General features: G+C 42.2%; 1 protein-coding gene across 1 annotated transcript; it reads left to right on the top strand.

Moving 5' to 3' along the window:
• Positions 1-30579: 30579 nt before the first annotated feature.
• On the top strand, positions 30580-71504 carry LOC125459609 (uncharacterized). The gene is made up of 7 exons (XM_059650647.1): positions 30580-30712; positions 35997-36299; positions 45635-45745; positions 50973-51041; positions 65787-65912; positions 68265-68390; positions 71419-71504. Exons 2-7 carry the CDS (start codon positions 36122-36124, stop codon positions 71502-71504), a joined length of 696 nt encoding a protein of 231 aa, XP_059506630.1. The 5' UTR covers positions 30580-30712; positions 35997-36121.
• The last annotated feature ends 585 nt before the right edge of the window (positions 71505-72089 follow it).

Below are 72089 nucleotides of genomic sequence, written 5' to 3'. Positions count from 1 at the left end.
ATCACTGCCCTCTAGGGGATCCCATAAGATAAGTTCTCTAATCAAGTCAGCCTCATTGCACATCAAATTCAGAATTGTCTGTTTCCTAGTGGGCTTTACTACAAGGCTGCTCTTAAAAAAATATATCGCAGACATTCCACAAATACCTTTTTTTGAGATCCACTACCAACTGGCTTTTCCCAGTCCACCTGCGTATTGCAGTCCTCCGTGATTATTGTAATAAAGTCTTTCCTTACATGCATTTCCTATCTCCTGATTTATTTTCTGCCTCACATCCTGACTACTGCTAGGAGGCCTGTATATAACTCCCATCAGGGTCATCTTTTCTTTGCGATTTCTCAACTCTACCCATACACATTTTACATGTTCCAGCCCTATATCTCTTATTACTATCGATTTAATTTCAATTCTTTCCAACAAGGCATTGCTCATCTTCCCAGCCTTTCAACAAGACACAGATCCTTGGATATTTAGCTCCTAGCCCTGACCCCCGTGCAGCCACATCTCTGTGTTGCATACAACATTGTACCCACCAATTTCAATCTACACTATGAACACATTTACCTTGTTTTGAATGCTGCGTGCATTTAAGTACAACTCCCCTTGTTGACTGCTCCTCTTATAATTGTCCAAAAATCTGCTGAGCCTGAAGTTAGACTCATGACCCTTTCCATTCATTTGGCCTATTACAGAGGAGGCAATGGCCTAGTGGTATTATTGCTGGACTGTTAACCCAGAGACCCAGATAACATTCTGGGGACCGGCCTTCAACCCTTGCCACAGTAGATGGTGGAATTTGAATTTAATAAAATATCTGGAATAATGAATCTAACAATTGTTGGAAAAACCCGCCTGGTTCACTAATGTCCTTTAAAGAAGGAAACTGCTATCCTTACCCGGTCTGGCTTATATGTGACTCCAGACCCACAGTAATGTGGTTGACTCTGAATTGCCCTCTGGGCAATTAAGAGTGGACAATAAATGCTGTAGTAATGTCTTCATCCCATTAATGAATAAAGGGAAAAGAAATGACTTTTTCTAGAAATTTTAATAACCTCTCCTCAGACCTTTCCAGCTCTTTACATAGTTTCAAGTCATTGTGACCTTTGGTGTGCACTATCAGTTCATCTACCTTATTCCGAATGCTTCCTGCATTAAGATACGAACCCTTTCAGTTTGTTCTATTTTTGTGTTTCCCTACACTTTTTTTCTTTCCTTGGTACCGTACGACATTCACACATTCTATCCCTTTTTATTTTCTGGTAAGAATCGACTCCATCATTAGCCAGCAATCCGATCCTCTGCATTACCTTTGATTTTTATAATTTTCCATACAACTGGATTAAAGCATTTTCAGACATCTGGGGAATGGTTGCAATGTAAGAAGAAGGTCATTAATGTTTTCCACTCTATCAGGGTAAGGTCCACTATCTCCTTTCTGCTACCTCGCATTCACGTTATCTCTGCTACTGTGAACCCACCTCCTACCAAGATTCATGCTCCACCATTCTCCCTATTGCCTGCAACATTTCCCCATTCACTGTCAGCGATCCTTGCCCTGACACCACTAACTATGCATGCTCTCTGTGCTGCATCTTCATTTACATGGGACACCTCCCGAACTGCCCCAAAAGTAGTAGCTATTCTATTCACTTTCATATCCCTTATTTACCAGCCTTTTTCTGTTCCAGAAGAAAAACAGCCCACAGTTAGGCAGCAACATTTAAAAGACATTTGGATAAATTCATAAATAGGAAATGTTTGGAGGGAAATGGGCAAAGTGCAGGCAGGTGGCACTAATTTAGTTTGGGAACATGGTTGGCATGGAATGGTTGGACCGAAGGTTCTGTTTCCATGCTTAAAGTCTCTGACTGGAAGAGTCAAGATGAGTGGTGTGCTGCTCATTGTCCAGCTTGACACCCCTAATGAGGGATGACTGTATGAGCAGGGCCTGGACTGGTAACTGCTGAGTGAAGCCTGAATGGGGCTTGCTGACAACTATGACAAACTTGTTTGTTTTGTGGCAAAACAGCAGTACAGGTATCTCTGGCTGAGGGGGCAAAGTGCAAAAAGGCAAGGCAATCCAGTGCTAGGGAAGGATGCTGGCAGGTTCCGGGTAGGCTCAGATTGAGTGACTGCTCTTATGAGAGTTGCAAGCCTGGAGATGCAAATCTGGTCCATGAGCTGGGTGCGTGTTCCCGATCGCAAAGTGTGCTTGCTGCAGCATTAGATTGGTAGTTTCAGATGCAGACTGCGGTGCAGCATTGAAGCTTGGAAATATCCTCCAAATGTATTAGAGATGTGCAATGAGGGTTTTGAGAGCCTGGCAAATGTTGGATACCAACATCCATGGATGTGGCCTGAAATATTGGTATCCTGTTCCCAATATGGATATCGCTCAGAGTAAGCGGCTCATCTGGTGCTCACGCAGGTTTCCTTGCTATGTTTTCCAAATATCTAGCTTGTTTGGTGAGCTTGGTAAGATAGGAGTGTGAATGTTAATGAGGTGTGTTGTGGCATTTTCAAGGCATTTAACAAATAATAATAATTGATTGTTGGCATCTTGCTACTGCCTGTGAAAATCTTTTCACGCTGTTTCTGAAAAGCATAAAAGATGGAGTGAGATGATCTTGATGTGAGATGAACCTGATTCCATCGCACATCTTGTTGTAGCCCATATTGTTCAGCATCCTATGAGATTCTGCTCATAGGATGAAAGAACAAAATACAATTTGGTGAAAGGTAAGTTCAGGGCAGCCTTGTGATTAGGGTAGTGATGGAGAAATATCTGGCATTATTCAAAGAGGTTTTGCAATCCAACAGTTCTGCAAAGAAGATTTGAAGAGATTTAAAAAATCAAAATACTACAAATGCTGGAAATTTGGAATAAAAACAGAAAGTACTGGAGAAACTGGCAGCATTTGAGTTAATACTTTGAGTCTAATGTGACTTTTCTGTGGCCTGAAGACTGACTTAAAATGTTAACAAAGCTCTCTGGTTTGGCTTCTACACTTTTATCTTGCTTATGCTTTGCCATCAGTCATTTCTGAACAGAACATGTGGACATTTAATAAACATTTGGCTGATGGCCCACCTCCTCTAATTCCTTCTTTTACTCCAACAGCATTCTATTCTTAGAAATCACTCACTTCAATTCTATTCAGGAGATGGCTGAACTCAATTAAATGTTGCTGTACTGTGCAGTTTAACACAACTGAACACTTCAGTGGAAGCCACATCGTCTGAAATTCACACATCAACTGTTTGCAAAAACTGTCAACTACCAGCTCCATAAAGCAAATTTTGAGAATTTGCTGTCCTTCCAATGGCTGACCTTCTTTCTTAGTACTCCGCAGACCAGTGCTGCAGATCTAGATGTCCATTTAAAGGAATCCAGAGTGAACAGGAACTGAGAAGGTGAAAATAGTTGACCATTTTTCTTGCTTTATTGAGTAAACACCCTTCAGCTTCCAGATTATTTGGAACCTGACAGCTGAACTATGGTCTCATAAATATATTTCAAGTCTGATGTATTGTTTGATTCTTTCTTGCCCAACAGGGATGATAATAAATAACAGTTCAGTGACTGACTCCTATACTCGTATCTATCACTGCAACTTTAATACATCTCAGTATTTAGTCTGTCTAAAAATTAACAACATCAATTTGACGTATGTGGCGAGTAGAGTGTATATTAGACATTGTTAACGTAGAACGACAAATGCAGTGTGTGGGAAGACAACCATATGCAAATTTCCTCCCTGTCACATACCATCCTGATTTGGAATTACATTGCTATTCCGTCATTGTGGCTGTGTTAAAAATCTGGAATTCCCTTCCAAACAGAATATTTGTCCACCTTTACTACGAGAACTGGTACAGTAGCTCACCACTACTTTCTCAAGGCAATTAGGGATGAACAATAAATGCTGACCTTGCTAGTGATGCTTGCATCTCCAAGAATGAAAGACAAAAACAAAAAGGGAAATAACGCTGAGCTATTTTTGAGATTTATTATTTGCAATCAAGGGAAATTCAAAGCAAATGGCTACAAACTTGACCGATTCATCCCAGTTACTTACAAGTTATTTTTCTCTGTTTCTAAACAATCAGGCAACTAATTAATTCAGAGAAAAGAACAAAGAACAGTACGGCAGTACATTACCAGGCTTTTCAGACCACCAAAACTGTGCCAAAACATGAAGCCTTCCTAAACTAAAAACTGTTCATCTCTACATGATCTATATCCCTCTAATCCCTAATCTAATACTTATTAAAGTATTCATATTGAATCTGCCTCCACCATCTCTTCTGGCAGTGCATTCCAAGCACTTACTACCCTGTGTGGAAAAGTGCTTCTCACAACTCCTTTCAACTTATCCCCTTCTAAATTAAACCTATGTTTCCTCATAATTGACATTTCTTTACTGGGAAAAAGACTGACTATCCATTCTGTCCATGCCTGTCATATTTTGTAAACTTCTATCATGTCACCCACCGTCCTTTAATGTTCAAGTGAACACAAACCAAGGTTGCCAATCTCTCCTCAAAGCTAATACCCTCCAAACCAGGCAACACCCTGGTAACCCATTTCTGTACCCTCAATAAAGCCGCCACATCCTTCCTGTAGTGTGGTGACCAGAACCGTGCACAATATTCCAAATCTGGTGTAACTAGTGTTCAGTACAACTGCAACATGATTTGCCAACTTTTATACTTTATATCTAGACTGATGAACGTAAGCAAATGAAGTACTACATAATCCAATTATTCCATTGGATGGTATTCAAAAAGGGAGGAATTTTAGTCAGGATACCAAGCTGTTTTTCAAGTGGCATCTTTACATCCACCTTTACAGGTGGGTTAACCTTCCATCCAACCAATAGTGCTGCTAATCAGATTGCACCACCCAAAGTGTGCAATCATTTAGCCTTAGTTTTATGTTCAAGTCCAAGGTAGTGCTTCCACATAATTTTATTCTAATGTAAAAGTATTGTTATTACAATTGAGCTAAACCTATTTTATTGTTCTAACTGCACTCAGTTGTCTAGTTGCACCATCAACTAAATTCATAAAAGTGTATTCTGGACAATCACAGTCCACAAGAGACTGTTGTTCATTGTTTAAACTGCGGAGTATTTGGGCTGACTCAAAAAATGTTAGTATTGTATTTATATATTGCCTTGTACCATTCATATATCAATTTATGGCATTTTGCACATTGAAATTGAAATTTGTATGTTAAACAAATCAAATGAAAAATATAAGCATAAAGTTTTGTCACCTCCCTTTCCTTAGTGAAATTGAATGAGAAGAGGAAGGAGCCACTAGAAACAGATTGGACTTTAGCACTCTTCCACAATGTATTGAAACAAAAATGGCAAGAATAGTCCTCATAAAGATAATAACAATTGCTCTGGCTGTTTACATTATCTGTTTGTCTGATTTCTTCCGCCCACCTGAAGGTAAGAATAATATATGCATAAGAAACCTTTATTTTAACAAGTATCTGTCAGTACTGAAGTGATGGTTTCTCTAGTGTATTAATGTGTAACACTGAGAGGAAGCTTGCAGTTACAGAACAAATAGAACCATTCTTTTGAAACGGACAAATGGATGTATTGAGCTTTTTTTATTGTTGAGCTTTTCTGAATTATGCAGTGCAGGAAAAAGGCTATTTTGTCAGTAAAGACATAGTTTGTTTTAAAAGTTAGTTTTTGTTGTAGATTGTTTTTTTTTCAGCAGTTTCCAGACTAGAAAGTATTGGTGCCATATTTCTTTGCAATATTGATAATCCACAGTGAAGTATTTACAAACTTAACTGCATATATTTAAGCAGCCCTTAATGTTACATACTTGTGGAAAAATACCCTGTTATTATCAGGTTTCATATTATTTCTATATGGTGTACATTTGCTGAGCCCTGAAAGATTTTTGTTTTTAGTAGCAAATTTCTCTTTTAAAGAAATTGTTAGAAAATTTGTTGGTTTGCTTATGGTGAATTATGATAGCAGTCAATTGAATGGAATCCACTGTCTTTCAGATAAGTTAGCTTTTCAGAAAATCTGAAATGCAAACATTTTAAAATTAGTTTTAACCATTTGGTTTATCGCAATAAACTACAATTTTTAAAATCAGTAAATGCCAAAATTCATTGAAGGATTTTGTTGTTGACTTTGACAGTGATGATGAGCATGTCAGTATTAAGAAATGAAATGTTTTTCCATTTTTGAACAGGATCAGCACTGAGTGCACTCATGCCAGACTGCACCAAAGGGAATAAAACTTACTTTACTTTTTCACAACTTTTGTTGTTAAACTCCAATCTAATGATGGTTTGAAAGTAATTATTTTATTTCTCACAAAAAATCTTGTATTTTGTTCATCTATGATTCGAACTGTTTCATGTTACTTTGTACCAAATTGTGTTTTATTTTCTACTGGCTTGCTCTCACAGAAATAAATGCACAATGTTCAAAATCTTTCCACTGAGTACTCTTTCAACAAAACAGAATGTCATCTATTTGGCTCAGTGTAGGCAAAGACAGTTACCAGTGGTAGGTACACATTAATCTGAAATGATTAATTTCTCTTTGATACCACAGATAGGTACCACTAAAGTTTAGTCTTGTATCTTTCTTACTGTCTTCTGTTCAGCAGCATTAGTCACTTCTGGAAGTGGATCACATATCGCTCATGTTCAAGAGGTTATCCATCCTGCACATTATCTAATTTATAACATTGTGACTCAAGGTCAAAGTATTTCATTATTCTTTGAAATGGATACCACATCCTTAGCATAAGCTCCATTTACATTGCATCATCATCTGGTAGGCTGACTGGTTAATGTTTTAGTTACAAAAAATCGGAAATAGGTCATTAAACTCCTGTAAGTTATAGACAGCAAATTATGTTTAGAAAAACATCAACGGCAGATGTACCATTAAACTTAAGTTCAGACGGTAAATAGCAAAAATCATAAACCAAACCATCTGGTTTTATTTAAGGATTAAATTTTGTTAGGAAATAAATCATTTGAAATAAACTGATAGGAAGAGAAGTTGCAAGGATGGAAATGAAGAATGAAACTTCATAGCCACAGGGAGAGGTCAAGCAGGGGTGACTGTCTATGATCACAACTGGACCATCCAGTAGTCTCCAGACCTCATTATAGCCTTGGTCCAAACATAGCACAAGAACTTAATTCAGAGATGTTTTAAGGGTTGCTGCCTGGTAACACTTGATAGAGTGTTGCATGAAGGAGCCAGGTGAAATTAAAATCAGTGGGAATTGGGGAAAATAAGATGGTTGTGTTTGTTAGAGGCCAATCATTTCAGCCTTGGAAATTATTGAGTGAGTTCATCAAATTAATATTCTGGACCCAACAATCTTTATCTGCTTTATGATTGACAATCTCGTCAACATCAGGCCAGATATGAGGACTGTGCTAATGATTGCAATTGGTCAGTACTATTTGTACCTTCTCAGATATTGAAGCAGTCTAATTCACATCATCCAGCAAAACCCAGACAACATTTAGGATTGGGCTGATAAGTGGCAAGTGACGTTCAAACCACACAAGTGCTAGTCGGTATCTCCAAAAAGAGAGTGTTTTTCCACAGCGATTCAATTATGTTACAATTACTGAGTTCATCATGATCAACATTCATCAACATTGATCAGAAGTGAAACTGGACTAGCCTGTACGGCTCAGAAAAGTCAAATGCTGGGAATTCTGTGACAAGGAACTCACTTCTCGATCACCAAAGCATGTCAACATCTACAAGACACAATTGAAGAGTGCGATAGAATACTCTCCATTTGGCTGGATAACTACAGCTCCAACAACATTCAAAAGGTTTGACAACATCTAGGAGAAGCAGCCTGATTGATCAGCACCCATCTTAAACATTCACTCACATCCATCACCGGTGAATATTGGCAGGAATGTGTACCACACACAAGTTTCACTTCAGTAATTCATGAAGGCTCCTTTCACAGTGCTTTCCAAATCTTGACCCTTATCACTTACAAAGGCAAAAGCAGGAGATGCATGGGACCACAACCTGCCAGTTTCAACACCATTCTGACTTAGAATTTTCATTTTCTTATTGTATCTTTGGTGTTTTTGCATTAAATTCCTGAAATCCCTTCCTTTCGACATTGTGGGTGTGCCTTTATTTGGTAGACTGCAGCAGTTCAAGAAAGCGTCTCACCACCCCCTCCCAAGGTCAATTAGTGATGGATAATAAATGCTGGTCTATGATGCTCACATCCCATGAATTGCTTTAAAAAAACAGCAAATTGTGATAATATTTCAGAAATAACAAAGTGTGGAGCTGGATGAACACAGCAGGTCAAGCAGTATCTTAGTAGCACAAAAGCTGACATTTTGGGCCTAGACTGAAACGTCAGCTTTGGTGCACCTAAGATGCTAATATAACATATAAGTAATATATACGGGCAGAAATAGAGAAAGATTTAGAGAAAAAAATGGATAAGGCAGAAAATTAGCATTTTATCTTTCTGCTTAATGTACTATGTGGTTGCACTTACTCTGTTGTCTAAACAATGTCTTCATTGTTTGGAATTAGGTAATTGTAGATAAGTATCATTCTTTGAGATGTGGGGCTGATATAGATCATTTTGCTATCCGAACTGTTTGTAAATTGTACAGTATATTAGTTAATTATCCTGCATCAGACTATCTGCAGCAAGTGGCTATTCAAGTGTTATTTACTTACAATATTACTTCTATATGCTAATATAAAATAAGTGAATTTTTATTTTTCTATGCTAAGTATATGGTTTAAATGGAATATCTGGTACAGCAAGAGGCTGGTCCTCCCAACATTTCTGGTGTTTATACACAGAACAAATCCCACTCTCATTGCATCTGGCTGGCCTCAGCCTTTCAGAATGTCTTTCCCTTTTCTGTCATGCATTTATCCTGTTTCCTTTTGAAAGTATCTGATAGTTTGCCTCAATCACTTCCTGAGCTGATGAGATAAAAACTCTAATCACTCTGTCAAGAAATATTTTTCAAAATTTCCTTTTGGATTTATTAAAAATCCCCTTGTATGTGTGACCCCTAGTTTGGAACTCTATCACGAGGGGAAATAGTTTTGCCACTTCATTTCTGTTCAACCAATTTATTATTTTAGCAGTCTTTTATCAAGTCACCTCTCAGGTTATTTTTATTCATTTGTGGGATGTGGGTATTTCTGCCTGGCCAGCATTTATTATCTGTCCTTAGTTGCCTTTGAGAAGGTTGTAGCAAGCTGCCTTCTTGAATTGCTGCAGTCCAAGTATTGTAGGTTGCCTCATAATACCGTTAGGGAGGAAATTCCAGTTTTCTGACCAAGTAATAGTGAAGGAAGAGCCATATATTTTCAAGTCAGGGTGGTGAGTGGTTTGGAGCGGAACTCCCCTCTATTTCTGCCCTTGGCCTTCTAGATGGAAGTGTTCATAAGTTCAAAAGCTGCTATCTCAGTATCTTTGGTGAGTTTTTGCTGTGCATTTTGCAGCAGTATGTGCTGTCTACTATTGAGCGTCAGTGGTGCAGGAAGTGAATGTTTACAGATGTGGCATCAATTAAATGGGTTACTTTGTCCTAGATGGTGTCAAGCTTCTTGAGTTTTGTTGGAGCTGCACAAGTCGAAGCAAGTATTTTGCCACACTCCTGACTTGTGCCTTGTAGATGGCGACAGGCTTTGCAGGGTCAGCAGGTGAGTTATATGCTGCAGTATTCCTTGCCTCTGAATTGCTCTTGCCGTATATATATGGTGAGTTCAGTTGAGTTTCTGGTGAATGGTAACCCGCAGGATGTTGACAGTGGGAGGCTCGGTAATGCAATGCCTTTGATTGTCAAGAGGCAGTCGTGATTAGATTGTTTCCTATTAGTGGTAATCATCGCTTAGCATTTATGTATTGCAATGTTATTTGCTACTTTTCAGCCTAAGTCTGGATATTGTCCAAGTATTGTTGCATTTGAACATGGACTATTTAATATTTGAGGAGCCATGAATGTTGCTGAATATTGTCCAACATTGGCAAACATCCCCACTTCTGACATTATGATGGAGCGAAGGTCATTGATGAAGCAACTGTTGATGATTAGACCCAGGATATTACCCTGAAGAACACCTGCAGAGATGTCCCAGAACTAAGATGACTGACCTCCAATAATCACAACCATCTTCTTACGTGCCAGGCAAGACTTCAACCAGTGGAGAGTTTGCCCCTAATAACCACTGATTCCAGTTTTACTCGGGCTCCTTGATGCCACACTCGTTGAATGCTGCCTTGATGCCACAGCCTGCCACTCTCACTTCACCTCTGGAATTCAGCTGTTTTATCTATGTTCGAACCAAGGCTTTAATGATGTCAGGAGCTGAGTGGCCCTGGCGGACCCTAAACTGTGCGTGACTGAGCAGGTTATTGCTGAGCATTGCTGCTTGATAGTACTGTTGATGACACCCTTCATCGCTTTACTGATGATTGAAAGTAGACTGAAGAGGTAGTAATTGGCCAGGTTGGAGTTGTCCTGCTCTTTTTTAGAACAAAACATGCCTGGGCAATTTTGCACATTGTCATGTAGAAGTCAGTGTAATGGCTGTACTGGAAGAGCTTGGCCAATAGTGCAGCAAGTTCTGGAGCATGTCTTCAATACTGTTACTGCAGTGTTATCAAGCCCAACAGCCTTTGCAGCATTCAACGCCTCCAACTGTTTCTTGATGTCACTTGGAGTGAAATGAATTAGCTGAAGACTGGCATCTGTGATGCTGGGGACCTCTGGAGAAAGCTGAGATGGCTCATCCACTTGGCATTTCTGGTCAAAGATATGCTGGACTCTTCCAGCATTGAGGCTGAGAATATTTCTGAGCTTCAAAGAAAATAATCCTCGCATTGTTCAAACTTTTCTGATAGTTCCAACAATGTTATTGTAAATTTCTTTTACATCTTCTCCAGAGCTTCTATGTCCTTCTTACAAAATAATTTTCTGATGTAGGTGTAATTCTCAAAAGAAACGCAGAATAAAAGCAGCTAAGCAAACAAGGTACGTTGAATTCTCCCAATGGGGAGACCAACTCTCAGATATCCTAAAGACACAAAATATATTATACAAATGCAATTTATTTCATTCATCTGTTTTCAATTCGGTTTACTTAACATTTAAATATTCTTTGTAGTAACACAATCTTTCTGTGGTTTTGATTTGATTGTTTTGGTCTTTTAATCCTAAACTAATAACACTTTAATACCTACACAACATGAAATCAACCATTTCCTTTGTTTTTCATTGTTAGATAAAATGTTACTTTTGGGACTTTTGATTGAGGGAAAATTTCAGATCATTCACTGAACTGAATTAATAGTTACCTTATTTAAAAACTCATCATCTTGTAATTTAATAATGCCAGTTTAAAGTTTTAATGAATTGTTGATTTCCATTTGATTTGAATATTCTGTTAAGAATGCATACCGCTTATAATCAACATGATGTATGAGATAAACATCTGTATGAGCATACTCCAGTTTCAATTTTACTTTGGTACAGTTCTGGTCTTAAATACATACTTGTGCTTAATAAAGTAGTAAATATACAACGGGCGCATGTGGACATGTTGTGGATTTGTTTGTATGTGTTTCCATGAAAACTATTGCCTTCTTTCTTGGTTAGTGGTATGTAAGCAGGACATATATAACTGAAACAACTTTTAGTAAGTGAGTATACAACTGGTAAACATGTCAGTTGCGAGCAGTAGGCCATTTGATCCTTTGATTCTGCTGTGCTATTCAATGAGATCATGGCTGATTTGGTGTAACCTTAACCTCAATCCTGATAACCTCTCACCTCTTTGCTCACCTGGCATGATGGTAGTGATAGAGTGGTGTATATACCAGGCGATGAGGTGACAGATTGTGTTTGAGTACAATTCTGGAGCTGCTGATGGTTCACAGCACCTCAAGGATGTTCAGCCTTGAGTTACTAGATCTGTTTGAAGTTTATCTCATTTAGCACAGTGATAGTGCCACACAAAATGATGGAAAATATCCTCAGTGTGAAGAAGGGATTTTCTTTCCACAACGATGGTGCTTGGTAACTCTTACCCGGATACTGTCACGGACAGATGCATCTGTAGTAAGCAGATTTCAAGAAGATGTAAGACCGTTGAGTGTAGTTGGGGGAGACAGGATGGCGATTGGTGGCAAGACAGCAGCGCGGAGGGGTGAGGATTGACAGATGGAGACTAATGTGGAGCACAGATTGAGCCCTCGTGGCGAAAGCCCACTGTGGAGCAACTGCAGGCCCATGCCCAAGAAGGACTGTAATTTGGAAAGTTTAATTTTATTTTTTATTTACTACTTTTTACTGAGAAGAACAGTAATGTTGATCTTTTAACTTGTTTCTTTGTTTCTATCTTTCACCTAAGATGGTGCCGTGAATGGCAACATTGTAAACTGTTCACTCTACTCCTGTATATCTGAGTGCATGTGACAATTAAACCCAATTTTTATCAGAGATATGCAGGAATATAGGTTTGGGGTTAAGTTCAGATCAACCATGAGCTTATTGAATGGCAGAGCAGGCACAAAGGATCAAGTCTTGCTCCTTGTTCGTATGTATGCAGGCAAGGATGGCAGATTTGCTTTTTAATAAATGGACCTTTACCTCAATCTATTCCTAATCACTGTTAGACTGCTAATTTCAGATTTTATTGAATTCACATTCTCTCATCTGATGGGTGGGATTTGACCCGAGTAAAAATAATGTATGTTATAGTCACTGTTGTTTAGCAGTGTCTTCAAGATGAGATTGTTCATTAATCCTCTTTTACTGTACAATATCAGGTCTAATACAGCTGCAATCTAGTCTGCTCCAGAACACACTGTTCTAAGGAATATCCTGAGAACAGTCTAAGAACACTTCATTTTGTTTAACTTTGCCCATTGGCTTTTCCAGTTGCTTGTAAATTAAAATCTACCATGATTATCACCATGCCTTTTTGACAAGCTCCCATTTCGAGCTCTGTGGTTACTGTTAGGGGCCTGGACACCATTCCTACACTGACTTCTTGCCTTATCATTTCTCATTTCCATGCAAACTGTTTTCATGTCTTGGTTCCCTGAATTTGCGTCATCTCGCTCTATTATGCATTAAGAAACAGAGACACCTTTTCCTACTTTCCTGTCATTCCTGAATATTCTGTGTTCTTCAAGATTTGGGTTCCAATCCATGTCATCCTGAAAACATGTCTGTAATAGCTATAACATTGTACTTATTAATTTCAATTTGCACTCTCAATTCACCTGGTGGCAGAGTAACTCAGTGGTTAGCACTCCTGCCTCATGGTGCCAAGGACCTGGGTTTGATTCCACCCTCAGACTGTCTGTGTGGAGTTTGCACAACTTCCCGTGTCTGTGTGGGTTTCCTCCCACAGTCCAAAGATGTGCATGTTAGGTGGACTGGGCATAGAGTCATACTAAATTGCCCATAGAGTCCAGAAATGTGCAGATTAAGTGGATTAGCCATGGGAAATGCAGAGTTATAGGGATAGGATGAGTCTGGGAGGGATGCTGCTCACACATCATGTGCACATGATGGGCTGAATGGCCTGCTTCCACACTGTAAGAATTCTATGATTTGTTTCATTTCAAATGCTACATGTATTCAGATAGCCTTTAGTTTTATACTTTTACTTTCTTTGTCAATTCTAGTCTTACCTTTTGCTTGACTCTTGATTCATACTTTCTATTCTTCCTGTCATGGTCTACTTATAATTTCTTGTATTAATAACTTTCTCTTTGACCTTAACCTTGATTTACCACACCTTCTCAAATGTGATCCTTTGTCCTACCATTCAGTTTAAAATCCTGTCTACTTTCCCATTTATGCAGTTGGCAAATATACCAGACCCAGCAATGTTCAATTGGAAAATATATTATTTTGAGCCTTGGTAATTAAATAAACCTTAATTATGTACCAGATACTCACAAATTAACCAACTTCTTCTCCTGTAACAGAACAAGAGTAATGAAGCTAAAAATGTTTAGGCAAAAAGCAACTGAAAACCTGTTTTCCTTCCTTTACTTAACTCCCCAAAGCACTTAACTCCAGCACTCTAGATATTTTCCAAGCAACCTCTTCATTGAAGTTACTATACAACTGTAGAGCAGGTAGACTTGAACCTCAGGCTCTGAGCCCAATGGTAGGGATACTATCACTGTACCAAAAGAGCCCCTAGCTCTAGACTCTATAATAAGTTGCACTAAATTAATAACTTGTGTACCTTTCTAACATAAAAAAGCCGACCTCATAGAGTTATACAATGTGGAATAAGACCCTTTGATCCAACTCATATGTGCTGACCAGATATTCTAAACTGATCTAGTCCCATTTGTCCCCATTTGGCTCATAACCCTGTAAACCCTTCCTATCAATGTACCCATCCAGGTCCCTTTTAAATGTTGTAATTGTACCTACCTCCACCCCCTCCTCTGGCACCTTTTTCCATACATGCACCACCCTTTGCATGAAAAATTTGTTCCGGTCCCTTTTAAATCCTTTCCCCCTCTATGACACTTAACACTATGCCGACTAGTTTTGGACTCTCTTACCCTAGAAACAATACCTTGGCTACTCACCCTGTCCATGCCCCTCCTGAATCCCTTTAATGAGGATCCAGTTTTTGCTGATGCTTAACTAAGCTGCTCCTTTACTAGAACCCTTGATAAAAGTTCGTTTAAAGCTGGCAACTATAGAATTGGAAATGTAGATCTCAGTTTAATGTCAACTACAAACCAAATGAGATTTTTTAAAAAGATTTTTTTTTACTCAGCAACCACATACACTCAACCCTCAGGACCTTATATGTTTCAATCAAGCCACTTTTCTGAGCCCCAGCAGATAAGCGTTCGTCCAATCCAACCTTTCCTCATAAGACAATCCACCATTTCTGGTATTATTCTGATAAACCTTCTCTGAACTGCTTTCAATGCATTTACATCGTTCTTAAAGAAGGAGATCAATATTCCAGATTTGGTTTCACCAATATCTCATAAAATAGAAGCATACCGTCCCTAAATTTGTCTTCAATTCCCTTCACAATAAACAATAGCATTCTATTAGCTTGCTGCATCTGCAAACTAGACTTTTGCCATTAATGCACAAGGACACCCAGATCCCACTGGACGTCATCGTTCTACATTCTCTCTCCATTAGATAATTGTTTATTATTTTTGCTGTAAAATTGTACCATTTTACCTTTTCTCACATAATACTCCATTTGTGGACTTGCTTAGCTTATCCATATCCTTATGTTAACTTCATTATATTCTCTACACGACTTAATTTCCTACCTTTAATAAAACAATGAACTGTTGATCCTGGAGGCCTGAAACCAAAACAGAAAATGCTGGAGAAACAAACCTGGAAGCTTTTGTGGAGATAATAGGAACTGCAGATGCTGGAGAATCCGGGATAACAAGGTATGGAGCTGGATGAACACAGCAGGCCAAGCAACTCCTAAGATGCTGCTTGGCCTGCTGTGTTCATCCAGCTCCACACCTTGTTATCTAACATTTATGGAGAGATTTTTTTCTGTTATATGGTCATTGGAATCAAAACATCAACTCTCCTTTGCTCTTACAGATACTGCCAGACCTGCTGAGTTTTTTCAACACTTATTGTTTAATTTTATAACTATCTTGGCATCAGAAGCACATTTAAGAACCATACATTTGTTCCTTTCGTCCAAGTTATTCAGATAAATTGCAAAAATTTAAAGCCCACCGCTGATCCCTTTGGCATGTTACTCAATATATTTTACCAACCTGGGAAAAAATTCCATTCATCCCTATTTTCTGTTTCCTGTTAAATAGTCAATATGTTATGCCAATATGTTACCTTGTACAATATGAGTTTTTATTTTCCAAAATAACCTTTGATGTGCTGCCCTATCAACTGCTTTCTGGAAAGCAAAGTACAACCGCAGGTTCCTCTTCATCCTTGAACCTGTTACTTCTTCAAAGAACTCCAGTGAATTTGTTAAACATGATTTCCCTTTCACAAAACCATGTTGACTCTGCTTGATTATTTTGAATTCCCTGCCCTGCTGTAACATCTTTAATAACTAGTTCTACAACTTCTCAGAGACAGATGTTAAGCTAACTGGACTCTTGCTATCTGTTTCCCCCCCATTTTGAATAAAGGAATTACAGAAATTAAAGGACATTCAGTAGAACACAAACCTCTGCCATGCTGGGAAGAATTCAGGCAAGATAAATAAATGAACCATATGGAAATATTACCTGTGCCAAACTTGACTTAGCTAGTAATGAACACAATTTAATAGGTCACACATAACTGCTTTGGTTATAGACATTAGAGCATGTAAAAGCCCATATTGAATTTGTCCTGTATACTTTATTGTCCGCCTCAGAGTTTTCTTTGGTGTGAAAGGTCTCAGGTTCATTCTTCAGATTTCTATGATCTGTTCAGTTTTGGAATCCAGGATTTAGTTTCTATCCATTGAGGTAACTGGTCTTCTCCTTTACAAACAATTTGAGCCAATTGATTGAATACCAATAATTGAATTTTCACTTGATATCTGATGTTCTCCTAGCATTTACCACTCTTAAGTAAAAGGAATATCATGCACTGAGACACCTTATCAGTTGGAGTGGTTTCCAAAGATGTACAGGTTAGGTGTACTGGCCATGGCAAATTTCCCAGAGTGTCCAGGGATGTGCAGGTCAGCCATGGGAAATGTGGGATTGTGAGGATAGGGTGGGAGGGGGTCTGCTGGGTCTGGGTATGATGCTGTCTGGAGGGTTGGTATGGATATGATGGGCTGAATGGCCTATTTCTGCACTGTAAGGATTCTATGATTCAGTAATACTGGCTTTGACTAGTCTAATGTAGTTTAATGCAGTTAGAAGTCAGTGTGTAAGCAAAGGTAACAAACCTTTGCATAGAGTTTAAATTTAGTGTTTGAACTTTTGATAAAGTGACATAATCTGAAAACATAGTTTAATTCTTTTACGAAGTATAGTTCTAAGGTATGATTTCTTCACAATATTGTGTTAACATAATGTTGTTATGATTATGAACCTCTTTTTCAGGATTGCCCTGCCTGATTGATATTCTTTAACTGCAAAACTGTAACTTTTTTTTTAAATTAAGAGGTTTCATTTCATTGAGGAAGCTTCAGGCAAATCCATCATCAACTTTGAACACTGCTCACATTTGACAGCTGTGGTCAATTTTACCACTGCAGCTGAGACAAGCTATAGTATCCTAAAACAATCATCACTATTCCACACAAAACAAAAATGACATCCTTTACTAAAAGTCACTTTATTCTACCTTCCAATGTTAACAAGTGCTTTAAAAATGTCCAAGATCTGAATTTTCCAAATCTTAACCAAAAGCTGATCAGCTTAGATCATACCTGATCTTGTACTAGGTTTCTTTAACATTTGTCCATTAGTTTTTGAAATATATTATTTGCAGACAAACAAATTAACAAACAGGAATGAAAAAAATACCTCTGCCAACATTCAGTTTTGGAGGTAATTAAATTTATTCTTCATAAATTATTATTCTTTGCTCCAGTAGTTCATGCTACTTAATTTAATATTAACTGACAGAAGGTATAGTAATATTAATATACATTCATACTCTTCATTTCCTGAATCTGTCTGCAATTTGGCTGAAGCTTGTTTCACCCACACTCTGCATATCAGCAGTGTTCGGTTACATATGGATATAGATATTTGTTTGTAGATGGTACAACTGCTGCAACATTTTGACATACTAATAAGCCAACATATTGAAGATCCATTGCATCTCTCACAGTATGTTATTTTCTTATTGGTGTCTCCATTTTGTTCATTTGTGGAGCAGCCCCTTCAGAAAATGTCAAACACAAGAAAATTGACTGCCTCCTCTTTTGTAAATGAACCATTAACATCAAGAATGATCCAAAATTCCTCTTTAGGGACTGATGTTGGAAGGGATAAGTATATTAAAATAACAGGATTTGTTTAATTAAGCATTCAATCAAAACATGTTTTTGTTATTTTTACATGTAATTAGGGGAAAGTACTCTGTTAAAATTGTTTTTTGGAATTTTAGTACTTTTATGAGCTGCTAAAATCAGCTAAAATCAATGCCAATTTAAACAAACAACACCTGAGTGAAGAAGAAAAGTTCCTTTACAAAATTCACTTCACTAACAGTCTATGAATGTTAGTGATGTCATGGACTGGTATTGAAATTACTCTGAATAAATGAACACTTTATATCCATAATTTGTATGATAATTGTTTATTTTATTTTTAAACAACTTTACTTGAAAAAGCAGATTTGCATTTTATATTACTATTATACCCATAGAATTCATTCAAGTGTATCTCATGAAATTATATGTGGTTAATTCACAGAGATATTTTGAAGGCATTGCACAGTCATCTGTATAATCACTGTAAGCCTACCTTCCTTGCAACTCCGAAATGTTTGGTTCTTGTGGTCACATTAGGCTTCATATTAGGGAGAGAATACATTGGTACATGAGGTGTCTTGTAGTGGGAGAAATACTAGGTCAAAAGCTAAGACAAATTACTTGACCTTGAATTTAAACAGAGTTGAAGGCAGTGGTGAGGAGGTGAAGATAGTGGCAAGATGGTTAAGCCAGTGTGCATCAGTTATGTTCCTGTTTGTCTGCTTTACCCTTGACATCATGAAGATAGAATCAATCTTATACCATGACTTAGGTGGTAAGCAGTAAGTCTTTTGACAGACAAGAGAATTTAAAAGTAGAGATTATATGTTAGGAGAATAAATCAGCAGCTCAAAGTATATGTTATTGGTACATAGACTCATAGAGATCTACAGCATGGGAAAAGACCCTTCAGCTCATTGTGTCTGTGCCAGTCAAAAACAATGATTCTAATTATTCTAATAGTTCTATTCATATTCTAATATTCTAATATATTATTCATTATATTCATATTCTAATATTCTAAAACAACTATTCTAATTACATTCTCCAGCACTTGGCCCACAGCCTCTTATACCTTGACATCATAAATGTACTTGCATATACTTCTCAAATGTAATGATGGCTTCTTTGTCTACCACTCTCACAGGCAGTGAGTTCTAAATTCCCACAACTCAGAATCATTGGGTTATGGAGTCATATAGCACAAAAACAGACCCTTTGGCCCAAATTGCCCATACCAACCAGGTTTCCTAAACTGAACTAGACTCATTAGTCTGCAGTTGGTCCATATCCCTCTAAACCTTTCCTAACCATGTACCTGTCCACATGTCTTTTAAATGTTGTAGTTGTACTTGCCTCTATCACTTCTTCTGGCAGCTCATTCCATATACGCACCACTGTCTATGTGAAAAGGTTGTCCTTTAGGTCCCTATTAAATCTTTCCCCTCTGACCTTAAACCTGTGCTTTCTAGTTTTGGACTCCGCTAGCCTGGGGAAAAGACCTTGGCTATTCACCTTATCTATGCCCGTCATGATTTTATAAACCTCTATAAGGTCACCCCTCAGCATCCTAAGCTCCAGGGGAAAACATCTCAGCTTATCCAGTCTCTCTGTACAACTCAAACCTTCCAGTCTTGTTAACATCATTGTAAATCTTTTTTGCGCCCTTTCCAGCTTACTACTGGCCTTCCCACAACAGGACAGAATTGTACGCGTATGCCAAATGTGGTCTTGCCAATGTCTTATAAAGCTATAATATGGCATCCCAACTTAGGATTTTCCTTTATTTTACCTGCCATTATTTTTTCATGCCCCCATTTTGTGAACTTTCTTTTGCCATTTCCCCTCACACATTCTGTTTTGAAGCCTCAGTATTTTCTATACCTTCCCTTTTGTCTCTTTATCCAATCCTGTATATCCCTCAATATGCAGTGTTCACTGGGTATGTTGGTTCCATCCTTTATCTTTATTGGAACATGTTGGCCTGTACTCTCCCTGTTTCCTTCTTGAATGCATGCCTCTGCTCTGACATAGATTTATCTAAAGGCATCTGCTCCCAGTCCATTCGTCATACCTGATCTTATTAAAATTGGCATTTCCCAATTTAGCGCATTGATTTCCAACCCATCCTTGTCCTTTTCCATAATATTCTTGAATCTGTGAAACAAATTTCCTGAGGAAGCAGTGGATGTGGGCACAGTTACAATGTTTAAGAGACATTTGGAAAAGTGCATGAACAGGAAAGGTTTGGCAAGATATGAGCCAGGAGCAGGCAGGGAGGACGAGTTTAATTTGGGATTATGTTAGGCATGAACTGGTTGGACTGAAGAATCTGTTTCCATGATGTATGACTAATAGCATTATTATCATTACCTGTAAAATGTTCCATTGCTGATGCTTCAACAAGTTACCTGGTTTCATCACCTGAAATTAAGTCCTGGACTGCTTCCTTCTTGTAGGACCTCAAATTCTGTGGGCTAAATCTTACGGTTTTGGCAATTGCAATTTAAGTCTTTTTTTTGGAGGGATTCTCACTGCAAAGCCCAGTGAGATTTTTTTGTTGCATTTATAATCCATCTACCTCAGCTGTGTCTCTCATATTTGATTCCACTGCCATTCTACTACTGCCATTTCTGTAATAACCTGCTACTGTCCAGATATCCAACGGAGGACAAACATCCCTGGTTCCCACACGATCTTTGTGCACCCGGACAAGAACTGTTAGTCTTGGGAGATGTCCTACCTGCTCCCTGACCTTTGTTCCAGACATGCCAGATAGGGGTGAGGGGGCAGATTTGGCAATACTTTTTTCAACCAGGGACAAGATGCTGAAATGTGGTACAGCTTCTTCCACCAAGACCAGCAAAGGAGGGCATGACACCAGACCATGCCACCTGCATAAGTGAACTCCCCGTTGTCTGGAGGAATACCCAAAACTGTAGAAAAAAGTTCAATGACCTATTCCTCCAGCATAAGAGCTACTATGGTAACAAGGTGTGGAGCTGGATGAACACAGCAGGGCAAGCAACATCTTAGGAGCTAGAAAGCTGACGTTTCAGGCCTAGACCCTTCATCAGAAATGGGGGAGTGGAAGCCGGTTCTGAAATAAATAGGGACAGAGGGGGAGGCCGATCGAAGATGGATAGAGGAGAAGATAGGTGGAGAGGAGACAGACAAGGTAAAGAGGTGGGGATGGAGCCAGTAAAGGTGAGTGTAAGTGGGGAGGTAGGAAGGAGATAGGTCAGTTCAGGGAGGATGGACAGGTCAAGGGGGTGGGATGAGGTTAGTAGGTAGGAAATGGGGGTGCGGCTTGAGTTGCGAGGAGGGGATAGATTAGAGGAAGAACAGGGTTAGGAGGGGGGGATGAACTGGGCTGGCTTTGGGATGCAGTAGGGGAAGGGTGATTTTGAAACTTGTGAAATTCACATTGATACCATTGGGCTGCAGGAGTCCCAAGAGGAATATGAGTTGCTGTTCCTGCAACCTTCGGGTGGCATCGTTGTGGCACTGCAGGAGGCCCAGGATGGATATGTCATCTGAAGAATGGGAGAGGGAGTTGAAAAGGTTCGCAACTGGGAGGTGCAGTTGTTTATTACGAACCGAGCATAGGTTTTCTGCAAAGCGGTCCCCAAGCCTACGCTTGGTTTCCCCAAATGTAGAGGAGGCCACACTGGGTACAGCGGATGCAGTATACCACATTGGCAGATGTGCAGGTGAACCTCTGCTTGATGTGGAAAGTCTTCTTAGGGCCTGGGATGGGGGTGAGGGAGGGGATGTGGGGGCAGGTGTAGCACTTCCTGCGGTTGCAGGGAAAGGTGCTGGCGTTGGTGGGACTGGAGGGGAGTGTGGAGCGGTCCCTCCGGAAAGCAGACAAGGGTGGGGAGGGAAAAATGACTTTGGTGGTGGGGTTGGGTTGCAGATGGCAGAGGTGTTGGAGGATGATGTGTTGGATCCGGAGGTTGGTGGGGTGGTACGTAAGGACGAGGGGGATTGTTTTTTGGTTGTTATTGTGGGGACGGGGTGAGAGGGATGAGTTGCGGGAAATGCGAGAGACACAGTCGAGGGCATTCTCCACCACTGTGGTTGGGGAGGAGGGGGGTAGTTGCGACCCTTGAAAAACAAGGACAGCTGAGATGTGCGGGAGTGGAATGCCTCATCCTGGGAGCAGATGCAGCAGAGGCGAAGGAATTGGGAATAGGGGATGGCATTTTTGCAGGAAGGTGGGTGGGAGGAGGTGTATTCTAGGTAGCTGTGGGAGTCGGTGGGTTTGAAATGGATATTGATTTCTAGGTGGTTGTCCGAGATGGAAACAGAGAAGTCCAGATGGTGAGGGAGGTGTTAGAGATAGTCCAGGTAAACATAAGGTTGGGGTGGAAGTTGTTGGTGAAGTGGATGAACTGTTCGAGCTCCTCATGGGTGCACAAGGTGGAGCCAATATAGTGATCAATGTAACGGAGGAAGAGGTGGGATTTAGGGCCAGTGTAGGTGCGGAAGAGGGATTGTTCCACGTAATCTACAAAGAGGCTGGCATAGCTTGGGCCAATGCGGTGCCCATGGCCACCCACTTTGTCTGTAGGAAGTGGGAGGGATTGAAAGAGAAGTCGTTGAGGGTGAGGACGAGTTCGGCTAGGCAGGTGAGGGTGTCATTGGAGAGGGACTGGTCAGGCCTGCGGGACAGGAAGAAGCAGAAGGCCTTTAGGCCATCTGCATGGAGAATGTAGGTGTATAGGGACTGGGCATCCGTAGTAAAAATGAGGTGTTGGGGACCGGGAAATTGGAAGTTCTGGAGGAGGTGGAGGGCGTGGATGGTGTCACGGATGTAGGGAGGGAGTTTCTGGGCCAGGGGAGAGAAAATGGAGTCCAGATAGGTGGAGATGAGCTCGGTGGGGCAGAAACAGGCAGAGACAATGGGTTGACCAGGGCAGGCAGGTTTATGGATTTTGGGAAGGAGATAGAAGCGGGCGGTGCAGGGTTGGGGAACAATGAGGTTGGAGGCTGTGGGTGGGAGGCCACCTGAGGTGATGAGGTTGTGGATGGTTTGGGAGATGATGGTTTGGTGCTCGGGGGTTGGTTCATGATCCAGGGGATGGTAGGACTAGGTGTCGGAGAGTTGGCGCCTGGCCTCAGCGATGTACAATTACGCCTCCCTTGTCCGCGGGTTTTATGGTGAGGTTGGGATTGGAGGGGAGGGCTGCACGTTCTGCGGGGTAGAGTTTGGAGTGGGTGAGAGAGGTGGAGAGGTTGAGGCGATTGATGTCCCGATGGCAGTTGGAGATGAAGAGGTCGAGGGAGGGTAGGAGGCCTTGGGGTGGTGTCCGGGAAGAGGGGGTCTGTTTGAGGCGAGAGAACGGTTTGGCCCCAACCATGACAATATCTATATTCAGAACATTGAAACTCTTCAGAAGCGTTTCTCCCTACAACTCCTGAAACACACACTTGCAGCAATGGGCTGGCTTTTCCAGGCACTGCAATCCAGCCTACCCCAGCTCAGAGCTTCCCTCTCCCAGAGCTGCAAAGGACCTGTCCTGTTTTTTATTCTTCATAGGATCCACAACCTGAACTCACAATTCAACTCAGCTTTATTGGACACTAAAAACCGTAAGTACAGTAAACTTACTGGGTCCTGCCACCCAAAACGTGATTCCTCCACCTCCCAAATCCCCAGCCCTACTCTGGACCTTGCCCACAATTTATCTGCCGCCATTGGCCAAAAAAAGCCCTCTGCTTCTTCCTGTCCTGCAGGCCTGGCCAGTACCCCTCCACTGACACCCTCATCTGCTTAGCCGAATGCGTCCTCACCCTCAACAACTTCTCTTTTGATTCCGGCCACTTCCTACAGACAAAGGGGGTGGCCATGGGTACCAGGATGGGCCCAAGCTATGCCTGCCCCTTTGTAGGTTGCATGGAACAATCCCTCTTCCGTAGCTACACTGGCCCTAAACGCCACCTTTTACTCCGTTACATTGATGACTGTATCGGCGCCGCCTCTTGCTCCCCAGAGGAGCTCGAACAGTTCATCCACTTCACCAACACCTGCCACCCCAACCTCAAGTTCACCTGGGCCATCTCCAGCACATCCCTCACCTTCCTGGACCTCTCAGTCTCCAACTCAGGCAACCAGCTTGTAACTGATGTCCATTTCAAGCCCACCGACTCCCACAGCTACCTAGAATACATGTCCTCCCACCCACCTTCCTGCAAAAATACCATCTGCTATTCCCAATTCCTTTGCCTCCACCACATTTGCTCCCAGGATGAGGCATTCCAATCCCGTACTGCTCAGGTGTCCTTGTTTTTCAAGGGCCGCAACTTCCCTCCTGCAGTGGTCTAGAACGCCCTCAACCATGTCTCCTGCAGTTCCCGCAACTCATCCATCACACCCATCCCCACAATAACAACCAAAAAAGAATCCCCCTCGTCCACACGTACCACCCCACCAACCTCCGGATGCAACGCATCATCCTCCGGCACTTCTGCCATCTACAATCCAACCCCACCACCAAAGACATTTTTCCCTCCCCACCCTTGTCTGCCTTCTGGAGGGACCACTCTCTCTCTGACTCCCTTATCCGCTCCACATTCCCCTCCAGCCCCACCACACCCGGCACTGTTGCACTGTTCCCTGTAACCGCAGGATGTGCCACACCTACCCCAACACCTCCTCCCTCACCCCCATCCCAGGCCCCAAGAAGACTTTCCACATCAAGCAGAGGTTCACCTGCACATCTGCTGATGTGGTGTACTGCATCTGCTGTACCCGGTGTGGCCTCCTCTACACTGGGGAAACCAAACATAGGCTTGGGGACCGCTTTGCAGAACATCCGCGCTCAGTTCATGATAAATAACTGCACCTCCTAGTCGTGAGCCATTTCAACTCCCCCTCCCATTCCTCAGATGATATGTCCATCCTGGGCCTCCTGCAGTGCCACAATGATGTCACCCAAAGGTTGCAGGAACAGCACCTCATATTCCTCTTGGGAACCCTGCAGCCCAATGGTATCAATGTAGATTTCACAAGCTTCAAAATCACCCTTCCCCTTACAGCATCCCAAAGCCAGCCCAGCTCATCCCCACCTTCCTAACCTGTTCTTCCTCTCACCTCTCCCCTCCTCCCACCGCAAGCCGCACCTCCATGTCCTACCTACTAACCTCACCCCGCCCCCTTGACCTGTCCATCCTCCCTGGACTGACCTATCTCCTTCTTACCTCCCCACCTACACTCACCTTTACTGGCTCCATTCCCACCTCTTTACCTTGTCTGTCTCCTCTCCACCTATCTTCCCCTCTATCCATCTTCGATCCGCCTCCCCCTATTTATTTCAGAACCGGCTTCCCCTCCCCCATTTCTGATGAAGGATCCAGGCCTGAAACATCAGCTTTCTAGCTCCGAAGATTCTGCTTGCCCTGGTGTATTCATCTAGCTCTACACCTTGTTATCTCGGATCCTGTAGCATCTGCAGTTCCTATTGTCTCTAAGAGTTACTATCTTCTCTCCAGTGCCTCAGACTCACTCTGTCTCTGCTACTGCACCCACCCCCCCATCAAGACTCATCCTCTGCCACTCTTCCTAATGTCTACAATGTCTTCCCTTTGCTCTCACCAAACACAAGTCCTGAATCTGTTAACCCTGCATGCCTCTGAACTGTCTACTCACTTGCTCAGGACATAGCTCCATTAGCCACGGTGACATCCACTTTCATCTTCTATAATACCGGTCTCTCTCTCTCTCATTTCAGGAGAATAATAGTCTTCAGCAGGGCAGAAAGAGTAAAGATGGGTGGTAGGCACCCTAACATTCAGATCCTCAGTTCTTATGAAGAGAGGATCCTGATTCTGCCTGCCCTCAGCTGCAGACAAACTGTGTCTAAGCTCCCACAACTGACATCAGAGACAGCGCATGACTTACTGTGACTGTAGGCTATCTCCCTTGGCTAAGGACTGTTGATAGCCATGATAATATTCTAGACTTTGTGTGTGCACTTAATTGCATGGCAAGAAAGCTATACTGTGAGTCTGGTCTTTCTTGCTGAGGAGGCAGACCACAAAAAAAGGCATGACTAGGCAATAAAATGTGAGGCTGGATGAACACAGCAGGCCAAGCAGCATCTCAGGAGCACAAAAGCTGACATTTCGGGCCTAGACCCTTCATCAGAGAGGGCTCTCTGATGAAGGGTCTAGGCCCGAAACGTCAGCTTTTGTGCTCCTGAGATGCTGCTTGGCCTGCTGTGTTCATCCAGCTTCACACTTTATTATCTCCCGAATGGTCTGTTGCCTCCCAGGTGCACGGATCAGGGATGTCTCCGATCGGTTGCAGAACATTCTGAAGGGGGAGGGTGAACAGCCAGTTGTTGTGGAGCATATAGGCACCAACGATATAGGCAGAAAACGGGATGAAGTCCTACAAGCAGAATTTAGGGAGATAGGGGCCAAGTTAAAAAGTAGGACCTCAAAGGTAGTAATCTCAGGATTGCTACCAGTGCCACGTGCTAGTCAGTGTAGAAATGAAAGAATAGCCAGGATGAATGCGTGGCTTGAGAGATGGTGTAAGAGGAGGGGTTCAGACTTTTGCGACATTTGAACCAGTTCTGGGGAAGGTGGGACTATTACAAATTGGACGGTCTACACCTGAACCGGACTGGAACCAATGTCCTTGGGGGTGCTTTTGCTAATGCTGTGGGGGAGGTAGAAACGAAAGCCTGTAGGGAACTAGATAATGGAGTCAGTGTGACTAAAGGGAATAGTAGTCGGAGAGCAAATGATGAACACAAAGGGACAGGTGGTCTGAGGTGCATTTGTTTTAATGCAAGAAGTGTAGTAGACAAGGCAGATGAGCTTAGGGCTTGGATCGGTACCTGGAGGTATGATGTTATTGCTATTACTGAGACTTGGTTGAGGGAAGGGCATGACTGGCAACTAGTTGTCCCAGGATATCGAAGCTTCAGGCGGGATAGAGAGGGAGGTAAAAGGGGTGGAGGAGTTGCAGTAATGGTCAAAGACGATATCACAGCCGCACTGAAGGAGGGCCCCATGGAGTACTCAAGCAGTGAGGCAATATGGGTAGAACTCAGAAATAGGAAGGATGCAGGAACAATGCTGGGACTGTACTACAGGCCTCCCAACAGCGAGCATGAGATAGAGGTACAAATATGTAAACAGATAACGGAAAGGTGTAGGAGAAACAGGGTGGTGGTGATGGGAGATTTTAATTTTCCCGACATTGACTAGGATTCACTCAGTGTTAGGGGTCAAGATGGAGCAGAATTTGTAAGGTGTGTCCAGAAGGGTTTTCTAGAGCAGTATGTATGGAGTCCAACTCGGGAAAGGGCCATACTGGACCTGGTGCTGAGGAATGAACCCGGCCAGGTGGTTGATATTACGGTAGGGGACTACTTTGGAAATAGCGACCACAATTCCGTAAGTTTTACAATACTCATGGACAAGGATAGGAGTGGTCCTAAAGGAAGAGTACTAAACTGGGGGAAGGCCAACTATATCAAGATTCGGCAGGATCTGAGGAATGTAGATTGGGAGAAACTTTTTGAAGGTCAATCTACATTTGATATGTGGGAGGCTTTTCAGGGGAGGTTGATTAGCCTGCAGGAGAGACATGTTCCTGTGAAAATGAGGAATAGAAAAGGCAAGATTAGGGAGCCATGGATGACAGGTGAAATTGTGAGACTAGCCAAGAGAAAAAAGGAAGCATACATGAGGTCTAGGCGACTGAAGACAGACGAAGCTTTGCAAGAATATCTGGAATGTAGAGCGAATCTGAAAAAAGGGATTAAGAGGGCTAAGAGAGGGCATGAGATATTGCTGGCAAACATGTTTAAGGAAAATCCCAAAGCCTTTTATTCATATATACAGCTACTGGAGAAGATACTGAGGGATAGGATCTATTCCCATTTGGAAGAAAATGGGCTTATCAGTGATAGGCAACATGGTTTTGTACAGGGAAGGTCATGTCTTACCAACTTAATAGAATTCTTTGAGGACGTGACAAAGTTGATTGATGAAGGAAAGGCTATAGATGTCATATACATGGATTTCAGTAAGGTGTTTGATAAGGTTCCCCATGGCAGGCTGATGGAGAAAGTGAAGTCACATGGGGTCCAGGCTGTGCTAGCTAGATGGATAAAAAAACTGGCTAGGCAACAGGAGACAGAGGGTAGTAGTAGAAGGGAATTTCTCAAATTGGAGACCTGTAACCAGTGGTGTTCCACAGGGATCTGTGCTGGGACCACTGTTGTTTGTGATATATGTAAATGATCTGGAGAAAGGTGTAGATGGTCTGATCAGCAAGTTTGCTGATGACACTAAGATTGGTGGAGTAGCTGATCGTGAAGGGGACTGTCAGAAATTACAGCAGAATATAGATAGACTGGAGAGTTGGGCAGATAAATGGCAGATGGAGTTCAATCCGGGCAAATGCGAGGTGATACATTTTGGAAGATCAAATTCAAGGGTGAACTATACAGTAAATGGAAAAGTCCTAGGGAAAATTGATGAACAGAGAGATCTGGGTGTTCAGGTCCATTGTTCCCTGAAGGTGACAACGCAGGTCAATAGGGTGGTCAAAAAGGCATATGGCATGCTTTCCTTCATTGGGCGGGGTATTGAGTACAAGAGTTAGCAGGTCATGTTGCAGTTGTATAGGACTTTTGTTCAGCCACATTTGGAGTACTGTGTACAGTTCTGATCGCCACATTACCAAAAGGATGTGGATGCTTTGGAGAGGGTGCAGAGGAGGTTCACCAGGATGTTGCCTGGTATGGACGGTGCTAGCTATGAAGAGAGGTTGAATAGATTAGGATTATTTTCATTAGAAAGATGGAGATTGAGGGGAGCCTGATTGAGGTCTACAAAATCATGAGGGGTATAGACAGGGTGGATAGCAAAAAGCTTTTTCCCAGAGTGGGGGACTCAGTTACTAGGGGTCATGAGTTCAAAGTGAGAGGAGGAAAGTCTAAGGGAGATATGCGAGGAAAGCTCTTTACACAGAGGGTGGTGCGTGCCTGGAACGTGTTGCCAGCGGAGGTGGTAGACGCAGACATGTTAGCGTCTTTTAAGATATATTTGGACAGGTACATGGATGGGCAGGGAGCAAATGGACACAGACCGTTAGAAAATAGATGACAGGTTAGACAGAGGATCTTGATCGGGGCATGCTTGGAGGGCCAAAAGGCCTGTTCCTGTGCTGTAGGTTTCTTTGTTTCTTTGTTTAGCGTCACATTGCTGATGCAATCCTGAGATATAAATGGATTGGAGAAGTGACATGAGAATTCTTAGGCTAGTAGATGTTGGAACCAGTGTCCACAGACTGTATCCTGAGATGTTGTTGCCCAGTGTTCAACATGGAGATCCTTTAGAGCAAGCAGTGAGCTGAAGTCACTAGATATAAGCTCTGACATCTATGTCAAGAATTCTTGATGACTAGCATGTTCAGCATGTTTTGGTAAGATTGGAACCTGAATATTGTTGAAATGAGTTGTGGCTCTGCTAACAAAGTTTCATCCCCCTTAACTGGCAAGGTGTCACTGCCTTGTGAGAAACTTGCTTTGACGCTCAACAAAAGCACAAACACAATGCAGTGAGATGTCAAGATAGACTTGTTGGACATCGTGTCTGATTTTGCCACAAATCTCATCATAGCAATGCTGCTCAGAAAAGATTCCACCTTCTGAGTCTGCATTTGCAGCATATTTACTTATTTGACACTTTAACTATTCAGACAGAAGATAGTGAAATAACACAAGAAATGTTTGATGAGTAATTAATGTAACTGAACAAAGCTTGACCTCAACTGTCCTGGCTCAACATGGGCCTTGCTTCTCTCTTCAGCCAAGATTGCAGGACAATGTATGGGTTTCTCACTCACTCTCACTCTCATTTTTATGGTCTTCTACTTCTGACTGGGCAGCATTCTTTTCTCTTCAGTTTCAAATTCAGCGCAAACTTTCGTCACTGACAGCTGGTGTTATTAAATCTTTTCAAGCCACAGTTCATCTGCGTGATCAGTGATATTGATTGGGCAGTGTGGCATTTATGTCTGATTAATCTAGATAGTACGTGGTGAGTTTTAGATTGGTTTCTTAAGATGTCAATTGCTTTCGAGACTGCTATCATTTTCACTTCTTTCGGTGAATTATGGCTTTCTGTTGAGAAAATGGGGTGCCTTACGATAGTTTTGGTGTTTGCCTGTTTGAGATTAGTACGGCATGCTATCAATAATATTGAATGAATGATCTTTGGGCACACAGGAGACAAAAAGATAAAATTCACTTTGCTGCCCACATTGTGGTTCATGCTCCTAATCACTGTCCAGGGACTCCTGCTGGAACATGCATATGTACAGCTGTGTAGCTCTATTAATTCTTTAAATTCACGTATGCACTTTTATTGTCTGTCCACAGGAAGCATTCTCAGTGTGCTCATGGTACTGTGCGTTGACCCAAGCTCATCAAATAAAGTAGCCGACTTGTCTTTCCTGCTCGGATTCACTGGTATCACTATCATCAATTGCTCACAATACAGAACTCAAAGGAGACTGATAGAGATAAAAGTCTCTTTAAATCATTCCAGCAGTGAACAGAATCAGGCAAAGTCTAGATGTCAGAATTTTACTCCAAATTTAACAGCCACAGGCTGGTTTACGTGTAAAACTGAAACTACGCAAAGGCATACACTGAATCAGGAACCTCCTCAAGGTAAAGTCACATTATTTATTTATTTATTGTTTAAGCCATATTTACAACTTCTTGACATGTTATTTTTATGACTTGAATGTTAAGCCATTTAAGCTCTTTTGTGCATTTATATGAATCATTTTTATTAGATGTTGAAAGTTGAAATGGTAAAGATTGTGTTAAAAATGTAGATATTCTTTATAAACAATGATAATACCCTTTGGAGGTAGCAAGAACTGCAGATGCTGGAGTCAGAGATAACACAATATGGAGTTGGAAGAACACAGCAGGCTAGGCAGCATCAGAGGAGCAGGCATATTGACTTTTCGGGTTGGGACCCTTCTTCAGAAATGGGGAGGGTTAAGGGAGCTCAGAGGTAAGTAGAGAGAGGAGGGGTGGGGCTGGGGAATGTAGATGGGATGGTGATAGGTGAGTGCAAGTAGGGAGTGGTGGGGATTGACTAGTGGGATGGGAGCGGCAGATAGGTGGGAGAGAAGCTGGACAGGTTGTGCCAGGTCTGCAGGAGATGCCATGGTGATCACATGGTTAATGGCGCCAGACACATTGACGGGGAGATCCTGGGTAGGGTTGAGGGCTTGGGGGTTGAAGAGGCCTGTGTTTGGTGATAAGCACAAATAAATTTAGTGTAATCAGAGATAATGGGAACTGCAGATGCTAGAGAATCCAAGATAACAAAGTGTGTAGCTGGATGAACACAGCAGGCCAAGCAGCATCTCAGGAGCACAAAAGCTGACGTTTCGGGCCTAGACCCTTCATCAGAGAGCTCTCTGATGGAGGGTTTAGGCCTGAAACATCAGCTTTTGTGCTCCTGAGATGCTGCTTGGCCTGCTGTGTTCATCCAGCTGCACACTTTGTTATATAAGTTTAGTGTACTTGGTTTTTCATGTCAGATAGGATAGAGAAAAAGCATTGGTTGAGATTGTGGATCCTGCACAGAGTGGAAAACACAAGAGGTCCTTTGTAGGCCTGGGAGAGGGAGGTTCTGAGCTTGGGTAAGGTTAATAGTCATGCCAGAAAGTGCCGGCACATTGCTGAGAGTGTGTACTTTAGGATCTATAGAGAAAGTCATTTTTGGAGGATATGGATATTGTGTAGGTAGAGGTTGTTGTGGTTAGGGCCAAACTGGGATGGCCTGAATGTAGTTTGGAGTCCACTGGGGATGATCTGGTTCTGTAGGCAGGCACTGAGAAAGGAGATGTGGCTGTAGTACTGGCTTTGCTTGAGTATGTGGTCAACGAGTTTCAGGGCAGAGAAGACTACCAGAGGGTTGCAGTGGGAGAGAAATCCACTGAAGTCTTTCTGGAGGGAGGAGGAGAACTTCTTCAAGATGGGCATCCTTGGGAGAGGCTTTGCAGTGGGGTTATAACTCACTCAGAGAAAGCAAGAACTGCAGATGCTGCTGTCAGAGATAACACAGTACCTTGTCCTTTATTTCCAGATTAAGAGTGGTTAAGGTGATATTCAAACCATGCTTCTCAACATTGTAACAACTTAGCAAAAGCAACGAATAAGAAAAGACTATTCAGTTACCAAGGCTTTTCATTTTATTTTGTGTCAATTTGAATTCTACTACAAAAGAAAGATATTGTAAATATCCAAAGGATATTTCAGAATGAAATCTGAAACAAAAATAGATCTTTAAAGTATTAACAGGTTAGATAGCGCCGATGGAGAAACAAACAGAATTAATAGATTGTATTTTACAGGCTGGCTGCGGTGTGAAGACAGGTGAGTGGACCTGTGGATTAAAATGCAAACTAACGCCAGGGCTCCCCCACTCGACCTGCAATCTTCGAGTGGAAAATATCAGCTGAGCTGCCAGTTGAGGGCAATTGCTTGGTAATTGACGCAGAGTTAAGGGCTTCATCCATCTGCTGCTCTGATTTAATGGATGACAGGAGGTGGCTGCATCCCAATGTGTAGCCTGGTGGTTTAACCCAGCATGCTGTTGGTCAGTGAAGGGCCTTAGGAATGGGTAGGAAATTTCCTCTCTTCCATGTGAATTGAAACCTACCACCCTCCTCCCCTGTTTTGATTCACATTATGGACATTGCCCCTCACTCTGGCCTATCCAGTATGATTCTCTGGCCCCTGCTGTAGTGAGATCCTCGCTTTCTTTGGATTTGGTGCATCCACAATTCCTCTTTCAGTCTCCTGCAAAACAGGCAGTGAGCATCATCTCTGGTGCAGAGCTGCTGGACCTTTGGTTTTCTGGCAGTTCTATGAGGCAGAATTTTCTGATTCAGATGGCATAATGGTGTAAACTTCAGCCTCCATGCCATTAATGTCAAATTGACTGTCAAATATGGCATGGGCAGCTGTGTTTACTTGGTGGATACTCCCTCAACCTTTTACAGTGGGCAATTGGCACTGTGTATGATTCATTCTATTAATTCTGGGAAACATTTACAGACCTCTGCCAATTTATTTGCATATGGGGTGGCCTGAAACATTCTCCAGAAACCACCTACTTGGCTGCTATTTCAGAAATCTTTTGAAGATAGGTGAGAATTAAGGCTGCCTGAGCTGTCTCAAGTTGAGACCCTTGAATCTGTTTGGATGGTAGTGTGATATTTGCCACCATTGCCAATATATGGGACTGAACTAATGTTGGTTCAAGTTGTTTGTTGTCGTCAATCTTCCCATGTCTATATTGTTTCCTGGCTGTCTAATTATCAGGACTATGGATGAGTCTGAATAGAAAAGGCAATTTTATGAGCTAACAAGATGTTTTATTACATGATATTGGATTGCATTACATGGGGTTTGTTTAGCTAACTGGCTGGATAGCTTGGTTGCAAGATAGAGTGATGCCAATAGCATGGGTCCAGTTCCCACATTGGTTGAGGTCTCCATGAATGACCCACTATCTCAACATCACCCTGTGCCTGAAGCATGGTGACCCTCATATTAAACTCACCACTAGTTGCCTTTCTCCATGGGAGAGCAGCCCTTCGGTGCTTTGGTATTATGGCGATATTACCTGTGCCATTCACATTACTAATCAGGAAATAATGAAACAACTATGCCCTTTCGATTCTCCACTTACCTGCCTCTATATAAAACTGTGTGTCATCATTAGATTGCATATTACTTCCTCCTTCAGAATATTGTTATTATTTACTTTTTTTGAACCGTTATCTCGGACAGCAAGTGGTGTTTAGTTATTCTACTGTGGAAGGTGTTATAGCTAAGATTGAATGTGTTCTAAGAAGACAAATTCTTTCTAGTAGGAGATAGCAACAACTGTTAGGAGTGGTCTACACTTTATTGCCAAGGGCTGTTTGAAAACAATTCTATAAGATTATTTTAATACTAAAAGAAATATTGGTCTAGCTCTTATTTACAATTGGTTGACTGATGGCTATTGTTTTTGGCTAAGTAACTATGTAGCACATTACAACAGAGAACTTTACTTGTTATTTTGGCCTTATTTGAAGCTAGCTAATTTTGTATAGTTGCCAGTTCTGTGACCAGTGCATTCACATTATGGCATGCCTGTTGTCCTTAAGGACATAAATCATGTTCCTTTGCCATTTTCTTTTTTCTGAAGAGGGCAAGTTCAGTTCTGAAAATCATTCTTCATAACATCAAATTTTAAGTCCAAATGTATCCTGTCATTATCTTCTGGACCTTTTCCTTTTGAAAATAAAGTATATAAAGCTGGAGATCTGCTAGAAACAACCTATTTAAATGTATTGTCAGCGGTTTTGAGCTCTATCCCAGTTCCTACTTCCTTCCTTCAGTTGGAATGAATGGTCAACAATTCTATCCACTTTCTTTCCTGTGTGATTTGTTAAATCATCATCTACACAATAATATCTATCTCCATTTTGCAAAAAGACACCTACTTGATGTCATTAACGAGTATTATTTTGAATTCAGGGAAATGATCCCAGAAGGCTGTTTTTAAAGGGATACTATAGCCCTAAGAACACAATAAGCTACATTACCAGAATTTTCAACTCCTAATTCAGTGATGTAGTTAGTAACATCAACAGAAACAAGCTCTAACTGTCAAAACATATCTGATTCAGTCTTAGATGTGATGAACAGGAGGAATGATAATATTTTCTAACCTCTGCAGTCATGTATGAACTTGTTGGTGTGTCAGCAGGTAAATCAGCTGACTAAATCCCATTGCACAGATTGAGCAGGTAAATGACTTCTCTCCAGTGTGAACTTGTTGATGTAACAGTAGTTGGGATTGTTGAGCCAATCTCTCTCACTGATAGAACAGCTGAATGGCTTCTTCCCAGTGTGAACTTGCTGGTATACCAGTAGCTGAGACAAATGAATGAATCCCTCCCTCCCTACAGGTAAATGATCTCTCACTTGTGTGAAATTATTGGTGTGTCAGCAGAGTTGTTGACTGAGTGAATGCTTTCCCACATTGGGTACAGGTGAATGGTTTCTCTCCAGTGTGACTCAGTTGTGAATTTCCAGCAGGGATGGGCATTTGAATGCCTTTCCACTATCCCCACATTAACATGGTTTCCCTGTGGTGTTGGCATTGTTGTCTGTACCGAGTGGATGACCAGTTCAAGCCATATCTACACAGAAAGCTTAGAACATATTCAGAGGGCAGTGTAAGTCTGGAATTTGCTGTTTCTAAGGGTGGCACAGGCAGAACCTCTCCCAACATTAAAGAATTATTCAGATGGGCACTTGCAATATCCAGACATACAAGGCTAAGGGCTGGAAAATGGAGTTAGGTAGTTGTTTTTGACTGGTGCAGACTTGATGGGCCAAAGAGCCTTTTTCTGTGCAGTAGATCCCTATTCTATGTTGTTACAGTGTGTAAACAAAAGAAACACAACTCTGACAAACAATGACAAGTACACCGAACTTTACTCAATTTTTTTCGTTTTTTCAGTTTCTAGTGAATTAACTTTATTCCATAAAGCTTCATTATCTTTAGAAGTTGCATATGAGGAATTTTACAAAGTTCCTCATGAAAATCTAGTTAAGTTACATCTATTAACAATATTGCTGAAATATTAACCTCTCCAGTAGCATATGTGGTGATGGCTGAGAGAATTCTCAAAGATGTTTCCAATTTGTTGGCATTACTTCGCCAGAGGTGTGGTGGATGGAAATCCTGTTTTTCTGTGTCTGTGCCATACTTTTGGCAAAGTACTGTTGGTGGAGTGGAAGCAATTCTAAGGAATTTCCTTTTCAGTCTTCCTTACAGTGCTTCTTTCCTTGGCAGTCATTGAACAAAATTTCCATTTTCTTTTGATTTATTTGTGCTCATTTCTTACATGCTTTTACTTCCATGCAGCATCCAAAATATTGATATTGATATCAGATAGAAGAATAATTGCTGGGGTGAGTGGATTGAGGATTCGCATCTTTCCCTTACCTAACAATATTGATGCTGTGTGGAGTGACAGTTCACCAAATGGGATGAAAACTGACAAGTGTTATATAGAAATTCAATTTCAGAACTCTGCCGTAGAAGATCTGACAGATCAGAACAGATATCTGTGTGCTAAGAAAGACTGCAATTGTGTCGTGAAGAGGGGAGTCACTAATGATACATGTTACAGAGATGCATCTAATTATTTGGCAATGACCATTCAAGGTAATTGTAAAATTATTATGTATTAATCTTAAACTCCCTGCAGCAGATATGTATTTATAACTAGGTTTGGGTAGTTCAATTCTGACCAGGCCTGGATTACCATTTTAAAAAAAACAAAGCCATCAGCTCTTTTTATAACTTCTGATTATAAAGTATTTTTAATTCCTTCTAGATGTACAATTTTTTAACCAACAAGGTGAGCAAACATCTGTTTTTAGGCCTTTGTTGATTCCTGTCTCTAAATGATCTGTTATGAGATACCAGAGGGAGAAGCATTTCTGTTTTATGACTCTTCCTTCCTCCACCTGTCTCATCTATTCTGGCAGTTCTCCACTTGCAATGAGAAATGCAAGCATAAACCTGTAGTTTTTTTCTGCTTTGCACTGGAGATCTTCTGCTGTCCATTATCTTCATAATCGATTCACTTTTTAATACATCCAAATCAAGTGAAATAATTTGAGATGAGCCAAGTTTAATGTTTTGCCTTGCTAGGATTAATTCTGTACTCATATCTTGCAGGATGCTTAAGTTGCCAAATTTTTCCCAGCTCTGATTAAAATTTGATACGTCTTTCAGGAATACATGGTAAATATAGTAGGAAATGACTAAGCTGTGTAGAATTTTGGATTTTCTTCCACAATAACAGAAAATAACATTTGGAAAGAGAACTGGTGGGACTGACTGTTGCCTCTCTCCCACAACTTCACTTTTTCTTCTCCTGCCTCACTGGTGCAAATTGTTAGAACATAGAACATTACAGCACAGTACAGGCCCTTCGGCCCTCGATATTGTGCCGACCTGTCATACCGATCTGTTGGTTGTCCTTCCCAAGTTGCCCCATAGAAAATGAAAGGAACCATCACTTTCCATGTTGTTACTGTCTCAGCTGCTCTTCTGTTAAGTGAGACTGATGCTTTTAAGCAACTGGTTGGCCCAGAATTGTGGTCCCCACTTCATTACTGTGTTTCTCCCTCTTCATCTGTAACATGGTCCTTCTTAGCATAGTCTGCTTTGTCTAAATTGGTAGCACGCTCACCACTGAGTCAGTAGGTTTTCACTTCTAGAACCTTGAGTACAAAGTAGGCAATGAAAGAATGTCAGGGGTGGTGCCATGAACATCTGCCCTTGCAGACAGTAGCAAAAAAATCCTATGACTCTATTTTGAAGAAAAATGTGAAATCATCTCTGGTGTCCTAAATAATATTTATCTCAAAATCAACATTGCTATAGCAGATTATGTGGTTATTATCATATTGCTGTTTGTAGGACTTGGCTAGGCACAGATTGGCTGTCAGTTTTCCTACATTACAACAGCAATACAGCAATCACATTTCAAAAAGTACTCCATTAGCAGCAAAGCATTTTGGATATCTGATAGTTGGGAAAGCTTTATATAAATGTGAGACCTTGTTTCTTATTGGAATTCCTAATGGGAAGCTGATCTTAATGGTCAATAACTCCTGATCCTTCTCTGGATTTGTGATTTGAAAGGAGTGTACAAATCCTGCTTTGCTGTGACTGCATTGTTGGAAGGAAAGTGCAAAGTTTATTTTCCACTGTAATAGCATTTTAAATGCCTTGATTCATTTTGATTGAATATGTTTGATTTAACTGTCAGTAGTGTGACACATCCAGAGCAACAGAGTAGCAATAAATGGCTAAATTTTAAGCTAACCTAAAACAGGGTTGAAGGCACCTAAAATTCCACTTATAAAATCCCACATAAAATTCTTTACCATAATGCATAAAATTGGAATGGATTATGCTTGGCATAATCTTTCATGATCATATTCAAGCCCTCAGAGGTAATACATCTAAATAATAAATAATAAATCAAATAATAACAACTAATAATCTAATAACATCAACATTCCTGAAATTTTGTGGGGATCAGGAGAGGTGTCGGGTGACTAATTCACCCTTGGTCCTGTTGTGGAAAATTAACAACCATGTAAGTTCCTCATCTTATCACTGCCAGTACTTTAAACAAGTTAGGAAGAGGCCAACACCATAGATCTCTGCTTCATTATGTTCCCACATTTCCAGAGATATTAATAGATTAGTGGACCGAAGACTCCAAATTTTAACTCCAAAACATGTGTTCAATGATCTGTTTTCATCTAGTTTTTATTATTGTCACCTGCTTGCTAAGTTACCACATGGAGACATGGGAATAACAGACTCCAACAGACCAGTATTTATCTGTTCAACTTAAGCCATCTGGTGGGTGCACATACGATGAGTGAAGAGTGCACTGAATGGAGCCAGACATTAACTCAACTGTGCAGCTGTTCCATGAGGCTTTCACCAGTTTGGTTGATGCTCTGCAACTGCAAAAATGGAGAAAATAAATGTTTATATTAAGAGCTCCCGTCTCATCGAACAGGCTTCAGGCCAGCTGAGACAATTCACAATGTTCTAAAACAACCCACAAAATTCCAAATCCAATGACACATTACAGTTCTTTAAAAAAAAATGAACGGACAAGAAAATAACAGATGGAAGACAATGTAAATAGGTGTGAGGTTATCTACTTGTTAGAAACAAAAGAAAGAGTATGTGTTATATGGTATCAGAGATAAGGGAACTGCAGATGCTGGAGAATCCAAGACAACAAAATGTGAGGCTGGATGAACACAGCAGGCCAAGCAGCATCTCAGGAGCACAAAAGCTGACGTTTCGGGCCTAGACCCTTCATCAGAGAGGGGGATGGGGTGAGGGTTCTGGAATAAATAGGGAGAGAGGGGGAGGCGGACCGAAGATGGAGAGTAAAGAAGATAGGTGGAGAGAGTATAGGTGGGGAGGTAGGGAGGGGATAGGTCAGTCCAGGGAAGACGGACAGGTCAAGGAGGTGGGATGAGGTTAGTAGGTAGATGGGGGTGCGGCTTGGGGTGGGAGGAAGGGATGGGTGAGAGGAAGAACAGGTTAGGGAAGCGGAGACAGGTTGGACTGGTTTTGGGATGCAGTGGGTGGAGGGAAAGGGCTGGGCTGGTTGTGTGGTGCAGTGGGGGGAGGGGACGAACTGGGCTGGTTTAGGGATGCAGTTGGGGAAGGGGAGATTTTGAAACTGGTGAAGTCCACATTGACACCATTAGGCTGCAGGGTTCCCAGGCGGAATATGAGTTGCTGTTCCTGCAACCTTCGGGTGGCATCATTGTGGCACTGCAGGAGGCCCATGATGGACATGTCATCTAAAGAATGGGAGGGGGAGTGGAAATGGTTTGCGACTGGGAGGTGCAGTAGTTTGTTGCGAACTGAGCGGAGGTGCTCTGCAAAGCGGTCTCCAAGCCTCTGCTTGGTTTCCCCAATGTAGAGGAAGCCACACTGGATACAGTGGATGCAGTGTACCACATTGGTAGATGTGCAGGTGAACCTCTGCTTAATGCGGAATGTCATCTTGTGGCCTGGGATAGGGGTGAGGGGGGAGGTGTGGGGGCAAGTGTAGCATTTCCTGCGGTTGCAGGGGAAGGTACCGGGTGTGGTGGGGTTGGAGGGCAGTGTGGAGCGAACAAGGGAGTCACGGAGAGAGTGGTCTCTCCGGAAAGCAGACAGGGGTGGGGATGGAAAAATGTCTTGGGTGGTTTTGGGATGCAGTGGGTGGAGGGCCGCACCCCCATCTACCTACTAACCTCATCCCACCTCCTTGACCTGTCTGTCTTCCCTGGACTGACCTATCCCCTCCCTACCTCCCCACCTATACTCTCCTCTCCACCTATCTTCTTTTCTCTCCATCTTCAGTCCGCCTCCCCCTCTCTCCCTATTTATTCCAGAACCCTCACCCCATCCCCCTCTCTGCTGAAGGGTCTAGGCCCAAAACGTCAGCTTTTGTGCTCCTGAGATGCTGCTTGGCCTGCTGTGTTCATCCAGCCTCACATTTTGTTGTCTTGTGTTATATGGTGAGAGGTTGGGAAGTTTTGGTTTCCAAAAGGATTTAAGTGTCTTTGTTCATGAGTGACTGAAAGTTAGCCTGTAAGTGCAATGATCAATAAGGAAGTGAATAGAATATTGGCCTTTATTGCAAGGGAATTTGAATAAAGAAGTAAAGATGTCTTGCTCCAAGGCACAGAGCCTTTGTGAGACTACATTTGAAATATTGTGTGCAATAATGATCTCCTTACCTAAGGAAGGATATACATGTCATAAAGGGAGTGCAAAGGAATGTTCACCAGACTAATCCTTAGGATAATGGAATTGTCTTAGGAGGAGAGATTGAGGAAACTGATCATTGTAGTCTCTGGAATTTCAAAGGAGAGATGATCTTGTTGGAATTTATCAAATCATTTCAAGGCATGACTAAGCAGATATAAATAGAATGTTTTCCCCAGTTGGTGATTCTATGGCCAGGAATCAAAATCTCAGTGTGAGGATAGACCGTTTATGCCTGAGATGAACAGGAATGTCTTCATCTCAGATCCATTTCTGGTAGGTCTTTGGGCTTCTTTATTTCAGACGGATGGAAGTCCAATCATTGAACATGTTGAAGATAGAAATAAACAGATTTTTTTAGACTAATGATACCAAGGGATGTGGAGGTAGTGGTGTTGAGGTAAGTGGGCAGTCATCATTGAAGTGACTGGCAGTACAGGCTCAATGGGCTGAATGGCCCACTGTACTCCTATGTTCCTATGACAATTCTGGCTGGAATTGTCCAATTAATGTTGGAACTAAAATGATAGCTCAAATTGTGAGCAGCTAGATGTTTCATACTGGGCATCATCGGCCGGTGTCAATAAGAGTTGCAAGACTTTCTGGACATCAGCAAGCCTTATTATACAATTCTGCTAAACAGTGGCTAAAACATTTGAAAACTGAAGGATTATGTTTGACAATGTAAGATAGGGTGCCACATTTTGGAAATATGCAAATATATTGGAGACTGTTTACTAGAATTGATCCAGGAATGAGAAACTTCAGATATGAAGATAGATTGAAGTTGGGACTATTCTCCCTGGAGAGAAGATGGACGAATGAGGTTCATTCAAGAATGGGCTTGACAGCGTAGGTGGGGAGAGGCTGTTTCTGCATTTTTTAAACAAAAACAAGAACGAGAGGTTATAGAATTTGTTTGTGCAAATGAAACAAGGGTGATGCGAGAATAAACTTTTGCACATGAATAGTTAGGCTATAGAATGCACTGTAGTGGAGGCAAGTTGAATTGAGGCATTCAAGAGGGACTGAGTAATTATTTAGACAGAAATAGTATGCAGGGATATGGGGAAAAGGCAGGAAGTTTGCACAAAATAACAGGTAGTGCCGGCACTATGAGCTGAATGGCTTCCCGTGTCATAATTATTCTGTGGTTCTGTGATTTGTCTCATTGACATAAATGATATGACTGCTTAAAAATTTAGGATTCCTTGATCATAATGAACAGATGTAAGTTTAATGATTCCTGGCATAAACTTTCTTGATCGTATTCAAACCCCTAGAAGTAATGAGACTAAATGAGCCAAAATGCTAAATCTTGCCAAGGTACTTTCCTAATGTGTGCAAAAGACCCAGATTTCATAAATAACACTGATTTAAGTGAAGGAAGTTGCAATACTTTTGCACCTACATAAGAGTATATGGAATTCACCAGCTTATTAACATAAACTATTTATTGTATGAGATTGCAGCATTTAATTCTATTGATGATGATTAATAAACTTTTTTTTGTAAGACCAATTTATCAATAATGAATTTATAAGTATTTAATGCCCATTTGGCAAGTAGTAGAATGGTAAGTTAAATGCTTAGAATAATTTGATAACTGAAAGGCACTTCTTTTGCATATTTTTATTACAAATACGGGGTGTGCGATTCAAATTGAAATGGAGCTGGAGTCCAAAACTGTTCAGGCTGAACTCACAAAGTTCCCCAATCTGGGAAGGAGAACTCCATTGACGTCCTGTGCAAACATGGGAGTGTTTACATGCCCTCTGCTGATTTTACTGTGCCCTTCTGGCTGGTGCAAATTTGAACTTCCAAATTTGGATGATACAAATCCAATGAACGCATTCACTTTCCACTCACCAAAAAACAAATTTTCAGCTGGAAGAGGGGACAGTACTAGTTTTATTTAAAGGGCTGAGAAATCAACCTGCAAGGAATTTAGAACAACTTTTGAAATTGAAATCTCTGCAAATACAGTGGATTGTTTGTATACAAGTTATCACGAACTCCTGAATTTGGCAGATGGCATTGCTGCCGACTTATAGAGAAGGCAAATAGTGGAAACTGCACAGATGCAATGCACCTGGGAAGGCAACGCAACAGGGAGCAGAGACTATTGGGAGAGACCAAGCACTGCATGATGTTCTGTGCTAAGTTGTTACCCGACACCTTCATGCTCCTTGACAATGATGGGAGTCTGTCTGACGGGAAAGTGCACTAACCATATTGGTTTTGACACCTATCAGCATCTTCTGTATGCCAGCCCATTGCGTTACTCATTTTAGTTCTCTCCAGTAGAACCTCTAGTGAGCTGACACACAAACTATCCAGCCCACTCATATATCTGCAGCTTGCTCATGTCTGGCATAAGTACTAAGCACAGATTTCAATTCTGCAAAAAGAGAGCAGAGAGTTAGTAATTGTGTGGCATTATGTTTGGAGATGTGACTATCAGAGCTGAATAGCTAGAGGAAGGTGAAGGTGGTGGGAACTAGGTGTGTAGCTGGCATCATTGGCATGTGTATAAGAATGAGGTCAAATATTGTGATGATAAGTAGGAATGCAGATTTTGAAGGAGTGTTGATTGGTAAGTGATGGGGTGTGATGCTTTGAGCAGTGTGAATTTGGTGCAGATATTAGTAGGAGATAGCTTTTTGAAGATGCATTCACTGAAATTCATTACCCACATTAGGTCATTAGATTTCTTGTGACACTACTGCCAGGTCCTTCAGGCAATAGTGAGCATAGTCTGATAAAATTTTCCAGTGGGATTGGAAAAGATGTGGTTCAATCTGAAACCAGTATATTATATCTGAACAATGGCAATTTTGAAAGTATGAGAAGGCATTTGCCTATAGTGGATTGGAAAATACATTAAAAGTTTTATTAATAGATGGACAAAGTCAATTATTTAAATAATTAATCATTGATTTTCAAACAATATACCTTTGTTTAAGGCAAAAATATACAACAGGAAAAACAAGAGACCCATCGCTAATGAGGCACGTTATGGAAAATATCAGATTAAAGGAAGAGGGTTATAAAATTGTCAATAAATATAAGCCTGAGAATTGGGACCATTTTATACTTCAGCATGAATGACGAAGAAATTGACAAAGAAACAGAACAGAATATGAATACAAAATAGAAAGAAATCTAAATACAGGTTGTACAGCCTTCTATGTAAAAAAGAGAAGCAAAAATAAACGTAGATCAATATAATAGAAGATAGCGAAATGGCAGGGAGGCTAAATAAGTAATTTTTCCATCTTTGCAGAGGAAGACACAAAAAAATCTTTCATAGATAATTAATATTGACAGGTCTAGTGGGAGTGTGGAACTGAAAAACAATTAGCGTTATGAGAAAAAGTAGTATTACAGAAATTAACGGTCTGAAATTTGACAAATCCCCAGAACCAGTTGACTTTCACCTGAGAGCATCAAATGCAGAACTAGTCGATGCTTTGGTAATCATTTTTCAAAGTTCTATGAATTTTGTGAAGATGTCTGCCAGTTGGAAGATTAGAAATATGACCCGGTGTTTACAAAAAGAGGAAGAGACAAAACAGAGAACTGTAGGCCTATTAACCTGATGTCAGTGGTGGGGAACGTACTCCAATTTATTATAAAATATGAGATTACCGGATATTTAGAAAATAATTGTTTGATTGGTCAGAGATAATATGGATTTTTAAAAGAGAAATTGTGTGTGACAAAACCTGTTGGAGTTTTATGAGGATATTATCATTAAGCTGATAAGGAGGAGCGAGTGGATTAGGTTTATTTGGATTTTCAGAATGCTTTGGATATAGTCCTACATGGGTTATTAGTAAACAAACATAAAGTGCATTGGTTTGGGCAATGTATACTTGCATGGAATGAGGATTTATCAATAGGCCGAAAGCAGGCAATAGGAATAAATGTGCAATTCTTGGGTTGACCAGTGCCAGCTACCACAAAAATCAATGCATAGGCCCCAGCTGTTCACAATGTGTACCAGCAATGTGGGCATGATCCAAAACTTGGTCAGAATGTGAACTGTGAGAGGAGCAAATAGGCTTACGGGTATTTAGACAGCACAACACTATCCATTTTTGTAGCAGAAACAAAAGTGCAGGCTATTTCATTAGTAGTGAGAGATTGGAAAGTGTTCACCTCCAAAGGAAGCTAGGTGCCCTTGTTCAAGAGTCACTGGAAACTAGCATGTAAATACAGCAACCAATTCAGAGGGCAAATGGTACTTTTGCTTTTATTGCAAGAAGATTCGAGTACAGAGACAACATCTGGAGAATAATGAGCAGATTCTGGCCCCCTTTCCTAAGGTAGGGTATACTTGCCATAGAGATAATGCTGCAGTGGTTCACAGATTTGGATTTCATTCAAGAGTGTAATTGAGAAGTTTGCGGGGTGACATGAAAATTGGTAAGCTGGTAAATAATGAGGATAGCTATAAACGGCAGAATATCCACAGTCTGGTTAGGTGGGCAGAGCAGTAACAAATGGAATTCAACCTGAAAAAGCGTGAGAAATGCAGGTCAGGAGGGCTATCAAGGCAAGGGATTACTCTATGAATGTAGATGAGTATTGGAAAATGCTGAAGATCAGAGGGACCTTGGTTAGGTCACAACTGAAGTATAGCATGCAGTTCTGGTCACCACACTTTAGTAAGGATGTGATTGCAGTAGAGATTGTACAGGGAATATTTACCAGAAGCTGCTTGGGCTGGAGTGTTTGAGCTGTGAGGAATGATTGGGCAGGCTGGGGTTCTCCTTGGAGCAGCATAGATAGGGCTAGATAGCAGGTCCTGACCTCCCCCGAGCCTAATAGGATCTGGCTGATTGTGTAGCCTACACTGGACTTTCCATGCCCAGCTAGAAGCCAGGTTTTGGCTTGGAACTTATCAAGAACAGAAAATACATGCTGTGGGGTTATAATTCAAACATTGCACACACATCACAATGTAACCTGTCTCTGTTTATATCCAAGCATTTTCAACAATTACTTACTATTAATGTTATTCAAAAATAACTTTTGCAATCATTTATATAATTGGTCAATAGAAGAATGTTGCATTTACAAATCAGAGGACTCTTTAGAATATGTTCAACAAACGAATAAACATAAGTTTCGTCCATTAAGGTTAAAGTAACATTACATTTTGATTTTTTTTATTATTTCAGAGCAGAACTGTGTCCTTGAAATTATTTGGTTAACTTTATTTCCAACCATCTGCATTATCTTACTTATCATCATATCTTACCAGTTGCTCAAGGAAGATTCATCCTGTAACGGTTAGTGTTGTGTAAAGTAAAAGTGTTTGATTTATGTATTCTCTGTTTACCAAAGTAATGCATGCTACTGTGTAATCTTTGTACATTTCCTAACTTTGCACTCAGTGTCAGGATCAAGCCCTAAAAGGACAAATACAACATGAATTACATGAATGCTTGAGAGACTCCATAAGACCAAAAGATATAGAAGCAGAATTAGGCCATTTGGCCCATCGGCTCTGCTCAGCCATTTGATCAGGCTGATATGTTTCTCAATTCCATTCAGCTGCCTTCTCCCCCTACCAGTTCATTCCTTTATTAAACAAGCAACTATCTAGGTCTGCCTTAAAGAGACTTAACAACTTGGCTTCCACAGTCCTCAGAGTCCACGAGTTCCACAAATTTACCACCCCTTGGCTGATTTAATTCCTTCTCATTCAGTTCTAAAGGGTTTTCCCTTTACCCTGAGGCTGTGCCTTCTGGTCAAAGAACAAAAACAAAGAACAATACAGCACGGTAACAGGCCCTTTGGTCCTCCAAGCCTGTGCTGACATATTTTGCTCTTCTTGATTAAAACTGTCTTCACACACAGTATCCATATGCCCCATTCCCTTCATAGTAATGTATTCTTCCAAGTGCTTCTTAAATGTTGCTATTGTGTCTGTTTCCACCACCACCTCTGGCAATGCTTTCCAGGCACTCACCACCCTTTGTGTGAAAAATGTGCATCACACATCTTGTTTAAATTTTCCCCCTCGCACCTTGAACCTATGTCCCGTAGTAATTAACTCCTCCATCCGGGGAAAAAGCCTCGTACTTTCCACTCTATCCATACCTTCACAATCATGTACAATTCTACCTGGTGACCGCTCAATCTCCTGCACTCCAGTGAAAACAAATCCAGCCTATCCAACTTTTCTTCATTGCTAAAATTCCACATACCAGGCGGCATCTTTTTAAACTTTTTCTGTACCGTCTCCAAAGCATACACATTCTTCTAGTAGTGTGGTGACCAGAACTGTATACAAAGTTCCATGTGTTGCCTGACTAAAGTTCTATTAAGCTGCAGCATAACTTGTCTAACTTTACACCCAATGCCCCTTCCAATGCAAGTAAGCATGCCATTGACCTTTTTAATTACCTTGTCTACCCGTGCTGCCACTTTCAGTGACTTGTAGGCCTACAGATTTCTCTGCAGAACTCCTATGGGTTCTGCCATTCAGTGTATAATTTCCACCTATACTTGACCTTCCAAAATACATCACTTCATTTGTTGGGAGTAAATACCATGTGCTGTTTTTCTGCCCATGCCTCCAACTGATCTACATCCTGCTATATCCTCTGACAATTCTCCTCACAATCTGCAATGCCACCAATCTTTGTGTCGGCTGCAAGCTTACTAATTAGACAAGCTATGTTTTCCTCCAAATCATTTGTGTAGACTACGAACAGCAGAGATCCCAGCACTGAATCCTTTGAAACACCACTAGTCATAGCCCTCCATTCTGAAAAGCATCCTTCCACCGCTACTCTCTGTCTCCTATGACTAAGCCAGTTCTGTATCCATCTTGCCAGCTCACCCCGATACCATGTGACTTCACCTTTTTGTCTGCCATGAGGGACATTGTCAAAGGCTTTACTGAGGTCCATGTAGACAACATCGACCACTTTCCCTTCATCAATCATCTTCGTCACCTCCTCAAAAAATTTTATCAAGCTAGTAAAGCATGACTTGCCCCGCATAAAACCAAGCTGTTTATCACTAATAAGTTCATTTGCTTCTAAATACATATAGATCTTGCCCTACCTCTGATGTGAGGTGCACATTTCCTGGATTATTCCTGATAACCTTTTTAAACAATGGGACAACATTAGCTATTCTCCAGTCCTCTGGGACCTCACCTGTGGCCAGTGAGAATACGAAGATGTCTGCCAATGCTCCAGCAATTTGTTCTCACCTCCCTCAATACTCTGGGGTAAATCCCATCAGGACCGGGGTCTTACCTATCTTAACATATTTTAAGATGCACAACACCCCTTCCGTTTTTAACAGCAACTTGGGTTAGAAATTTGACATTTTCTTCCCTGACATCATCCTCCATCAATTTCTTCTCTTTGTTGAATACTGATACAAAGTATTCATTTAAAACTTCACCTACGTCTTCTGGCTATATACATAGATTCTCTCCTTTGTCCTTGAGTGGGCCAACCCTTTCCCTGGCTATCCTCTTGCTCTTAATATATGCATAAAAAACCTTGGGATTCTCTTTAATCCTGTTTGCTAATGACTTTTCATGACCCCTTTTAGTGCTTCTAATTCCTTGTTTAAATTCTTTCCTGCTTTCCTTATATACTTCAAGGGCTTCGTTAGTTCCTATCCTCCTATACTTTATGTATGCTTCCTTTGTCTTTTTGACCAAGGTCATAACATCCCTGATCATCTAAGGTTCATGTAACTTGCCATACTCATGCTTCATTCTCACAAGAAGATGCCACTCCTGAACTCTTATCAATTACCATTTAAAGTACTCCCACATGTTCAATGTGGATTTACCCTCAAGGAGCTGCCTCCAGTCAACACTCTCCAGTTCTTGTCTAATATTGTTGTAGTTTGCCTTCCCCCAATTCAATACCTTCATTTGAGGACTGCAGTTATCCCTATCTATGTGTACTCCACAAGCTCATTCTTAATAATAGACTCTAAAATCTTACCCAAGACTGAAATCGGGCTAACTGGCCTTTGGTTTCCTGTCTTCTGCCTCCCTCCCTTCTTAATCAAGGGTGTTACATTAACCATTATCCAGTCCTCTGGGACCCTCCATGACTCCAGTGGTTACTGAGAAATCGCCACTAATGCCTCCACAATTTCACAGCTATCTCCTTTAGAATTCTGGGATTGGTAGTCCACCTGGTGCAAGTGATATTTCTACCTTCATATACTGAAGCAATCCATGTCAAAATGCAGCTAGAGCTGCCAATATATGGGCTTGGGCTGACAAGTAACAAATAGCATTTGCACCACACAACTGGTGACAGGCAATGACTATCTCCAATCAAGAGAAACAAACTGTCAAGCCTTGACGTTCAATGGTGTTACTACTGCTGCACCCCCCCCCCCACCATTAACATCCTGGGGGTTTATCATAGGGCAGGAATTGAAGTGGATATAACTACTGGGGCTACAGAGCAGGAGACAGGTTTGGAATCTTGTGGCAAGTAACTCACCAAAACCTATCCACTATCTGCAAGGTATTAGTCAGATGTTTGAAGGAACCCTGTCCACTTGTCTGGATGAGTGCACCTCAAATGAAACTGAGCTTGACACTATCCAAGATAAAATAGCCCACTTCATGGATCATAGAATCCCTACAGTGTGGAAACAGTCCCTTTGGCGCAACAAGTCCACACCAACCCATCCCCCATAACTAATCTACACATTACTGAACACTACAGACAATTTAGCATGGCCAGTCCACCTACCTACACATATTTGGACTGTAGGAGGAAATCCCACGCAGACACAGGGAGAATGTGCAAACTCCACGCAGACAGTTGCATGAGGGTGGAGTTAAACCTGGGTCCCTGGCACTATGAGGCAGCAGTGCTAGCCACTGAGCCACCATTCCATCCTTGATTGACACTAGTTCCAGAAACACTCCCTTCACCACCGACGCTCTGTAAAAGTGTGTGTTCACTTCAGAAATTCACCAAGGCTCCTTGGACAGCATCTTTCAAACCCAAGAGCATTGCCACCTGGGAGGCTAGGGCAGATATTCATGGGAACACCACCTATCATCTTACTTGGAAATAATTTGCTGTACTTTCACATTACATCTTGGGGCAAAGAGCAGACTGACAATTGCAATGTCAAAAATTTCCCATTGTCAAAAAACAATGATTTCATGGTCCAGCAAACTGCACTACCACATTGAGCCTAAATTAGTAATAAATAGTAGTAATTAGTAATAAATAGTAATAAATAACATTCAAAACTTAGATTAAATTTCTTACTCCAGGTTCACTAAATAATGGTTTGATATTCACTACATAGGTCAGCAATGGCTTGTCCATGCAACTGAAGAGATCTGACTGATTTCACATTCTGAACATTTCTATCAGCACTTATCTATTTGAGAGAGAGAGTGCATCAGTGTGTGAGATGTGACTTCCTTGATGTTTACATCGATCACCATTTGAACATTTCTAAACGAGTTCAGACTCATTTTGTGAATTTGTATTAGCTAAATCTGAAAGACTAGGACCTTTCAAATGCAGTTGGTATCCTGCAGGGTCCATCCATCAAAAACAAACGAGCCACATGGAAAGTGGTGATAGAGGAGAGATGGCAGGTTATGTTTCAAACAGCCAATAGATTTGATTGAAATTCATTTTTCTTTTCATAGGTTGGGAAAGGATTTGGAGAATAAATTTACTTAGCAAGGAAAATATTTATTTTATCCGAAAAACAGCATCCAAGATAAAATAGCCCATGGATCATAGAATCCCTACAGTGTGGAAACAGATCCTTTGGCCCAACAAGACCACACCAACCCATCCCCCTATAACCCACCCAATCTACACATCACTGAACACTATGGGCAATTTAGCGTGGCCAATCCACCTACCTGAGACACAAGAATTTATTTAGATTAGCCTCATTAAGTCTTACGGCTCATTGTGTCCAACAGTGTATGATGTTCACTGGAATGAGGCAGATTTCTATTAGCATCAGGGTTTATAATCACATAAAAGAATCAATTTAAAATACTTTGAATAAGACTTATTTGAATCACAAGATGCTATGTTGTTTCAGTGCCAGATGACAGATCAGGGTATCTGAAGAAAGTGCTACATTTGTTGTGTGTTTGCGTTGTTTATCCTTATTTCTTTATTGTAATAAAGCACTCATAATCAAACCTGAAGTATATATTTCCTCAGTGTGAGCAAGACTGATTGGCAGTCCATACCTGTTCCAGTGGCAAAATGACACCCTGCTAGCCTTGCAGTCTGCTGGATCCAATTGCTGTAGGCAATCATGAAGCCAGTCTGGATTTACTCGTATCGATGCATGGAACTTGGATTATCACATTTAATGATGGGACTACAAAAATGAACGCTTAGGTGTACTGATTGGATTGAAATATTAACATGATTTTCTGTGTATTTGCATTATTAAAATACTATTTTAAATTTCAACATCAAAATACTTCTAATAATACATTTCCATTAAATTCTTTACACTGTTTAGCACGAAGCTGTAGATTGGGCTCTGATTATCTACAAGGAGAATATGGCTATGGAAGTCACCTAATGTCAGGTAAATTTAATTCAGAATTCTATTATGAAAACATTTTTAGAATGTGAACCCAGATAACAGGTGCATTATAAGTACTCAAACATGAAATGACCACATGTAAAAAAATGTTTATAAAATATTTTACTTTGCAACTTTCCATCAAAATCTTTAAACCTACGTATGGTTGAATGCTTGCCACTAATTAAACTTACTGGGCCATACATATTTCGAATAGTAGAAAAATTAAAATGGAAAAACTAACTACTTTTTTTGTGATCAGAGATAATGGGAACTGCAGATGCTGGAGAATCCAAGATAACAAAGTGTGAAGCTGGATGAACACGGCAGGCCAAGCAGCATCTTAGGAGCACAAAAGCTGACGTTTCGGGCCTAGACCCTTCATCAAAGGTTTTTTCTGATGAAGGGTCTAGGCCTGAAACGTCAGCTTTTGTGCCCCTAAGATGCTGCTTGGTCTGCTGTGTTCATCCAGCCGCACAATTTGTTACCTTTACTTTTTTTTGTGTTTGTAATAGGTGTAGTCATATTCATAAGACAATGTAAATCATTGCTCCCTTTTTGTGGGGTAACATCACAAAATTAAACTCTTAAAATATTTGCTTCAAAACATCTTTTTTCTTCAATATTAACTTTAGTGTTATTTATTTATGTAACAGATCCTGTACTAGAGTATTGTTTACCTATTTCTTGCAGGTTTTGCATGTTGTAATGTAGAATAAAGGTTAAAATGAGATAATAAAGCTGCATTATTGAACTGTGATAATGGGAACTGCAGATGCTGGAGAATCCCAGATAATAAAATGTGAGATAATAAAATGTGAGGCTGGATGAACACAGCAGGCCCAGCAGCATCTCAAGAGCACAAAAGGTGACGTTTGGGCCTAGGTCCTTCATCAGAGAGGGGGTGGGGTGAGGGTTCTGGAATAAATAGGGAGAGAGGGGGAGGCGGACTGAAGATGGAGAGAAAAGAAGATAGGTGGAGAGGAGAGTATAGGTGGGGAGGTAGGGAGGGGATAGGTCAGTCCAGGGAAGACGGACAGGTCAAGGAGGTGGGATGAGGTTAGTAGGTAGGAGATGGAGGTGCAGCTTGGGGTGGGAGGAAGGGATGGGTGAGAGGAAGAACAGGTTAGGGAGGCAGAGACAGGATGGACTGGTTTTGGGATGCAGAAGGGTGGAGGGGAAGAGCTGGGCTGGTTGTGTGGTGCAGTGGGGGGACGGGACTAACTGGGCTGGTTTTGGGATGCGGTGGGGGAAGGGGAGATTTTGAAGCTTGTGAAGTCCACATTGATACCATTGGGCTGCAGGGTTCCCAAGCGGAATATGAGTTGCTGTTCCTGCAACCTTCGGGTGGCATCATTGTGGCACTGCAGGAGGCACATGAGGGACATGTCATCTAAAGAATGGGAGAGGGAGTGGAAATGGTTAGCGACTGAGAGGTGCAGTTGTTTATTGCGAACCGAGCGGAGGTGTTCTGCAAAGCGGTCCCCAAGCCTCCGCTTGGTTTCCCCAATGTAGAGGAAGCCACACCGGGTACAATGGATGCAGTATACCACATTGGCAGATGTGCAGGTGAACCTCTGCTTAATATGGAAAGTCATCTTGGGGCCTGGGATAGGGGTGAGGGAGGAGACGTTGGGGCAAGTGTAGCATTTCCTGCAGTTGCAGGGGAAGGTGCCGGGTGTGGTGGGGTTGGAGGGCAGTGTGGAGCGAACAAGGGAGTCACGGAGAGAGTGGTCTCTCTGGAAAGCAGACAAGGGTGGGGATGGAAAAATGTCTTGGGTGGTGGGGTCGGATTGTAGATGGCGGAAGTGTCGGAGGATGATGCGTTGTATCCGGAGATTGGTGGGGTGGAGGGTGAGAACGAGGGGGATCCTCTTTGGGCGGTTGCCGCGGGGGCGGGGTGTGAGGGATGTGTTGTGGGAAATGCGGGAGACGCGGTCAAGGGCATTCTCGATCACTGTGGGGGGAAAGTTGCGGTCCTTGAAGAACTTGGACATTGGGATGTACGGGAGTGGAATGCCTCATCGTGGGAGCAGATGCGGCGGAGGCGGAGGAATTGGGAATAGGGAATGGAATTTTTGCAGGAGGGTGGGTGGGAGGAGGTGTATTCTAGGTAGCTGTGGGAGTCGGTGGGCTTGAAATGGACATCAGTTACAAGCTGGTTGCCTGAGATGGAGACTGAGAGGTCCAGGAAGGTGAGGGATGTGCTGGAGATGGCCCAGGTGAACTGAAAATTGGGGTGGAAGGTTTTGGTGAAGTGGATGAACTGTTCGAGCTCCTCTGGGGAGCAAGATACAGTCATCAATGTAACGGAGGAAGAGGTGGGGTTTGGGGCCTGTGTAGGTGCGGAAGAGGGACTGTTCCACATAACCTACAAAGAGGCAGGCTTAGCTGGGGCCCATGCGGGTGCCCATGGCCACCCCCTTTGTCTGTAGGAAGTGGGAGGAATCGAAAGAGAAGTTGTTGAGGGTGAGGACGAGTTCGGCTAGGCGAATGAGGGTGTCGGTGGAGGGGGACTGGTCGGGCCTGCGGGACAGGAAGAAGCGGAGGGCCTTGAGGTCATGTGCATGCGGTATACAGGTGTATAGGGACTGGACGTCCATGGTGAAAATGAGGTGTTGGGGGCCAGGGAATAGGAAGCCCTGGAGGAGGTGGAGGGCGTGGGTGGTGTCACGGACGTAGGTAGGGAGTTCCTGGACCAAAGGGGAGAAAATGGAGTCCAGATAGGTGGAGATGAGTTCGGTGGGGCAGGAACAGGCTGAGACAATGGGTCGACCAGGGCAGGCAGGTTTGTGGATTTTGGGAAGGAGATAGAAACGGGCCATGTGGGTTTGGGGAACAATGAGGTTGGAGGCTGTGGGTGGGAGGTCTCCTGAGGTGATGAGGTCATGAATGGTGTTGGAGATGATGGTTTGGTGCTCGAGGGTGGGGTCATGCTCGAGGGGGTGGTAGGAGGTGGTGTCGGAGAGTTGGCGTTTGGCCTCGGCGGTGTAGACGTCAGTGCGCGATACTACCACTGCGCCACCCTTGTCTGCGGGTTTGATGGTGAGGTTGGGGTTGGAGCGGAGGGAGCGGAGGGCTGCCCGTTCTGCAGGGGAGAGGTTGGAGTGGGTGAGAGGGGTGGAGAGGTTGAGGCGGTTAATGTCTCGACGGCAGTTGGAGGTGAAGAGGTCGAGGGAAGGTAGGAGGCCTGGGGGTGGTGTCCAGGAGGAGGACTTGTGTTGGAAGCGGACGAACGGGTCAGTGGAGGGAGGGTTAGGTTCCTGGTTGAAGAAGTAAGCGTAGAGGCGAACGCGGCGAACAAACCGTTCTATGTCCAACTGTGACTGGTATTCATTGATGTGTGGTTATAGGGGGACAAAGGTGAGCCCCTTGCTGAGGACTGACTGTTCGTCCTCAGTCAGTGAGAGGTCTGGGGGGATGGTGAAGATACGGCAGGGCTCAGTGTGGCTGTCTTCTCTGGGATTGCTGGCTGTGGAGGTTGTGGGCGGAGCGATAAGGTCATCAGCCGTGGGCAGGGTTCCGTCGGCGTCGGCCGTGGGCGGGATGTCCATTTCAAGCCCACCGACTCCCACAGCTACCTAGAATACACCTCCTCCCACCCACCCTCCTGCAAAAATTCCATCCCCTATTCCCAATTCCTCCGCCTCCGCCGCATCTGCTCCCACGATGAGGCATTCCACTCCCGCACATCCCAGATGTCCAAGTTCTTCAAGGACCGCAACTTTCCCCCAACAGTGGTCGAGCACGCCCTTGACCGCGTCTCCCGCATTTCCCGCAACACATCCCTCACACCCCGCCCCCGCCACAACCGCCCTAAGAGGACCCCCCTCGTTCTCACACACCACCCCACCAACCTCCGGATACAACGCATCATCCTCCGACACTTCCGCCATCTACAATCCGACCCCGCCACCCAAGACATTTTTCCATCCCCACCCCTGTCTGCTTTCCGGAGAGACCACTCTCTCCGTGACTCCCTTGTTCGCTCCACACTGCCCTCCAACCCCACCACACCCGGTACCTTCCCCTGCAACTGCAGGAAATGCTACACTTGCCCCAACATCTCCTCCCTCACCCCTATCCCAGGCCCCAAGATGACTTTCCATATTAAGCAGAGGTTCACCTGCACATCTGCCAATGTGGTATACTGCATCCATTGTACCCGGTGTGGCTTCCTCTACATTGGGGAAACCAAGCGGAGGCTTGGGGACCGCTTTGCAGAACACCTCCGCTCGGTTCGCAGTAAACAACTGCACCTCCCAGTCGCTAACCATCTCCACTCCCCCTCCCATTCTTTAGATGACATGTCCCTCATGGGCCTCCTGCAGTGCCACAATGATGCCACCCGAAGGTTGCAGGAACAGCAACTCATATTCCGCTTGGGAACCCTGCAGCCCAATGGTATCAATGTGGACTTCACAAGCTTCAAAATCTCCCCTTCCCCCACCGCATCCCAAAACCAGCCCAGCTCGTCCCCTCCCCGCACTGCACCACACAACCAGCCCAGCTCTTCCCCTCCACCCTTCTGCATCCCAAAACCAGTCCAACCTGTCTCTGCCTCACTAACCTGTTCTTCCTCTCACCCATCCCTTCCTCCCACCCCAAGCTGCACCTCCATCTCCTACCTACTAACCTCATCCCACCTCCTTGACCTGTCCGTCTTCCCTGGACTGACCTATCCCCTCCCTACCTCCCCACCTATACTCTCCTCTCCACCTATCTTCTTTTCTCTCCATCTTCAGTCCGCCTCCCCCTCTCTCCCTATTTATTCCAGAACCCTCACCCCATCCCTCTCTCTGATGAAGGGTCTAGGCCCGAAACGTCAGCTTTTGTGCTCCTGAGATGCTGCTTGGCCTGCTGTGTTCATCCAGCCTCTCATTTTATTATCTTGCATTATTGAACTGATCATTTCACTTGCTGAGTATTCCCTCCTGCTTAATGTTCTCAATGTGTGAGTAAAACCTGTTGGCAGAAGCTTTCAGGATTATGAGGAAGCCTGTAGTGCCTGGCTGACATCCAAATAAATTCAGTTAGACCCCCGAAATGGGAATGACTACTTTCAGAAAACAATACAACAGCCAAGTATTTCCAATTTATTTTGTTTCAACTTCTAATTAATAGTTCTCTTATGGATTCAATATTTTCTTTAGCAACTACTTTAGAAATGGGTCAGAATTAACTCAACTTTTCCTGCAATATTTTAGTCAGTGTTCCACATTAAACACATTTCTGGAAATGCAATCTCAGTTTTACCATATTGGGTGAAATTTTGCCACTTGATGTTAAAGTGTTTTGTCGCATGAGATTAATAATGTCTGGTTTGCTGATGCTCAGAGTGACTTCTTTCATACAATCTTCTGCTCTTCATGCCATTAGTTATACAACTGGGCACTTTGGTTCCTGTTTCATGGAATCAAATGGCAGGAAAGGCAGAAATGTTTGCCTCTGCCAGAGCTTTCTGCGATCCATAATGCTGATGCCATATTTAAAGTCCAGTTGCATAACACTCAGACACTACAAGCTAGAAACAACACCTCACACTTGGCCATACTTGACCATTTTCATTGATGGCATCGTGCAGAAAAGCTCACTCCCTACTTTGTGGGCATAAATCTGGATCTGCTGGTGGATGAAGGTGGTGGAGAGGAGGGTCCTCCTTTTTCCTCTGGGCTGCCAGAGGAGGACATACATCGGACCCAGCCTGGATACAGACAGTGGCCTGTGTCAGCAATCTGTCACTGGTTAAAAGGAGCACCATTCAGGGCCGGAAGAAGATTAAAGATCATTTGTGTTCTATAAGGGTGAATGCCACCATCATCTTCCCTATGCTTCCTCACACTGACATGTTTAGCCGAACTCTAATTCTGCCATTGTACACACACATCTCACCAAGGCTGCTGGAATAGAATTCTCACTATTTCATGCATGATGTCCACTTTACAATCTTTGCCAACCTCTTCTTCCTGCGCTATTAGCCTTTCCTACCCTCTTCATTTCTCACTGTCTCATAGAGAACACCTCACTACCCATCCTGCTCACCTGTCACAAGTACTGCTTTTCCATCCATTTCCATCACACTCAAGATCTTTCATTGTCTCATTGCAGGAAGCCCTGGCCCATCCAAGACTGGGGCAGAGCAGTCGATATCAAGGTCCTTAATCGTTACAAGGAGAAAACTTCCAATCTGGCCAGAGAAGAGCATGGCCACTTGTGTAGAAACAGGGAGATCTCATTGATCAACCAACACAGTAACCTTCATTGTATTACACTGTGTTGTTTTCCCAGGAATGCCAGGGTTAACTTTTCCTTCATTTACACGATCAATTCCCTCTCTTTTTTTAAAAAGCAGGTGCAAATAGCATTAAGTGAGCCTCTGCCAGGAAGAGGCCATACTGAAAACGCTCAGTTCGGCCTTTGAGGAAGAAGCCCCTGAACCTTCAGAGGATGGATTGGAATGGCTTTCATCTGCATTCTGCAATAACTCAGAGACTTTCACATTTGGGCCTTCTCTATCTAGATTAACCTTGGCACATGGTTAGCACAATGAGGACATTTCTTAACAGCTTGCCAAGGAAGGAGCAGGTCAGGTCTCCAAGTCTCGGAGACCTATCTGAGATCAGGCACCTGCTCGAACTCAGGCAGAATGTGACCCCATGGTCTTGGCCATTAATGACTTTGCAAAATGCTTGCACATGCAGGAACAGCCGGCATGTTGGTCAGAGGCTGTCAGAAAACTGGAGCACATGGCAGTCTCCATGGAGAAGTTGAAGACTATCATGAGAACCAGTCTAGCCCACGCAGAGTCTCTTTTATATATGTACAGATGTGCACTCCATCAATCTAGCCATGAGAGTGCAAAAACTTGGCAAGCATTGTAAGACCATAAGAAATAGGAACAGGAATAGGCTGAGATTGGAGACATGTTAGTCAGCCCAGTTGGTTTGGTTGCAAACATTTCATCGCCCTGCTAGGTAACATTGTTAGTGCCCGTCTGGTGAAGCATTGGTGTTCTGTCCCACCTGTTATGTATATGCCTCGGTCTGTTGGGGTAGTTCATTATTTCTGGCTTGTTTCTCAGTGGCTTGAATTAGACCCTGTGAACAATGAGTTTGTTGATGGAGCTCCTGTTGGATTACCAGGCCAACGGGAATTCCCTGGTATGTCTCTGTTTGGCTTGTGCAATTATTGATGTGCTGTCCCAGCCCAAATTGTATCGCTCATTGTCTGTGTGTACTGAGACAAGTGAGAACTGGTTGTGTCTCTTGGTAGCTGGTTGGTGTTCATGTGTCTGTATTGTTAATTTTAGATTAGATTTATGATTAGATTCCCTACAGTGTGGAAACAGGCCCTTCAGCCCAACAAGTCCACACCACCTCTTGAAGCATCCCACCCAGACCCATCCCCATGTGACCCACACACCCCTGAACACCACGGGCAATTTAGCACGGCCAATTCACCTAACCTGCACATCTTTGCACTGTGGGAGGAAACCAGAGCACCCTGAGGAAACCCACGCAGACACGGGGAGAATGTGCAAACTCCACACAGTCGCCTGAGGTGGGAATCGAACCCGGGTCCCTGGTGCTGTGAGACTGCAGTGCTAACCACTGAGCAACCGTGCCGCCCCTAAATTTTCTTTCAGTTTGGCCCATTTAGTGTTTCTCACAGTCCTTGCATGGTAATTGGTCTATTACCCCAGTTTTGCTGGTTTTGGGTATGGGATCCATTACGTTCATCAGTAGCTGTCATAGGGTGGTTGTCAGTTTGTGGACTACTCTGATACCTAGGGGTCGAGTAGTCTTGTAGTCATCTCTGAAAGGTCCTTGATGTACGGTAGGGTGATCAGTAAGTCTGTTCGTATTGTGTCTTCCTGTTGTGGTATGTCTTTGAGGTAATGGCAGATTGTGCTTTTTGGGTATCCATGTCTTTTAGAGATTCTGTATAAGTCCTTCTGTTCTGCTTTGTGTAGTCCTGGGTTGCTGCCATGCGTTGTGGCTCATTTAAGTAGTGTCCTAATACAGCTCCATTTTTAGGCGTTGGGGTGGTTGCTCGTGTGATTGAGTATCTGGTCCATATATAAGGTATTTCTTTATATGCTAGTCTGGAGTTCCCCGGTGTTTTTGGGTTCTATCATTATGTCCAGGAAAGGTAGTTGGTTGCTATTCTCTCTTGCTCTCATGAATTTTCTCACAGTAAGGATGTTGCTTATGTGTCAGTGGGTATCTATTAATTTTGTACATTTAATAGTTACAAAGGTGTAATCTACATATTGGACCAAAAGTTTGGGTTGTATAGAGGAGAGTGCTGTCCATTCTAACCTTTATATTACTGCTTCTGCAATCAGTCCTGGTATTGTGGATCTCATTGGTGTTCTGTTGATTTGTTTGTATATGCTGTCATTGAAGTTGAAGTAGGTTGTGAGGCACAGATCTAGTAGTTTCATGGTGGTGTCCTTATTGTTAGTGTCCTGGATTTCCTGCTTACTTGATTCATCCAGTAGTATGGCAATTGTCTCTTTGGCTAGGTCAATGTTTATGGATGTAAATAGAACAAGGAACAAAGAAAATTACAGCACAGGAGCAGGGCCTTCAACCCTCCAAGCCTGCGCGCATCGAGATCCTCTGTGTAAACCTGTCACCTATTTTCTAAGTATCTGTAACCCTTTACTCCCTGCCCATCCATGTACCTGTCCATATACATCTTAAAAGACAGTATTGTGTCTGCATCTACCACCTCCGTTGGCAACATGTTCCAGGCACCCACCACGCTCTGGGTAAAGAACTTTCCACGCATATCTCCCTTAAACTTTCCTCCTCTCACTTTGAACTCATGACCCCTAGTAATTGAGTCCCCCACTCTGGAAAAAAGCTTCTTGCTATCCTCCTTGTCTATACCCCTCATGATTTTGTAGATCTCAGTCAGGTCCCCCCCTCAATCTCCGTCTTTCTAATGAAAATAATCCTAATCTACTCAACCTTTCTTCATTGCGAGCGCCCTCCATACCAGGCAACATCCTGGTGAACCTCCTCTGCACCCTCTCCAAAGCATCCACATCCTTTTGGTAATGTGGTGACCAGAACTGTATGCAGTACTCTAAATGTGGCCGAACCAAAGCCTTATACAACTGTAAAATGATCTGCCAACTCTTGTACTCAATACCCTGTCCGATGAAGCATAGCATGCCGTATGCCTCCTTGACCACTCAATTGACCTGCGTGGCCACCTTCAGGATACAATGGACCTGAACACCCAGAACTCTCTGTGCATCAGTTTTCCCCAGGGCTTTGCAATTTACAGTATAGTTTGCTCTTGCATTAGATCTTCCAAAATGCATCACCTCGCATTTGCCTGGATTGAACTCCATCTGCCATTTATCTGCCCAACTCTCCAATCTATCTATATACTGTTCTAATCTCTGACAGTCCCCTTCACTATCTGCTACTCATCTGAAAACTTGCTAATCAGACCACCTATACCTTCCTCCTAATCATTTACGTGCATCACAAACAACAGTGGTCCCAGCACAGATCCCTGTGGAACACCACTGGTCACAGTTCTCCAATTTGAGAAACCCCCTTCCACTACTACTCTCTGTCTCCTGTTGCCTAGCCGGTTTTTTATCCATCTAGCTAGCACACCCAGGACTTCATGCGACTTCACTTTCTTCATGAGCCTTCCACGGGGAACCTTATCAAACACCTTACTGAAGTACATGTATATGACATCTACAGCCTTTCCCTCATCAATCAATTTTGTCACATCCTCAAAGACATGACCTTCGCTGCACAAAACCATGTTGTCTATCACTGAAAAGCCCATTTTATTCCAAACGGGAATAGATCCTATCCCTCAGTATCTTCTCCAGCAGCTTCCCTACCACTGACGTCAGGCTCACCAGTTAATAATTACCTGGATTATCCCTGCAACCCTTTTTAAACAAGAGGACAACATTAGCAATTCTCCAGTCCTCCGGGACCTCACCCGTGTTTAAGGATGCTGCAAAGATATCTGTTAAGGCCCCGGCTATTTCCTCTCTCACTTCCCTCAACAAGCTGGGATAGATCCATCCGAACCTGGGGACTTGTCCACTTTAATGCCTTTTAGGATGCCCAACACTTCCCCTCTCCTTGTGCTGACTTGACCTAGAGTAATCAAACATTTATCCCTAGCCTCAACATCCGTCATGTCCCTCTCCTTGGTGAATACCGATGCAAAGTACTCATTAAGAACGTCACTGATTTTCTCTGACTCAATGCATAGCGCTGTCACGTAAAAGGATATTGTCATCTCGTCCTCTTCCACCCTGGTGTCCTTGATGATGTTGAGAAATTCTTGGGAGGGGTGGATGGAGTGGGTAGTGTTGACCACTAAGTATTTCAATTTCTGTGGTTGTGCTTTGGCAAGTCTATATGGAGGTGCAATTGGCAATGAGGGGACTCCCAGTTTGTGTATGTTGGGGAGTCTGTAGAATCAGGGTGTGTTGGATCTCTCTGGCTTCATTTTTTGGTAGTCTATCTTGCTGATGTCTCCTGAGTTGTGTAGTTTCTTCAGGGTTATTGTAATCCAGTTTCCTAACTGCGTTGTCAGTTCTATCGCCATCTGTTGGTAGATGTTGGTATCTACTAGTAGTGCACTAGCTTTTTTGATGTGTTGGGTTCTATTGAGGATTACTATTATGCATCCTTTGTCCACCAGTAAGTTTACAATGTTCCTATCTTTCTTGAGTTTTTCCAGGACTTGCCTCTTCTCTGTGTTGAATGTGTTCCACTTTCTTTTTCTACTCAGTGTTGGGACTTTCGTCTGTCTGATGATCTGTTGTTCTTTAATGTTGATTCCGGTGCCACCAGGAAGTCAGTCCTTTTGGTGTCTCCACAGTTAAAATTCAGTCCATGTACTTGGGCGATCTTCTCAGTGTCTAAAAGTGGTCAGTCCGAGATGTTAATCCATGAATCTGTGTTGTCCATGTCATTGATGTGGGTGATTTTGGACAGTTTTTCTTGAAGGGCTATTCTTTTCTTTGTTCTCGTCTTTTGTTGTTATATGTTGATGGCCTGACCCAGTGTTGATGTCCATTCCAGTTCGGTTGCTTTGGAGCACAGAATTTTTTGGCGCGTAATTTCCTGCTTGTATTTGTGAAGGTGGCTGTGGGCATCGTTGATCATAATTCTTATCATTCGGCACCCATTCTGTTCAGCTGTCCTCTGTGCCTGTGAATTATTGACTGGTGGTTTATATTTAAGCTTTGTGGCAGTACCTGATTTCTGAGGCATTCTTTATAGGAAGTATAGTTGTTTGCAGATCACGTTCAGTCAGATGGCATTTGTTTCCCATCTGTGGACTAGTTTGAAGGGGCTGTGCCCATAGGTATTTAAAATTTTTGAGAAGATTAGTAGCTCGGGCTGTGGGTGAGGTTGTAGACTTGCTCGCTGAGCCAGTATGTTTGGTTGCAAATGTTTTGTCACCCTGCTAGGTAACATTGTCATGCGCCTCTGGTAAAGTGTCGGTGTTCTGTCCCACATGTAATTTATATGCCTCAGTTAGCTAGTGTGGTTGGTATTACTTCCGGTTTTGTTTCTTAGTGATTTGTACACAGGGTCTAATTCAATGTGTTTGCTGATGGAGCTTCGGTTGTTATACCAGGCCTCCAGTAAATCCCTGACATCTCTTTGTTTGGCTTATGCAGTTATGGATGTGTTGTCACTGTTGAATTCGTGTCACTCGTTGTTGGAGAGTAGTGAGACAAGTGAACATTGGTCGTGGCTCTTGGTGGCTGGTTGGTGTTCATGTATCTGAATTGTCAATTTTCTTCCGGTTTGGCCCATGTAGTGTTTCTCACAGTTGTTGCATGCTAATTTGTATATTACCCCAGTTTTACTGGTTTTGGGTGTGGGATTCTTTATATTTGTCAGTAGCTGTCATAGGGTGGTTGTCGGTATGTGGGTTACCCTGATATCTATCGGTCTGAATAGTCTTGTGGTCATCTCTGAAATGTCCTCGATGTATGATCTGGTGATTAGAGGGTCTGGTCGTGTTGTGTTTTCCTGTTGTGGTCTGTCTTGGAGGTAGCGGTGGATTGTGCTTTTCAGGTATCCATTTCTATTGGAGACTCCATATAAGTTCTACTGTGCTGCTTTGTGTAGTTCCAGCTTGATGAGCATGTCGACATCTTCATCTACAACCCGATCTACAAATCTTCTTGAAAACTTTAAACAGGAATGTGCCGTTCAGCCTTTTGACCTGCTGTGTGATTCAACAGGAATATGGTTGATCTGGCTTTCCTCATGTCCACTTTCCAGCCCTTTCATCATAATCTTTAATTTTCCCCTACTGGTCGAGAACCTACCTATCTCAGACTTTAATTTACACAAGGACTCTGCCTCCACAACTCTCTGTGGGAATGAGTTCCAAAGACACTCAACCTTTGGAGGGAAGAAACACCTCCTCATCTCAGTCTTAAATTGGGGCTCCTTCATTCAGGGACCATGCTTCCCAGTCTCTCCCAGGAAGGGAAACACCCTTTCAGCACTTATCATGTCAAGCCCCTTAAGAATTCCTATATGTTTCAATGGGATAGGGTCATAGAGTTGTATAGCATGGAAATACACCCTTTGGTCTAACACATCCATGCTGACTAGATATCCTAAATGAATCTAGTCCCATTTGCCAGCATTTGGCCCATATCCCTCTAAACCCTTTCTATTTGTATACCTATCCAGATGCCTTTTAAATGTTGTAGTTGTATAAATCTCCATCACCTCCTCTGGCAGCTCATTCCATGTATTACAAAGTTTCCCCTTAAGCCCCTTTTATATCTTTGCCCTCTCATATGGCCAAATTCCAAATTAGGAATTGAATTTTAGATCACCTCTTTATTGTTCTAAATTCCAGTGAGTAGAGTCTCAACCTGTTTAGCCTTTGCTCGTAAGACAATCCCTGCATACCAGGGATCATCCTGGTGAATCTTCTCTGAACTGCTTGCCCGTAAACAAGGGGATCCAACCTGCTCACAATACTCCAGATGTGGTCTCAGCAACATCTACTATAGTTGCAGTAAGACTTCTGTACTTTTACACACCAATCCCCTTAAAATAAGGGCCAACATCCCATTAGCCTTCCTGATCACCTGCTGCACCTGTGTGCTAGCTTTCTGTGCTTTGTGCACAAATACACCCAAGTCCCTTTGTGTTGCAGCTTTCTGCAGTTTTCTCCATTTAAATAACACACTGTCTTTTTGTTCTCCCTTTCAAAATGAAAATCTTCACATTTTCCACATTATACTCCATTTGCCAATTTTTTGCCGATTTACTTATCAAACTTAGCTGTTTATATCCTCTTTGCAACTTGCCTTTCCACTTATTTTTGTGCTGTTTGCAAATTAGCCTCAGTTCATTCACTTTGTTTCTCCAAGTCATGAATAAAGATTGTAAACAGTTGCAGTCCCAACACTGATCCCTGTGGAACCCCACTGATCACAGGTCACCAGCCTGAAAAAGAACTTATCCTGATTCGCTGTTTCCTGCCAATGAGCCAATTTTCTATTCATGCCAGTATGCTACCTCCAACTGGGCTGTTATCTTATGACTTAATCTTTTGTGAGATGCTTTATTAAACCACCCCTGGAGGTCCAACACAACTAGTGGTTCTCCTCTGTTGAACCTGTTTGAGACTTGCTTGAAAATTGCAAATAATAAATTAATAAGCCAGGCATGAGTCCCCTTTCATGACTCTGGTTTGGTTACAGTCCTTAATTGCACAGTTCAGGAATCCTTGACATCTGAGACTATTTGCTACTAGAGTTGGTTGCTCATGAATGATTAAAATGTTTTTCCAGGTGATTGCCAAGTCTGGAGATGTTGAAGTTGAGGAAAGTGAGCCTACCTCTGGAGAGGCACTGTCAGACCTGGCTCAGTTGCACCCAAGTGAGAGAGATGAGCAGCCTCCTCAGACATCTCAAGGATGAAAGAAGTTGAAATGGCCAAGAATTTCTCATCTCTTGCAAGCAATGGACTCCTTGACTGCAGATACCTTCAGACTTTAGGAGTCTCTGAACTGTGACTTTTAAGGACTGCAGCCAAGGCACAATACTTTCATGTGGATAACACTGAGGCTAAACACAATGTGTGGGCTTGTGCTAAGGCCTGGCTTGCACACACCATTCCACACTTGCACCCATCCTTATGAGTGAGAGTATGGATTAGTAATGATTCTACATCCCCTCAAGGAAAGATTTATTCCGGGTATCAGCTTTTCAAGAGAGTGTATGACCATTCAATGCTGGCAGCTCACATGTTCACTCTCCTTCATAGTGTGATATTCTGCCAAAAACAGCTGCGTGGAGAATTGCCTCTCGCAGATTCAGTGCTACCCTTTAGGATGCTCAGGCATTTCAGGGCAGCTTAGCAGTCCTCACAAATGTGGAAGGATTACCAATCAAAAAGAGATTGCTCAGGATTACTCTCAACTAGCTGGTTATGATGAGAGACTTCATACCACAACATTTGAATGTGATATGCTGAATGAAATCTTAAGACCTACCTAACAATAGCACCGGCAATGTTAGTTCAAGCTCTTATATCAATGATGAAAATGATCAAAGATCCACATGGCTTATGAGCTAAATGACAATTTGCATGCACAAATCTTATTTTTTGTTGTTCTGTATTTCATTGATGCTTTGATTCCACTATTTATAATGAACAAATGAAAGTACACAGCCTTCAAATTACAAAAATTTTCATTATGTAGGTGAAAGCTCAAGACAATATGAAGCAGCAATATACGTCAATGAAATTCAGCAGGAAGGAAGCAGAAGACAATCACCAGGTTATGAGGCCTTTTCCAGAGAACATCAGTTCATCAGCGATGATCAGGGTAATTCAGTACTAAAGCTGTAGGACTGGGGATCAGAGTTTTCAATGAAAATAATTGATTCATAAAGATGCACATTTTTCTTAAGATCTAAAACTGATTCAAGATAATTGATTCGTTGTCCTTTACTGAAAATGTTTCAACTGCATACAGTTTTGTGCTGACCTTTGTTAATGATAGGATTGACGACATACAAAATACATACTTTTAACTTCAGAGATGTGCCATGTCATTGAAATTCTTACCACAAAGATTATTGACTGTTTTATTGAATAACACAAAACATCCCTGTAGATTGATCTGTGGTAGAAATTTTTGATATGCGGTACATCAGCATGTGTTTGGGTTTTGCTTCAACTTGTGCCAAATTATATCGTAGATATATCATTTATATAATATTGAATATTTTTTATTATCTTAGTATGAAATAACATAAGACATGGTTAAAATCAACATAGTATCTTTCATAAAACCACATATTCAGTGATTGACTATGGGGCATTTCAAGACCAGGAGGATCCATTTTTAAGGTGAGCAGAGAGAGATTTTAAAAAGATATGAGGGGCTTTTTTTTACACAGAGTGTGGTTAGCATGTAGAATGAACATCCAGAGGAAATGGTGGATGTGGCTATAATTACAATGCTAAAAAACATTTGGCTAAGTACATGAATAAGAAAGATTTAGAGGGATATGGGCCAGGAACAGGCAGGTGGAATGACTCTATGACTCATCTGCACAACAAAACTTTGCATCCATGTATAGCCAACGGAATATTTTGTCCTTTGGCTAAATATTGATTTTTGTCCAATTGTGCCCACAGTTCCATTTACAGTCATCTTTCAACTACCTAGATACTAAGTTCTGGAATTCCCTGTCTAAATGTCTCTTCCTGTCATCCTTTCTGTGTCCTTTAAAAATATTGCTGAAGCTCCTGGAGCATTTTAGCACATTAGAGATTTGTGTGACTGCAATTTCTTGTTGACTACTTGATGTAATAGGACTCCTGGTTTGCATTTATACCTTAGGCTGCTGGTGGATTCAGGTTGGTACCTCATCTGCTACCAGGCTCAGTGCCCCATTCAAATTGAAATTTGGTGGGACCAGGGCTGGAAATGGAACAGGTCCAGATTACTCACTCACCTGCTTTGTTTCCACTATTGGGGAGTGTTGAAACACTCTCCCCGTTCGCCATCTTTTAGTAAATAGCTCTGAACCTGTGGAAAAGAATAAGTGTAGTTGAAAGAGACTCCAAAAAGGACAAAAGAGCTCCAATATGACTATTTTGGATTAATGAGGACTATTGTACAGGATAAATTTTATCTGAGAATGCTATAAAGATTACTTTTTATGATTTTCTCAAGGACATAAGAACCTTATCCAAAAGGAAGTAGAAGTTTCTACAATATGTATACTTGTTAGAGCTCCCTCCAAATGGAGATCACAATGATTTCAGATGAAACCTTTAATGGGGCAGCACATAGACAAACACTGATGTGTAGGTACGCCAAGATGCTTGGTACATTTCCAAGCCTGCCACAGAGACTACGATCATGGAGCAGGACACTTCCAAAATGGCATGGGCATCGTGCTGAGCTTGGAGCCCATATTTTCCACTCTCAAAATGATGGTCAGGTCAATGTCAACAGTGGCAGACCATAAGAACATAGGACCATAAAATATAGGAACATACGCAGATCTGTTTGGCCCGTTAAATCTGTCCCATCATTCAGTGGGATGATGACTGATCTGACATTCCTCAAGCCCATTTTCCTGCACTTTCCCCATAATCCTTGATGGCATTTGTTCGATGCCCATTGTTACTGTCTCCATTGCAGCTCAGGCAGAAACCAGGAAACATCTTACTGCTTCAATGGAAACTCTGACTAATGCTGTGGGAGCCATGTATGTCGCCATGTGGGCTGCTATTATGCCTGCAGATCTCAGTGCTCAATACTTTCAGGTTCTCATAGCAGTCCAGAAATGTGCCTTTCAATAGATTATGTGGATTGTTGAGGAACCCTGGGAATGGATGGGAAAGGGGAATAGTGGACTAGTGATGGTGAAAGGATGAAGCCCTAAGACAAATGAAGTTCTTTAAACAAAGTACCATTCCCTCCGAGCATAAATGAATGTGTTTCCTGTTATGAGATGCTCTTAGTGATTTTATGGTCCTTAACTCTTCATAATCCCTGGTTTCTTCAGTGTTCACCAGTAGATCACTTGTAGATAACCCAAAAGCAGACGTATTTTTCAGCCTAGTACAGCTGTGTTTTTTTTGATACTTTGATTCCAGTTGTGAAAATGAAAAAATGATAATACACAACCTTTAAGCTACAATAATTTTCATTATGCAGGTGAAAATGGAAGACAACATGAGGCAGCTGCATACATCAACGAAAATCAGCAAGAAGAAGGAAGAATACAATCACCAGGTTATGAGGCCTGTTCCAGAGAATATCAGTATATCGAAAGTGTTCAGGGTAATTCAACACTAAAGCTGTAGAACTGGACAATTGATATAGGCAATCAGATATTTCCTTCTTTGGCTGAATGCTATTTTTTATTCAATTATGCTCACAGCTCACCATTCATAGCTTCTTACAGGTCCGAGGTACTATGCTCTGGAATTCCCTGTCTAAACTATTCCTCTGTCATCCTCGCTGTGTCCTTTAAAGGTGTTGCTGAAGGTCCTGGAGTAATTTAGCACATTAGAGATTTGTGTGACTGCAGCTTATTGTTGAATACTTGATGTAGTAGGGCCCTGGTTTGCATTTATTGCTAAAACCTGGGTTAGGGTGGTACCTCATCTGCTGCCAGACTTAGTGCCATTCTGTTTGAAATTTGGTGGGGCCAGGGCTGGAAATGGAACATACTTTATTCCCACCAGTGGGAATGGCCTCCCATAACCCACTTTTCATTAAGTAGAAACAAATTTTTGAAAATTAGTATGTGTAGTTGAAGGAGAAAGTGACTCCAATATAGAAAATGGAACTCTAGTTATTTCTTAACAATTTGTTCACTCGTGGGATGTGGGCGCCACTGAATGGCTGGCATTTGTTGCCCATAAAACCCAAAAGAATTGTGGATGAAGTGTCACCAGACCCGAAACGTTAACTCTGATTTTGTTCTTCACAGATACAGTCAGACTTGTTGACCTTTTCCATCAACTTCTGTTTTTGTTGCTCATCCCTATTTGCCCTTGAGAAGGTGGTGATGAACTATCTTCTTGAACTACTGCAGTTCATGGGCTGTAGGTACATCGTCTTGGGCGGGGAGTTCCAGGAACATGACAAATTACACTGAAGGAGCAGTGATATATTTCTAAGTTAGGGTGGCATGTAGCTTTGCGGGAGCTTGCAGGTGGTTGTGTTCCCAAGCATCTGCTATCCTTATCCTTGAGATGGTATTGGTCATAGGTTTGGAAGGTGTTGTTGAAGGATCTTTGGCGAATTTCTGCAATTCATCTTATAGATGAGACTCACTGTTGCTATTGTGCATCAGTGGTGGTGGGAGTGGATGTTTGTAGATGTCATGCCAATCAAGTAGACTGTTTTATTCTGAATGGTGTCAAGCTTCCTGAGCGTTGTTGGGGTTGCACTCATCCTGGTAACTGGGGAGTGTTCCATCACACTCCTGACTTGTGCCTTATGGATGGTGGACAGACTTTGGGGAGTAAGGAGGTGAGCTGCAGTATTTCTAGCCTCTGACCCCCTGTTGTAGCCACTGCATTTATATGCCTCATCCAGTTCTATTTCTGGTCAATGGTAAACCATAGGATGTTGATAGTGATGATATTGCCATTGTGTATCAAGGGATGGCGGTTAGATTGTCTCTTATTATTGACAGTCATTGTTTGATATTTGTGTGGCACAAATATTACTTGCTATTTGTCAGCCCTAGCCTGATCTTGCTACATTTAGATGTGGACTGCCTCAGTGTTTGAGGAGTTGTGAATAATGCTGAATGTTGTCATCATCCCCACTTCTGACCATATGATGGAGGGAAGGTCACTGATGAAGCAGTTGAAGGTGGTTGTGTCTAGCATGCTACCCTGAGGAAATCATGCTGAGATGATTGACCTTTAACAACCGCAGCCATCTTTCTGTGTGCACGTGTGACTCTAACCAGTGGAGCTAATTTCTATTTACTCCAGTTTTGCTAGGTTCCTTGATGCTGCACTCAGTTAAATGCGGCTTCGATGTCAAGGGCAGTCACTCTCACCTCACCTCTAAAATTCAGCTCCTTTGTCCACGTTTGAACCTAGACTGTAATGAGATTAGGAGCTGAGTAGCCCTTGCAGAATACAAACTGGGCATCGCTGAGCAGGTTATTGCTGAGCATATGTTGCTTGATTGCACCATTGTTTTACAGCTTCCATCCCGTTACTGATGATCGAGAGTAGACTGAATGAATTGTCAGGGATCATATCTTATTTGCAATATTATATTTGCAATATCTTGTGTCTCCAACAATTTATTGGTATCACATGGAGTGAATTGAATTGGCTGAAGACTGGCATCTATGATATTGGGAACCTCTGGAGGAAGACGAAGTGGATCATCCACTCAGCACCTCTGGCTGAAGATTGTTGCAAATACTTCAGCCTTATCTTTTGCACTGATTTGATGGTTCTCCAATCATTGAGGATGGGGATGTTTGTGGAACCACCTCTTCCTGTGTGTTGTTTAATCGTCTACCACCATGCATGACTGGATCTTAATTGTTGGTAGTGAGATCATTTAGGTCTGTCTATCATTTGCTGCCTATGCTGTTTGGTATGCAAATAGTGCTGTTTTGCATGGAAATAGTCCTGTTTTGCAGCTTCGCCAGGTTCAAATCTTATTTTTAGGTATGCCTGGTGCTGCCCTGTTTTCCTTCTTGTTGGTTTCCTCAGCACCTGCTGCTGACCCAATCTAGCAGCTATGTCCTTTAGGATCTGATAAGCTTGATCAGTAGTGCTATGCAGAGCAACTCCTGATGATATACTTTAAAATCACTCATTCTGCAGTCTTGTCATCCCCAGTGCTTCTTCCAAGTATTGTGCAACATGGAGGAGGTTTCCTTGCCCATGTTTGACCTAAAGCCATGAGACTTCATCATGTCTGCAGTTAATGTTGAGAACTCTCAAGGCAAATCTCCTCCTGATGCTATACCAGTGTGCAGCCACATCAACTGGATCTGTCCTGCCGGTGGGATGGGGCATATCCAAGGATGGCGTTAGTGGTGTCTAAGACATTGTAAGGTATGATTCCATGAGTATGACTGTGTTAGGCTGTTGCTTGACTATTTTGTGAGACAAATCTTCCAATTTTGGCACTAGCTCCCAGATGTGAGTAAGGATGACTTCACAGGGTCGTCAGCAATGTTTTTACAGTTGTCTTTTCCAATGGCCAGGTCGATACCTGGTTGTCTGCGCAATTTCATTTCATTTCATACGTGGCTGTATTTTATATTAATGAATACTTTTTATTTAAGAATGTAACTAAATTGCTCTTTATGGTTTTTAAGGAGTTAAGAACTCATCCAAGAAACATGTTGAACTGTCTACAATACTTGAACTTGAAAGATCGCTTTCCAATAATGGAGGTATTTAAGAAGGAAAGTTGACTTTTTGTTAAAGATTTCTCAATAATGTGGTAACAAAGTATGGGGCTGGATGAACACAGCAGGCCAAGCAGCATCATAGGAGCACAAAAGCTGACGTTTCGGGCCTAGACCCTTTTTTTCTGATGAAGGGTCTAGGCTCAAAACATCAGTTTTTGTGCACCTAAGATGCTGCTTGGCCCGTTGTGTTCATCCAGCTCCACACTTTGTTATCTTGGATTCTCCAGCATCTGCAGTTCCCATTATCTCTGATCTCAATAATGTGGCGTTACATTTAGCAGAAATGGCCTGTGCTTCATATTCCTCACTACTGCAAAGAAGCAAGTACCCTTTTAAATATGGAATTCATCTTTCTGATAATGAAGGTATTTTCATTGTTAAGCTAATCATAGAATGATATACATATTGGGAATTCTTCAGTCAAAAATCCACACACACACTGAAAATGCCTATCATTGCCTTGCACCCCAATGCGGAAAGTTCAGAAGTGAATATGAGCGAGGTCATGGAGAGATTTAAAGATGATAGAGAGGAATTTACTTCAATGCATTATGAAGTGTAGCAAGTGTAAATTA

This window comes from Stegostoma tigrinum, chromosome 1, assembly GCF_030684315.1.
Source record: "Stegostoma tigrinum isolate sSteTig4 chromosome 1, sSteTig4.hap1, whole genome shotgun sequence".
Classification (NCBI taxonomy): domain Eukaryota; kingdom Metazoa; phylum Chordata; class Chondrichthyes; order Orectolobiformes; family Stegostomatidae; genus Stegostoma; species Stegostoma tigrinum.
Note: the sequence above shows the minus strand (reverse complement) of the source record. Positions and strands in the feature narration are given on the sequence as shown.

Bases quoted from the DNA above. Each gene is read 5' to 3' on its own strand.
- LOC125459609 (XM_059650647.1), top strand. From the start codon at position 36,122: ATGAAAACTGACAAGTGTTATATAGAAATTCAATTTCAGAACTCTGCC. The intron at 45,746-50,972 runs GTTAGTGTTGTG...TACACTGTTTAG, and splicing joins GGAAGATTCATCCTGTAACG to CACGAAGCTGTAGATTGGGC. The intron at 51,042-65,786 runs GTAAATTTAATT...TTCATTATGTAG, and splicing joins TGGAAGTCACCTAATGTCAG to GTGAAAGCTCAAGACAATAT.